At 42.1% G+C, this 70151-nt stretch overlaps 6 protein-coding genes, 1 long non-coding RNA gene and 1 pseudogene across 12 annotated transcripts in view; 3 read left to right on the forward strand and 5 right to left on the reverse strand.

Annotated features, from left to right (window-relative positions):
- The first annotated feature begins 1804 nt into the window (after positions 1 to 1804).
- LOC110497782 (ornithine decarboxylase 1) lies at positions 1805 to 7385 on the forward strand. The gene is made up of 10 exons (XM_021574142.3): positions 1805 to 2088; positions 3971 to 4120; positions 4322 to 4455; positions 4582 to 4755; positions 4860 to 5032; positions 5149 to 5365; positions 5466 to 5712; positions 5842 to 5957; positions 6081 to 6295; positions 6426 to 7385. The coding sequence occupies exons 3-10, from the start codon at positions 4360 to 4362 to the stop codon at positions 6556 to 6558; spliced, it is 1371 nt and encodes a 456-aa protein (XP_021429817.1). The 5' UTR covers positions 1805 to 2088; positions 3971 to 4120; positions 4322 to 4359; the 3' UTR covers positions 6559 to 7385.
- On the reverse strand, positions 7314 to 11618 carry LOC149975218 (uncharacterized). Its single transcript, XR_016488951.1, has 2 exons — positions 11314 to 11618; positions 7314 to 10031 (listed from the first exon to the last, which is right to left on the reverse strand). It is a non-coding gene; the product is annotated as an uncharacterized LOC149975218 (long non-coding RNA).
- A 2707-nt stretch (positions 11619 to 14325) lies between these two features.
- Positions 14326 to 15183, forward strand: grxcr1b (glutaredoxin and cysteine rich domain containing 1 b). The gene is made up of 2 exons (XM_021574971.3): positions 14326 to 14754; positions 15118 to 15183. The coding sequence occupies exons 1-2, from the start codon at positions 14326 to 14328 to the stop codon at positions 15181 to 15183; spliced, it is 495 nt and encodes a 164-aa protein (XP_021430646.3).
- A 1171-nt stretch (positions 15184 to 16354) lies between these two features.
- Positions 16355 to 17421, reverse strand: LOC118941360 (protein YIPF7-like; annotated as a pseudogene).
- Positions 17422 to 21698: 4277 nt separating this feature from the next.
- Positions 21699 to 30495, reverse strand: dapp1 (dual adaptor of phosphotyrosine and 3-phosphoinositides). Of its 2 annotated transcripts, none has more exons than XR_002469704.3 (9): positions 30126 to 30463; positions 24178 to 24300; positions 23932 to 24065; positions 23652 to 23782; positions 23485 to 23532; positions 23336 to 23398; positions 23120 to 23205; positions 22614 to 22880; positions 21699 to 22475 (listed from the first exon to the last, which is right to left on the reverse strand). XR_002469704.3 is itself a non-coding variant. In XM_021574145.3 (9 exons), the coding sequence occupies exons 1-9, from the start codon at positions 30176 to 30178 to the stop codon at positions 22452 to 22454; spliced, it is 750 nt and encodes a 249-aa protein (XP_021429820.1). In that variant the 5' UTR covers positions 30179 to 30495; the 3' UTR covers positions 21699 to 22451. The 2 variants fall into 2 exon arrangements, 1 of the variants encoding a protein (XP_021429820.1); XM_021574145.3 differs by having other exon boundaries at positions 22614 to 22701; positions 30126 to 30495.
- LOC149975219 (uncharacterized) lies at positions 24710 to 29547 on the reverse strand. Its single transcript, XM_090211148.1, has one exon. It carries the CDS (start codon positions 27705 to 27707, stop codon positions 27102 to 27104), a length of 606 nt encoding a protein of 201 aa, XP_090067274.1. The 5' UTR covers positions 27708 to 29547; the 3' UTR covers positions 24710 to 27101.
- A 159-nt stretch (positions 30496 to 30654) lies between the features above and the next one.
- On the reverse strand, positions 30655 to 60250 carry LOC110497783 (phospholipid-transporting ATPase VD). Of its 4 annotated transcripts, none has more exons than XM_090211146.1 (21): positions 59461 to 60250; positions 53359 to 53744; positions 51509 to 51703; positions 47704 to 47905; positions 47171 to 47256; positions 46959 to 47065; positions 41472 to 41603; positions 41156 to 41268; positions 40821 to 41073; positions 40456 to 40673; positions 40099 to 40272; positions 39100 to 39909; positions 36777 to 36903; positions 36336 to 36520; positions 35980 to 36235; positions 35621 to 35823; positions 35301 to 35501; positions 35092 to 35172; positions 34744 to 34848; positions 34363 to 34550; positions 30655 to 34216 (listed from the first exon to the last, which is right to left on the reverse strand). In XM_090211146.1, exons 2-21 carry the CDS (start codon positions 53637 to 53639, stop codon positions 33967 to 33969), a joined length of 4167 nt encoding a protein of 1388 aa, XP_090067272.1. In that variant the 5' UTR covers positions 53640 to 53744; positions 59461 to 60250; the 3' UTR covers positions 30655 to 33966. The 4 variants fall into 4 exon arrangements, 3 of the variants coding, with proteins under 3 accessions (XP_090067272.1, XP_090067273.1, XP_090067271.1); XM_090211147.1 differs by having other exon boundaries at positions 36444 to 36520; positions 53359 to 53747; XM_090211145.1 differs by having other exon boundaries at positions 53359 to 53747.
- Positions 60251 to 63293: 3043 nt separating this feature from the next.
- The window catches only part of LOC110497786 (COMM domain-containing protein 8), a 17628-nt gene continuing 10770 nt past the window's right edge, over positions 63294 to 70151 (forward strand). Inside the window, exons 1-2 of one of the 2 annotated variants that reach the window (XM_021574147.3) lie at positions 63294 to 63408; positions 67907 to 68062. In XM_021574147.3, coding sequence (XP_021429822.3) covers positions 63364 to 63408; positions 67907 to 68062 — 201 coding nt within the window. In that variant the 5' untranslated portion in view covers positions 63294 to 63363. The remainder of the gene's footprint in view (positions 63409 to 67906; positions 68063 to 70151) is intronic. The other variant, XM_021574149.3, reaches the window with a different exon arrangement.

A 70151-nucleotide genomic window follows, 5' to 3' on the forward strand; every position in this document is an offset into this window, starting at 1 on the left:
TCCCTTGACAAATTTAGTTTCTGTTCAAGGAAAAGTTACTAGTACAAATCTACAACATAATGTGATACTTCTAAGCTGAAATAGCAACTAAATCAGTTTTGAACATGTTACACTAAGCTCACGAAGTCAGCATCTTGTGGAAAAAAATTACAATGATAAGATAAGTACTTTTGATTCTGATAGGTCACACTGACCCCTAACACTAAGTGACACAGCGACAAACCCAGTGCAGTAAAGGGTATTTTCAGGGAGAGGGAGAAGGGAGAGTTGACGACTCAGTTATTGGGTTAAATGGCCAACTGTCCTCCTGTCCTGACTAGACCTGGTCAGGAATAGGAGGAGGTAAGTGAGGTTTACTGCAGTTTAACTGAGGATTGCTAGGCTTAATCTCCTGCTGCTTGGGTAGTTTTCAGTGGGACCTGCTGTCACTGCGGGCAGGAGACGGTTGCAGATCACCAACAGGCCAGACAACTAAGCATCAAGGTCACTGTCTACATGTGACTGTAGCCTACTGTATCAGCACATCTTGTAGGAATTATTCCGAGAGGCTATCTGCATTTTGCAATTACCGCACTTCCTTTCAAAATACATTTGTAGATTAGTCCACCTATTTTGAGTGTGGATTTCCACTCTCCCCTTATTGCTCAACCACAGTGCCTGGGTCAGGCCAGGTTGGTCTCAGTGACCCCTAGACATACTTCCAGAGAGGCCTATCTGGCACAGCACAGAGGCACACAGTCAGCAGTTACAGTTCTACAGCAGACAGCTGATGCATTAGTCTGCAGGGCTGCTTTTATGTGTCATGTATAACAATACCAAGTCAGTCACTGAATGATTAGATGGATCAATACCAGGGCATTCAGGACTGAGCCAGCATAAGATGCTGCTACTCTGGGCATACTCACCAGGCAGCCTCTATGTATAGTAAGCTATGCTTCAGTGAATTTGCTTTAGAAATGTTTTTCTCTTGGAAAAATCCTGAATTGTTCTTAATAGTACATTGACCAGTATGAGAAACCAGCCCATGTGTCACTTTGACTTTGGATGCTGTCCAGATATGCCAAATCTGACCCACTTTCAAATGAAAGTGTGCAATGACCATCAGGGGTGTGAGGACAAATAGAGGTGATGTCAGAAAATAAGGAATTCCAGAGGCATCAGAAAAAATATGTCACCCCTGAATCATGAAAGGTTGGCCAAATTAGTCATTACACTGCCCTAAAAGCAAATGTGAAAAATACTTTTTAAATTGTTTATTTTTTTACATCTTCAGAACAAGGGAAGCTCAGTTATGGAACAGATGCTGACTGGATCCTGGCAAGCGTTCTTGTTTGCCTGGTGGCTCTCTAGCTCAAGGCACAATATCAGCCAAGACTAAACCATCTTCAGAATCTGTTTAAAGTTGTACAATTTAAATACTAAAAACAGCTGTGTTTCAATTATATTAGTCTGCAAAGTAGCTTACAATTTGGTTTAGGCTATACATTTCAAAGGCATTGCGCCAGTAAATGAAGAGATTGCTATATATGGCCATGGTTAGAAGGGATACATCTTTTGTTAAATTTACGACAAAGGTTTTTTTTTTTTAATGCATTTTAGCAAACCCTAACTGTTTTCCTAAACTTAACCTAATTCTCATAACCTGCTACGAAAAGTCAAATCACAAAAGCTATAGTCAGTACCAGTTTTTTTTAATCTAACATTCCACTCCTTGTTATTGCCAGGAAGGAGCGGCAGGGAGTGGAATGTAAGGTAAAGAGACTGGTACTCAGGCTACAAAAGCAGTATCCCATCTAGTAAAAACCGGCTTTATCTGCCTCCTCCTACTTCCTCTACGAGCACATGGAGCCGGTGACAAGACTAAACCAGTTCCATCCGAAGTCGACTGAGGGCCAGTTTCAGCTGGCGTGTTGTCTTGGAGACGGCACCTCTATAAATACAGCCAGTATCTAGACACAGGCGTGCACTTTTAGTTCAGACCGAGAGTGTTATTCAGTTCTTTGACAGATTCGTCTGACAAGGGAAAACCAAGTAATTTTTTCCAGGATTCTGGTCTAATGGACACACTCTTTGTAAATGCTTTTTAAGGTAAACCTTCATTAATTTATTCTACATTTTCACAATAACTTTCTAATTTATTATAAACTGGTAAGTTAGGCTACCGGTATTCATTATGAGCTATCCAATTTGGCTTATTCACATCGTGTCAATATTTTTTAGCTAGCTAGTAAGTTAACGTTAGTGTAATGTTATGGTTATGCCATATTGTACAAGTAGTAACGTTAGCTCGTTTTTACGTAGCGCTATCTTCTGACGTTAATATATTTTGGTGTTTTTGCTTGATGGAAGTGATGGGGTTGGTGTATGATTTGGGTCTCGGGAATGTCATAAGCTAGCTGTAGTAACGTTCGCTTGGTAAATGTATTTTATGCTGAAATTCATACTGCCAGTAACTACTGATGGTAGTTGGCTACTTCGACAAAGATCGTGTCCTTTTCGTTTTCCACTCGTTATTACAGCCTCATAGCCAATTTTGATATTATCGTAAATTCATGAAAATGTGCTTTTTGGTCTTAATGTGAGATTGTGGTTAATCATTAGGTTAACAGTATGGTTAGGTTTACAATAACGTTTCCAGAAAGTACATTGAATGAATGTACGACCCAGGGTTTCTATCCCGAGACGCAAGGTTTCTATCCCGAGACTTCAGGGATTGCTGCGAAACAGGCCAGGGTTTGGAATGTGAGAAATTCTTACATAGTTGTTCATTTTGTCAATCTAAGGGCACAACCTAGATTCGAGCCAATTTCTTAAGTAATTGAATATGTTATTACTCCTACCGCGTGAAAGTCACACATTGACACGTTTTCATTCAAAGGAGTGCCTTTGACTTGGCGGCTTGCGCACGCGCAGTTCGGCGTGAGACGACCGTTGTGCCTATGACGTATTTTTGCACACGAGCTAAAGGCGTCCACATTAAAACAGTTTGTGCAACGTATGGTTACGTTTTTGTTCGTTTTGGACTTCAGTAATGTTTTTTTTTTTTTTCGGTTGTTGGGCACAGGACAACGCAATAAATATGTTGTGCAATTTTACATCTAACTAAAACGTTTGTATTATTTCGAGATAAACATTTGCATGACAACGAGTGGTTTCTAATTTAATTACAAACACGTCATAGACTACTCTACTGTTGCCCAATTACCGACTTCGGCTTGCCCCAATAAAAAATGTGCCTGAACAACCGAGAAAAAAACAACCTAACGAAGACCAATGTCATCATAATATATATAGGCACGAACTGTTTCGGCTGGGAAGCATTGGGCGCCTTTAGCTAGCCAACTTCACCATGACATCGCCTACAAGTGTGATCGGGGATTTTTATTGGAGAAGCAGTTTCTGCCTGTCTTCAAATTGTACTGTCTTTGTTTTATCCCTTTGAGAGGGCCATGGCTAGAAGGGATCCAGCTTTTGTCAAATTGCTAACTCAATTCTCCTAACCTGCTACGAAAAATAACATCTTACGTTTATTTGACGAGCTGGATTATTTCTAGCCATTACTCTTTGAGAGCTGGAGAAAATATTGCGCTAGTAGCACTACTCAAGAGTCTGCAATTCGGGATCATTGGGAAGTCCCTTTACCCATTTGAAATTGACATTTTTAAATGGTTGGGGTAAGGATTGGGGAGGGATGTCCCAAGGATTCCGTATAGCACTACTCAAGGGTGTGCTTGTTCAACATAACAATCCTTCATCGTGACCAATAATACATTAAAGCAACTTTAAGCAAGTATATTGCCTATTCATCTGGATAAGACTGTTGCTGTTAATACTATAGGAGGAGCAGTTACTGTTATCTAACAATGATAATAGGTCTGATTGACACTGAATGCAGGAAATAGCCATAAAACTCAACACAGCAAATGACACTGTCCTCTTTATGCTACAAATTGTATTTTACTGTTTGCAGAATAATCGCTTTAGGAAAGTGCAGACTGGCTACTCTGCAGGCCCCGGCCTAGAGTGTTATGTGAAAGGTTTCAACTTCACTGGTGAACCGCCTTGGCTGCTCTGCACCTGATTAAACTACTTTGCCAAATTCCAACTCTTTCTTGTCCAGGTAAGAGTTGTTTTCCAATCCACTGTCATTTCCAACATGCATGTCATAATATTCTAGAATGGGTGTTAACAGCACATGCCTATGAAATACTGGGGTTGGTTGTAATTGGTGTACTGTAGCTCTGGGAGTAATTATGCTAGTAATTTAGGCACGTTCCAGATAATAATGAGCAGTCTTAACTCGGATTTACTTTTTTCACAGTTTTCTTTTGTGACCAATCTAAAAGTTATTCTGCGACCATGAACACTTTCGCTCCTGCCGATTTTACCTTCCTGGAGGAGGGCTTCTGTGCCCGTGACATTGTTGAGCAGAAGATCAATGAGATGTCCATGTCGGTAAGGAGAACTTCCTACTGTCCCTGATTTTGCTGCATTTGGTATGAGAAGTGACTTGTTGATGAGGCATTTGTCACTGTAAGATGTATTTCTTATTCGCTTGCATCCGTGTCTTTGCCTCTCCAGGATGATAAGGATGCCTTCTACGTGTGCGACTTGAGTGACGTGCTGAAGAAGCACATGCGATGGGCGCGTGCCATGCCCCGCGTAACGCCCTTCTATGCTGTCAAATGCAATGACAGCCGGACTGTTGTCACGACCTTGGCCTCCTTGGGCGCTGGCTTTGACTGTGCAAGCAAGGTATGTCTCATTCTAAACATCTACTGGTTTATTGAAGTAGCCCTGGCCCTGCTGCCCTGTGAGCGTGTTTCCTGTTCTGACCCAGTCTGTTTTTGTCCCATCAGACTGAGATCCAGATTGTTCAGTCTCTGGGTGTGGACGCTAGCAGGATCATCTACGCCAACCCTTGCAAGCAGGTATCCCAGATCAAGTATGCCTCTGCTCACGGCGTGCAGATGATGACCTTCGACAGCGACGTGGAACTCATGAAGGTGGCTCGGTGCCACAACAATGCCAAGTAAGAAACATCTCCATGGCTATTCTTTAGCCACACTGAAAACACTTGGTTTTGTAAGTAACTTATCCGGCTACTCTAGAAAAGTGCACCTCCAACTTTTCTTTCTCCCTGCCCAGACTAGTCCTGCGCATTGCCACAGATGATTCCAAGGCCGTGTGCCAGCTCAGTGTCAAGTTTGGTGCCACCATGAAGGCATGCCGGGGTCTCCTGGAGAGGGCTAAGGAACTGGGCCTGGACGTTATCGGGGTCAGCTTCCACGTGGGGAGTGGCTGCACTGACCCAGAAACCTACAGCCAGGCCATCTCTGATGCCCGCTGTGTCTTTGACATGGGGGTGAGTGTCTTTCTGCTTGGAACGTATCACCTACATTTTATAAATGGACCCGTAACCTGCAGTAGGTCTAACTCATCTTTGTTGGTTCTCTTTTCTGCAGGCTGAGGTGGGTTTCAACATGACCCTCCTGGACATTGGTGGCGGTTTCCCTGGGTCTGAGGATACCAAGCTCAAGTTTGAGGAGATCACAGCAGTTATCAACCCAGCACTGGACAAGTATTTCCCTGCCGACTCTGGGATCCGGATCATTGCTGAGCCAGGCCGCTACTATGTGGCCTCTGCCTACACCCTAGCTGTTAACGTCATCGCAAAGAAGGTCATCATGAACGAGCAGTCTGCCTCTGACGGTATGAGCAAATTGACTCAATCTGCAAACTTGTGGTTAATGCCTGACGTGCCACATAAAATTGCATCACTCAATCCAAAGTAATAGCGAGCCAAGTTTCATTATAATTTACACAACTCTGCCCCTACAGAGGATGACGATTGGGTCAGTGACCGGACTCTGATGTACTATGTGAACGATGGCGTCTATGGCTCCTTCAACTGTATTCTATATGACCATGCTCACCCCTTGCCTACCCTGCACAAGGTAAGTTGATTAACACACTTTATTTCACTCCACCAAACTAACTCTCGCAAAGTTAGTCCATAAAACCAATAAAATAAGTCTGACAATTGTTTGTTAATCCCTGTTCTCATTATCCATCTACAGAAGCCAAAGCCAGATGAGCGTATGTACCCCTGCAGCATCTGGGGACCAACCTGTGACGGCCTGGATCGCATCGCTGAGGTGTGCACTCTGCCGGATATGCAAGTGGGAGAGTGGCTGCTGTTTGAGAATATGGGGGCCTACACTGTGGCTGCGTCCTCTACCTTCAATGGCTTCCAGAAGCCAGACATCTACTACATCATGTCCCGCACAGCTTGGTAAGTTGTTGGGAATGTAGAGAGAAATAGAATGTGATTGTGGCAGCATCTCTCCATACAGGGATATCATCAATTCTCAACCTTCTTTCTGATTTTAAATCCGTTTTGGTTTTCTCTTGTCCCTGTGTAGGCAGTGCATACAGCAGATCTGTGCCCAGGGGATGCCCACTCCCGTTGAGGATGCGTCCTGTGTGACATCCAGCTGTGGCCATGAGAGCAGCCTGGTGCTGCCCACCAAGTCTAGCCAGACCTGTGTGCTCTAAAAACAACACCAACATAATCTCATACATACCCACCACCACACTGCCACTCTACTGGCCCAGTACTCTGTGTTATTATTAATTTCCTATTTAATGTTTAAATTTTTTTTTTGTTTACTCATACTGTTGAAAGGCCAGTTACTTGATGGGAGAATGAGAGGGGCATGTTAGCGCACATTTCTCACTTTTCTGTATGAAAGACTGAGATCTAATCCTGAGCTGAGGCTGAATCTCTCTTAAAACATCACTAAAGGTACATCTCGGAGGGTTGGAGTCATATTGTTACAGGGTTCCGATTGGCTTATGCCTACAAAGGTTGTATGTTCAATTCCAGTAGGGGCCACAAAACACCTTAATTTGCATTGACCATAAATAGCTTTAGATGAGAGCATTTGCAAAAGGGCAATGTAAATGTTACATGACAGTGTCGTAGGGGATTTTCTCTTGTAAACTCCAATTCCCAGAAGGCTCCCTGTTTCAATTGAATCAACAACCCAATCTCATGACTCTAAAGGGGCTGTTTGAGGGTGACTTACTTCTCCAGGAAATGGCTGCTACAGATATTTAATTTTCCCCAATCTCCTCTTTCATACAGAACCCTTTGTTCAATGTAGGGACTCAACATGCAGACTGTCCCTCTTCTCCTTTTCTGTATTTTTTTTTTAATGTCTTTTATTGCTAGGTAGTATGTCAGTTAATGATACAAATAATTGTTACTATTGACAATGCATTTTAAAAAGGATACGCAGGAGATGGGATTGCACATTTGTATCACTTTCCTATGGAAACATTTTTTAATTTTGTATTTTTTTTAAAAATAAAATGTGTAGGTGCAGAGCTGAATGTTGTGTGGTCCTTTCTGGGGGTATAGTCCGTATCCTTTTGGTAGAGATTGGTGGACACTAGATAACACCGTGCAGATATTACTACAGTAGTTAAGTGATTCACTCTTATTAATAATATACAGTACCAGTCAAGTTGGGACTCAAGGGTTTTTCTTTTTTTTTCCTACGTTGTAGAATAATGGTGACGACATCAAAACTATGAAATAACACATGGAATCATGTATTAACCATCGTAGCATACTGCTGAAGACTAGGGTACAGAGTGTGTCTGTATCTTGCATCCTGGTCCATGAAGCTGTTACTTTGGAAGACGTGGGAGCTGCACCAGAACCTGGCAGATGGAGCCTGTTATAGGCATATTCTTTGTGGCAACCTGGAATAAGAATGTTAACATGACTTCATATTACTCAATTGACAATGCTTCTAATGTCCTGGGGTATACAGTGGGGCAAAAAAATATTTAGTCAGCCACCAATTGTGCACGTTCTCCCACTTAAAAAGATGAGAGGCCTGTAATTCATCATAGGTACACTTCAACTATGACAGACAAAATGAGAAAGAAAATCACATTGTAGGATTTTTTATGAATTTATTTGCAAATTATGGTGGAAAGTAAGTATTTGGTCAATAACAAAAGTTTATCTCAATACTTTGTTATATACCCTTTGTTGGCAATGACAGAGGTCAAAGTTTTCTGTAAGTCTAAGGTTTTCACACACTGTTGCACACTTGCTGGTATTCCTCCATGCACATCTCCTCTAGAGCAGTGATGTTTTGGGGCTGTTGCTGGGCAACACGGACTTTCAACTCCCTCCAAAGATTTTCTATGGGGTTGAGATCTGGAGACTGGCTAGGCCACTCCAGGACCTTGAAATGCTTCTTACGAAGCCACTCCTTCGTTGCCCGGGCGGTGTGTTTGGGATCATTGTCATGCTGAAAAACCCAGCCACGTTTCATCTTCAATGCCCTTGCTGATGAAAGGAGGTTTTCACTCAAAATCTCACGATACATGGCCCCATTCATTCTTTCCTTTACACGGATCAGTCGTCCTGGTCCCCTTGCAGAAAAACAGCCCCAAAGCATGATGTTTCCACCCCCATCCTTCACAGTAGGTATGGTGTTCTTTGGATGCAACTCAGCATTCTTTGTCCTCCAAACATGACGAGTTGAGTTTTTACCAAAAAGTTATATTTTGGTTTCACCTGACCATATGACATTCTCCCAATCTTCTTCTGGATCATCCAAATGCTCTCTAGCAAACTTCAGATGGGCCTGGACATGTACTGGCTTAAGCAGGGGGACACGTCTGGCACTGCAGGATTTGAGTCCCTGGCGGCGTAGTGTGTTACTGGTGGTAGGCTTTGTTACTTTGGTCCCAGCTCTCTGCAGGTCATTCACTAGGTCCCCCCGTGTGGTTCTGGGATTTTTGCTCACTCACCGTTCTTGTGATCATTTTGACCCCACGGGGTGAGATCTTGCGTGGAGCCCCAGATCGAGGGAAATTATCAGTGGTCTTGTATGTCTTCCATTTCCTAATAATTGCTCCCACAGTTGATTTCTTCAAACCAAGCTGCTTACCTATTGCAGATTCAGTCTTCCCAGCCTGGTGCAGGTCTACAATTTTGTTTCTGGTGTCCTTTGATAGCTCTTTGGTCTTGGCCATAGTGGAGTTTGGAGTGTGACTGAGGTTGTGGACAGGTGTCTTTTATACTGATAACAAGTTCAAACAGGTGCCATTAATACAGGTAACAAGTGGAGGACAGAGGAGCCTCTTAAAGAAGAAGTTACAGGTTTGTGAGAGCCAGAAATCTTGCTTGTTTGTAGGTGACCAAATACTTATTTTCCACCATAATTTGCAAATAAATTCATAAAAAAATCCTACAATGTGATTTTCTGGATTTTTTTCTCATTTTGTCTGCCATAGTTGAAGTGTACCTATGATGAAAATTACAGGCCTCATCTTTTTAAGTGGGAGAAATAGCACAATTGGTGGCTGACTAAATACTTTTTTGCCCCACTGTAACTCATTAGTTGAAATCGTACAGACGGTGGATTGAGGAGCCCTCAGGCTGAGCACACACTGACATGGCCACGGTAGTTGAAGTGCTTGGATGGAGCTGAACAACAGTGTCTGGCAATAGTTCCAGATGTGCACGCTGTAGAAGTCCACCCCATGGGGGTCCAAGGGCTGCAGGTTCAGATGCGTCATCACATACTTAAAAAAAGCACAGCAGGGATTGTGGTTAAAGCAACACTGAGAAAAGTTCAGTGGAGTAGAAGGAAGGTAACCCACTAAAAGACAAAAGGCAGCCTGTATAATGCAAAAATTATACTTCCCTGAACTTTACAAAATTATTTACAATAGCAGAAGCAGATATTTTTATAACAGAACTTGATGAAATATGAAGGCGACTTAATCTAGGCTACTGTTTATCAATCAAGTCTAATCCTACCGGTAGATGCTCCCAGTTCTGCATTTTAAGAAGACCACCACCAGCATCTCAATGGAGGACGGGAAGTCAAAGCCTCGCCCTCCAGCACCGTACGCAGGCAAAGCAGAGACACTATAGTGATGTCAGAGGACTAGAATTGGTGCGTAGAGCCTAAAAATGCTTCCCAAGATGGACACACCTGGTTTGGAGAATGGGGGGGGGGGGGGTCAAAGGTTATTAATGGTCAGAGGTAGAGCTGGGTGATATGGACAAAATTCCACAATAGCAATAAATTGACATATTTTTTTTTGCGATAACAATTCAGTGATAAATCATTTTGGGGGGAGGAGCTAGAGCTTGGCGATGTGGACAGAAAGTCATATTGCGATAATTGTAACATCAATAAATACAACAATATTTATATATATTTTTTATGAACAGTGACTTTACATTAGCGGCAGGGATACATTACCATATTTTTTACCCTAGAGAATCAGACAAAAATGTAGGCTACACTCCACCTATTGGCTTCTTTGCATATTCTAGCCTGTCTCAAAATACAACACTGCTCCTGGAGGATGGTTGGCCACCCTTGGTAGCCTATAAAATATTATAACTTTACAATTACAAACAAATACTTTGTTTTTTGAATATAATTCCCTCCATGGCTCGAAATAAAAAAATTAAAAAAATCTATCTACAGTTCAAAACAGACTCTGGGACGACAGATCCAATATACATACAACCACTGCACATTCAACAATTAAGCAATGAGACTGATGCAACAGATCAGACGTTTAGCTTAAAATGTTGATTTTAAGATGTATTTCTTACTTGTTTTCCTGCTTGTCTCAGACAAGAGGACAAGCTTTAATGTTGAGCCCTGTAATGTATAGGCTATTGCTGTCGACCAAAATTTGGTCACTAAATAATGGTTTTAGAATAATCTACAGAAGCATTGCGTACCAAAACCATCTAAAATTACACATTTAAGCAAAATGCTCTGGTAAGAGGAAGTCAAAGTCGGTCATTTCCGGTTTACTCTAGTCAGAGGGAGAAGCAAAAATGGATTGGAATCCATCTGATGTGTTGGGGGAAGGGGGTGGCGGAGGTGGACATGAGTGGAGGTTAAACCATGTTGGCCTTAAAACTTTAAATAAGCACACATAAAAATGTAATTAAGCTCAGATGAATGATGTGGGCTTCCCTTGACGTGAGTCTTGGCATTAGTGCCAGCTGTGATCCTTTTCACATCCTCCTCGCTAATCTCTGTATCAAGGCACAGCTTAAAGGGTCTAGAAAACACAGGAAGCTCTTAAAAAAATTGAAAATACATTGAACATTGAAGCATTGTCTTTTCACTTAAAACTCTGCTTCGGGAGTCGGTTGCTATACTAAGCTATGAAGAATTACAGGGCTGGATAGTGGATACAAACCAGAATGAAGGGGGACAATTTAAATCTTTCTCAATGTTTGCTTACCTTCCTTCTCCTCTTGTTCAGCAGTGCTCTCTGCACCCTCCTGTTCTCCCTCTCCAGAGTAGTTGTTCTCCAGACAGAACTGGGACTCATGCTCCTTGTCCTCGAACTCCTCTCCTCCTGCTGTTTCATCCTGCATATCATCTTCACCCCTAGTGGACTAAACTCCAATTTATGGTGAAGGAAGTTTATGATGAACTTCTGTTGGTGAAGTTCATCATAAACTACCTTCACCATGGAGTGACGTTTAGTCTGCTACCTCACCTCCTTTATTTGATCCTGCTTCCTCATCTGCCTCTTCTGGTGTCACAGTCAAACCATTTCCTGCTTCTTGATGTTCCTCATCTTCCTTGCCGTCACTGCCTAATACAATCAAGCAGAATAGAAAATTCTAATTTTAAATTCTGATCTGATTTGCACTCCATGACTGGAGTCAAACAACAATCCTTGCATAACCAATATTTCATATATCTGCAAGCAAAACTATGGTTCAATCAGAGTGCACTTTCACTTGCCTTCACTGAGATGCTCTTCCACTTCTTTATTCTCTACACTCTTCTCATCTTCGCTTTCGTGGTCTGCAGGGCAACTGAGAGTTGACAACTACTTCTGATATGTCGACTTCTGGTTCGTCGTTCTCGTCAATATCAGCTCTGGACTGTACCAGGCTGTCTGGCTGTAGCAAAGAGAAAACATTATAAAAACACAAGGTTGCTAGGTAGCTAGGAAACTAGCTAGCTAGCTAACTAATTGTAAGTCAGATAAGTAGCTAGCTAGTAGACTTACCAGATCCAATATTTGTGTTTTCTCTGCCTTTTCTGTGACTCTAGAATAAATAATTTAAAACATTTGATTTATATTACATGCAGTGTCACAGGAGTAACATGATGTATAGCCAGCCAGCTAGCTATAGATCCACACGGTGGAGGTGTCATAATACTCTTAAAACCTAGCAGTCAAACAGTGAAAAGGGCCTCCTGAGTGCCGCAGCGATCTAAGGCACTGCATCGCATTGCTTGAGGCATCACTACAGGCCGAGGTTCCATGCTATGTCATAGCCGGCCTTGACCAGGAGACCCATGAGGTGGCGCACATTTGGCCCAGCGGGGTTCAGGTTAGAGGAGGGTTTGGCCGGCCGTGATATCCTTGTCCCATCGTGCTCTAGCGTCACTTTGTGGCGGGCTGGGTGCCTGCAAGCTGACTTCGTTCGCCAGCTAGACTGTGTTTCGTCCGACACATTGGTGCGGCTGGCTTCCGGATTAAGTGAGCAGTGTGTCAAGAAGCAACGCGGCTTGGCAGGGTCATGTTTCGGAGGATGCATGGCTCTCGACCTTCGCCTCTTCCGAGTTTGTAGGGGAGTTGCAGCGATTGGACAAGACTGTAACTACCAATTGGATATCATGAAAAAGGGGTAAAAGTACAAAAACAACATCAGGGAAAAGGTTCCAATTGTTTTTCCACCATTAATTTCCCATAGGGGATTTTAAAAACACTTATTATAAGGGCTGTGTTTTGTGTAGGCTTACCCTGGTGTGTCGGTTTGATAACCATGTAAATCTCAATTGGACAAGGTGACTTTTATCAATATATTCGTCTCTATTTACTCTCAGATTCAAAAATGCTAATTAGCATCAAAGTAGGGGTACTAAGCTAACATATGGAATTGTTTTCAGATGGTCATACCATGGATCATTTAGCTATTTGATTTAGAATTTTAGGACCCCTTTAGGTCATTTTTTTTTAATAAACATATTGTTTGTAGAATGAGCAGCGATGCTCCTCTGGGTGTAAACTCTATGGGTTTGAAAAATAGAAGTGCTCAGTAGAATGGACCCCCCTTTTACTGAGACACAACATACAGAATGAAATTGTCGTGCAATACGAAAACATCGTGCAATACGAATGGGCTAATTAACAAAGGGATTTAAAAGTGTTTTCTAAAGTTGATTATTATAATTATATTATTAATATTGTTATTACTATTATTATTAACAGTAGATAAATAATGTTTTGTTACTTGTATTACTGCTGTTACCATGATAACTATCTAGTAATCCTTACTTTTAATGCTGTTAACAATAATGTCAATGCTATAATATTATTTGTAAAGGCGATTAACTGTTTTTCTTTTTCCATATTGTTAAACAAAATTAATTTGCAAAATACATTTGCTCACAAAAATGTTATGAATTGTCGACCATTGTATGATTTTTTACCATCTTCATTGCGAGACTTTTATTTTGAAGTGAAATCGCTGTGGTCACGACCTTATTCCTTCTACTTCTGGCTTATTCTTGCTGGTAGAATGTAGGTGGGAGACACCGGTAGACACGTGTGTTTGGGTTTTTCCGCAGGACAATAGGGTCACTTTTGGTATTCAAATTACAGGGATAATACACAATAAATATTTGACAAAAACATATATTACACTAGATTCTATTACCAAACTCTGTGCTCTTACTTTGGCTGTAGTTGATTGACCCAGACAGACTGTGTGATTTTATGTCGATGACAGCAAAGTTTTAGTTGGGAAAGATTCCGCTCTTCCCTTTTAAACGGAACCTGCTCTTGCTACAATAAAGGGATGCTCCTATACAACAGGCGCATGCTTGATAACATTATAATAGGTCCTCAAAGTTGCTGAAGCTTTCATCTGATGAGAGGTTGTGGAGGTATGACACTGGGCACAATAACTGGTGGGTTGTTGATCTGCAGTGACCTCTCAACTATGGTTGCCTATTTGGTCATATTTGACCAATCAATTAATTATGCATCATGGGGATATCAGTTTACTGTTTGCCTGTTTTAACTGTTACCATGGCAGAACTTCATTTATTATTAACCATTTTGGTGTCTACGTTTCTTACTCAGACCATTTTGGACTTAGATTTTACATGTCAATGAAAATTAAAAATAGCAGAAGGGTATGGCTTAATCTTACAAGAATGCATCTTACTTCACTGAAAGAGAGATGTTGACCATTTAAACATGTAAAAAACACCCTCTTGTGTTCCAATGGAGGGCACAACCTCAAGACAAGACAAAGAAAAGGCTCAGAGAACTGTAAGGTTTCGGGTGGCATCTGCAAATAGTGGTCGCATTTTAACTGAGGTTTTCAAGGATGACACATTGACATTGTGTGGCTCAGTGACAGACTCAGTTGACTCGGACTGCACCAGCAACTCGGAGAGTGAGCAGGTGAGCTCCCCACCAACCAGTGAGGCAAATGGGCATCTGTGTGGGCTGGTGGGCACAGCGGCGGATGATTGCGGGAGTGATCCGGATGACCTGCTTATGTACGCTAGCACCAAAAAGGAGCTGCTCTTTAGCAACAAGCGCATTAATATCTGCAGCAAGAATGGGACTGTACGTGGTGTGAAGAACAAAGTCAGTGCAGGTCAAGCGCTGTTCAACAACCTTTCCAACCTCTCCAACGTGTATACAGTGAGTAATTTAACAATGTGATATTCCTCATAGCTATTCTAGCAGGCTTGTGTTTACTTTAGGGAAAAGTCACACAATGTCAAAACACATCATCATGAGACTTTTGGATCATGCTTGATTTAGGGCATCAGGAGACTTGAAAGCAGTATAAAACTTCAATGTATCAAAAGCGGACTAATGAATAATATATGAAAACATTGTTTCAGTAAAATTCCCCTTTAATAACAATTCACCTTTCTAGTCACACTTTACAGTGTGTTCCTAATACCTATGCAATTACAGGGTAACTACAGTGAAGGTACACATTGTTACAGTACTTACAACAGCATTTATCTGTTTCTTTCTCTACCTGCCATCTTGAAGGGTAACCTGCGTGGCAGCCGACCTCATCTGAAAAAAATACCATGGGAAAAAGATGATGGGAACTGAGACTGGGTCTACTGACTCTGCTGGCTATTATAACACACAACCTTTGGTCTTCAAGATTTGTGTTTATGTATTTACTTCAGGGACAGTCACACTAGGCCCAGTGTCTCAATTACTCCCCCTGGTCCCTTATGGTTTATGACCTGAATGGTTGAGATAATAGGGAATAATCAAGCAATCCTAAATCCAATACAGTAGAGATCCAAACCTTATAGTTATGAACAGACTAATCCTCTAAATACACCATTATTCTAGAGGCTGTGTAAATCAGCTATGCCAAACCCTGTATTGGACATGTGCTATTGAATGGATGAATTCAAAATAAACATCTTAATGTCCTACAAATCTGTTTTTGATCAGTAAAAAAAAAACACTTTCACTCAAAGTTACAGTCCTATGACTGTAAGACAACGTACTTCACCAAGGAAAAGTTATCAGAATGGAGCATAATATGTCTTTGCTGATGTTTATAAATACTTTCTAAGGTTAAATGTTTTTGTAAGTGGGCTGCTTTGTGAGTGTAAATTAGATGAAATCATTTAAGACTGTATTCTTGGAAGAACAATGCATTCTTTATATAGTAAAACCATGCTTAACCATGCTCTTGCGCTATTGTATTTTGAAGACTAAGAACCATGTAGGTTTGTAAGTTTATACACGGGTAATAATTCTAGCTCTTTCTTTCATTTTCCAGATGAAATATATATATTTTTACCTTTATTTAACTAGGCAAGTCCATTTAGAACAAATTCTTATTTTCAACAACGGCCTAGGAACAGTGGGTTAACAGCCTTGTTCAGGGGCAGAACGACAGATTTTTACCTTGTCAGCTTGGGGATTCGATCTTGGAACCTTTTGGTTACTAGTCCAACGCTCTAACCACCTGCCGCCCCAAATATGTTATACTCAATGTATGTTTTTTCATATCCTGAATGTATGCTTTTTAAGACACAATATACAGTGAATTATACTGTTAAAATCAATCTTAAATAAAGTTTTATAGCTTTTCAACATGGTGTTCGTTGGTTCCATAATTTCAATTGAAGTCAGTGTTGCATTTTGACACAATGTAAAATTTGAAATTCCATTTATTGGCACATTCCAATGCACAAATGTCAACCAATTACACACCCAGATGACATTTTTCATAATGTAAAGTAACTCCTATGGAAAAACTGAGCCTCATTTTTTTTAAATATAGGAATTCAACAAACAAAACTCCATATGTAACTATAACTCAATACCAGACTGACACCCATACCAGACATGTATTGCCCAATGTAGTGCTTCAGAAATTGGATCTCTGTTGACAGTCAGTGACAGTAGTGGCCTTCAGAACACTGTTAGCAAGGCAAAGACTCCATAGAGCAGGGCACAGGGGTACGCTACCAACAGCTGCTGACCCTCCATAGCCAGGGTGGAGATGAAGATCTTGGAAGCTGAGAGACTGCACCAGCCAATCACCAGCAAGGCCAGGGTCGTTCCGATGATCCCTCTGGACGTAAATCAAAAGTCAAATTTGACAGAAGAAAGGACATGACAGAACAGAAATCAAGATGAGCAAACTGTGTTTTTCTACACAATATTATTTAGGCAACCTTTTAATTGTTTTTGGACTGGAAAGGCCTACTCGCTGTAGGGGAAAGACGACTGCAAATGCAGATAGTGCCACAGTGGGGAGGAGGCGGTAGCCCAGCATGCTGGCTACACAGCCATAGGACACAGTCAGGGAACCCATCAGGGTCAACAGGGTGTAGATCATCATACAGCCGATGGTACTGATCCCATAGACATAGCCAAAGTGGGATTTTCCTGCCTATATAAAGAGTAAAGACATTTTGTTACAGTACACTTTCAGTACAATACATGCACAGTTACATACAGCAAAGCTACAAATATTGTTTATCTGAATAGTAAATCATGATGACTTGGGCTGTGAAAACATGCAACACACACACACACTTGGACATAAGCTGCTCGGGAGGTTCTTCACCATGAGTAAAGTGACCCCCAGAGCGATACAGAACAGAATAGGGTTAGGTCGGTCTCATTCATGATGCTGCCATCTGCTGGGATCATAGGGTTCAGCACTGTCAACGTCTTCTGCCATATGTGCTCAAAATTCATGCCAATCTCTGCACAAATACACAAGAGATGAATAAAAGCAGATGTGAAGATGAGAAGACCTACAGTTGAAGTCAGAAGTTTACATACACTTAGGTTGGAGTCATTAAAACTCGTTTTTCAACCACTCCACAAATGTCTTGTTAACAAACTATAGTTTTGGCAAGTCGGTTAGGACATCTACTTTGTGCATGACACAAGTCATTTTTCCAACAATTGTTTACAAACAGATTATTTCACTTATAATTCACTGTATCACAATTCCAGTGGGTCAGAAGTTTACATACACTAAGTTGACTGTGCCTTTAAACAGCTTGGAAAATTCCAGAAAATGATGTCATGGCCTTAGAAGCTTCTGACAGGCTGATTGACATAATTTGAGTCAATTGGAGGTGTACTTATGGATGTAATTCAAGGCCTACCTTCAAACTCAGTGCCTCTTTGCTTGACATCAAGGGAAAATCAAAAGAATTCAGCCAAGACCTTAGAAAATCAATTGTAGACCTCCGCAATTTCCAAATGTCTGAAGGTACCGCGTTAATCTGTACTAACAATAGTATGCAAGTATAAGCACCATAGGACCACGCAGCCATCATACCGCTCAGGAAGGAGACGCTTTCTGTCTCCTAGAGATGAACGTACTTTGGTGTGCGAAAAGTGCAAATCAATCCCAGAACAACAGTAAAGGACCTTGTGAAGATGCTGGTACAAAAGTATCTATATCCACAGTAAAACGAGTCCTATATTGACATAACCTGAAAGGCCACTCAGCAAAGAAGAAGCCACTGCTCAAAAACCGCCATAAAAAAGCCAGACTACGGTGTGCAACTGCACATGGGGACAAAGATGGTACTTTTTGGAGAAATGTCCTCTGGTCTGATGAAACAAAAATAGAACTGTTTGGCCATAATGACCATCGTTAACTGTACTTCAACTGTACTTACTCATCCTCATACTCTGGGTTAAGGTTTTAGCCATTGTAGTCATTGGCCACCTGTCCGTGGTCATCAATGTAATACCCTGACTGGTAGAAATCTTGTTCACATTTCTGAAAGTCCCCCATTACTATGGAGTAGGTGGAAAAGATGAAGATAAAGATCATTACTGCAAAAGATGAGTGAAGTAAGGGGCCCTTGTGAGGAGGGCTGCTCAGTTCCCACATGTTATATCACAAAACGAGTTGCCAATCAAATCACAATTTTATAAGCTACAAATTAAAATACAAATAGATGACCTATTGCGCTTCATTCTTTGGTCAATATTATACTGACACTACAGCAGAAAAGGCATGCCAGATATTCAAACAGCAGGTTTCACTCAAACTGCTAAGGCCAGATCATAATTAGTTACTGGGATTGCCTTATTGAGTTCAGATTTCAAACCTTGAGGTAAATTCTGAGCAAGACCTCCTGTTATGTTGTCAGGGGAGAGTTTTGAAAGAACATTTGAAGGCTGTGTGGGGGATGTACAAATGTGTAAATAGTTTCCTCTATTTGAGCTGGGGGCATGATAACCCCAGAGAAGTAGACTAAGTAGCCCACTTTCTATCTAATCTATTTCTTAATTTCCTATTCTCTATTTTCACTCCTTTTTCTAGGTTTAGTTATATGTCTTACGCAAATTAAGCCAGTTGCAGAAATGCAATGGTTTTGGATACTGGGTGCTACTGAACAGAATTTACAATTTCCACTGTTTACATGGCTCTTATTTTGAAGGATTTTTAAATAGCTTAAATCGGATGTTGCTGGCTCAACATGGGTTAAGACAGTCATATGATTTCCCTGTAGGCAAAGCTGCTTACTTAAAATAAAAAATATATAATAATAAAAAAAAGGGGTAACAGTGGATTAGCATTCATACATTTACAAGGTAGTAATACATTTACATTTTGTTCTACATATGAAAAACAACCAAGTCCAGCTAAATAGCTAGCTACCTTGCTAAACCTAGTATCAGCTGGAGATAAATTAACGTAAACTCGTACATCGCATTGGTCCTTACAATTGCCCTTATTTTAGTGCCCCCAAAGCGTAATACTTCCAGATCAACTGTAATGTCAATACCATTGTAAAGCACAATTTCTCCCCTTTCCAACAGAATCAATTTCATGACCTAAACGCTGCCCGTTTCTGCATAATTCAAGCAGGCAATGAGCCCCGTCGGGTCTTTTTAAAAATGGCGGGTGGGGAAGCGAAACTAATGCGTGATAGTGTGAAAGAGAGATGTTGTGTGGGAAAATTGCTTTTTTTCACTCAATCTGTCCAACTTATCACCTTATCGCCTCTAAAATGTAAATAAAACACTATAAAGAGTTTATATAATGTGTCATTACATACCTATTGGAAGGTTTGTGTCGAATTTGAATCGGGTTTTTAGGGCGGTGCTAAAGTGATCTTAGAAGTAAACAGCGGCTTTGAGAATGATGATCGCATGCAATGATGACCAAAAAAATGACTAGGTTTCCCCCCTTACTGTCCAGTTCTTGTTTTTAAATCATGATAGAAGTGCTACACCTGGTGGAGAGAGATTGTAAGACAGAAATAGTTGCTTTATGCGTGCTGTACGTTACGACATGACACGTCAAGATGTAACGGAGGGTCAGTTTATTCAACTTATCTCCAATACTATAGAGCCATTACCATGTCGATCAACGCTGGAATAGAAACCTAGTTTACACCCCCGATTTTGACGTCAACACAGTCGCTACAGTCCCATTAGTTTTCTTTATAGCCTCGTTTGAATGTTGCGGTTGTGCACATTTGTACGGAATGGGGTGGGTTTACGTTAGCTGTCAATGAAATAGCAAGGAAAGCTAGGAAGAGCAAAAAAAGACCTGCTGATATTCTCAACATTTACAGACATTCTTACCATAATTCAGTTCTCTTCTAGCAATTGACGGTGGAATAAAAGACAACATTTCCACCACGGCTGATGTAAGTATAAATTATTTGAACACAATCATTGATTACATTAATCTCTAGCTATCTGATGTCATAGCCAGTTGCTACACCAGTAGTAGCTACCAGGGGCACAACTTTCACTGGGGGCACAACTTTCACTGGGGGCACAACTCCCCCCCCCCCCCCCCCCCCTCCACAGTGTGCTTTAGGACGTCTCCGAGTGGTAGGGTAGGCTTTTTGGAGTGTTCATGTGATAAATAAAAATAATAACTATGCCTCCCCCCACTTCTAAAACCATAGTTGCACCCCTGGTAGCTACCTATCTTGTCTCTATCTTGACACATTTTGCTGCAGGACTTGAAGAGATACTTGTACAAACTGTTACCAAGGTATGCTTGTTTGTTGTATGATTGTGTTCATTATGATTCTTCTGTTGCTGAAACCTAATATTGAACTTAGGAATCCCTCATGTGAAAAGTGAGGTTCAGTAGTTTGAATTATGATTAAGGAGTTGTCATGTGCTCTTTTTCTCCTTATCCACCAGTGTTGAGGGTCTTCATGCAATCATAGTGACAGATAGGGATGGTGTCCCAGTTATTAAAGGTAGGTCTCCCTCACAACTGTGTTTTCTTCTAAAAGCTAGGTCATTTAGTTGACCTTTTCTTGTCCTTGTCCAATGTGTTGTGCTCAGTGTACCTGATGCATTCTCCTTCAGTGGCGAAAAATAATGCACCAGAATATGCTCTACGGTCAGGCTTCCTCTCCACCTTTGCATTGGCCAATGACCAGGGCAGTTAGCTAAGGCTCTCTAAAAACAAGAGTATCATCTGCTACTATAACACATACCAGGTAAATAAAATCTGGACCTAACATATAAAGGATGTAGGCCTGGGGTGGCTTGGTGATTAGTTGAGTCAGGTGTTAGTGCTGGGCTAGAACAAAAAAAATTGCATTCCCTGGTGCTCCTCAAGAACAGATTGAAAAACACTGACCCATGTGCCTTGTTATGCTGAATATCTCACCTTTTTCCAGATTGTGCAGTTTAACCGGTTACCGTTGGTGATCAGTTTCATCGCAAGCAGTAGTGCCAACACAGGTAAGATGAAGATCTCTACTTTCTATCCTCTGCATGAATGAAGACAAGTACAGCATTCTGAAGTGTTATCCAAACTGTTGTCTGGAGAAGGAGCTTGTACCACTAATTGAAGAGCTATGGCAGGTAGTGGAGGTTGCTTAGGAGTGTATCACCTTGACAGCAATGGGACTATTCTGTGACGTAGTCAGTCATGAAAAAGGATCTACCTGAAACTATTACATATTTTTAATATCTCTATCATGCACACGCACATACAGAGAGCTCTGTTGCTGAAAGGCATAGATACAGTACATGTTAGTGTCATGATGCTGTGTTTGTTGCCTTAATTTTCTAGTACTTGAATGTAACCCCTTCCTTTCTCATGTTTGTAATTAATAAACTGACTCATCTGTTGCTCATTTTTCTATTAAAATAAATATTTATTCACAGTATGATTGTTACATCTTGTTAAGTAAAATTAAGATCAAGTGAATGTCAACCAGTGAAAGATATCAATCTAGAGAAAATAAAACTATTGGAGAAACTCAAGCCTTTCGCAAAAAAATACAATTAGATCCAAAACATTGTGCATGTCCTGAAAATTACATGGTCATTTTTCGATGGTCAAAGAGCCCCATTGTCTTTTGTCTTGGGTTACCAGCCAGTGCAGCTGTACATAGTCTATCGATAAATAGCCCACCCATTTTTACCTACCTCATCCCCATACTGTTTTTATTTATTAACTTTTCTGCTCTTTTGCACACCAATATCTCTACCTGTACATGACCATCTGATCATTTATCACTCCAGTGTTAATCTGCAAAATTGTAATTATTCGCCTACCTCCTCATGCCTTTTGCACACAATGTATATAGACTCTCTTTTTTCTACTGTGTTATTGACTTGTTAATTGTTTACTCCATGTGTAACTCTGTGTTGTCTGTTCACACTGCTATGCTTTATCTTGGCCAGGTCGCAGTTGCAAATGAGAACTTGTTCTCAACTAGCCTACCTGGTTAAATAAAGGTGAAATAAAATAAAAAAAAAAAAAAAAAAGTCATCTGTGGAGCAGAAAGGATCTCTGAGGATAACATGAGTGACAAGTTACCAGACTTAAGGTAATTTAGTTCACTGTGAGAATATGCCTCTTTTGGCTCCTCCTCTTCATGTTGTCATCTTTCTTTTCGTATGTGTGACTGAAAACAAACATTCATTTGTTAGGCTATTTTGCTCTGGCACTACTCCCATTAGTTAAGCATTTGGATTAAGGTAGCCAGTTCAAGCTTTGTTTCTGTTTTATACATTTGAATAGTAATAGTGGATTATGGACTCACCAGTTTCCATCGTATTATCTTGATCCACTCATCTGCCTCCACGCCACTCTTGGCACACAGATAAAATGTCCTCTCAGGGAACACCAAACTAAATAAGAGACCGAATGAGTATTAATGCTAGGTTTAATATCAACAGCTACAGAAAGAGACCCAGCAACAAAATAAAGTAGCTGAGTGGAGGTTAGAACTTCTCCTGTCATCACTCTGGTTGCACTTCCTCTTATCTGCCACTGCCATCGGCCACCATGATCCATATTTTATATTCCTCTGTAAGCGGAAGTGAAACCAACAGATATGTTTAAAAATGCCCACTGAGGTTTACCAAATTCAAGATTGAACAATGAAACTAGCACCAGTCGCAAAAAAAAACTGAAGGGAAGGATTCCCTTTAACAACAGTGTATTGTAGTCAAAACAGTATTATTAATTGTTAGCCAATAGTCTGTAAAGGCCTTTATCACGAGAGTTGGTAGGCCCACTCTTGGCTCAGTGGATAGGAGCTCTCACCAGAAGCAGTTGACTCTGTCCTTGGAGTAGTCAAACTGGACTGCAGAGCATGCTGTCAGATCCAGGGTGCGAATAGGCTCATCAAACTAAGACAGGAGAGCAAATGAGAGATGGCAACACCATCCTGTCACAATCACTGACAAATAAAATCTAGCCATTCATGATATTACATCTGCATCATAAACCATGACTATCAGAGGCATGGTTTCTACTCACCATTTTGTCCTTAAAGTATTTGAGCTCATTTCTGTTTAATGTGAACCACCTCTGCTTCCAGTTCTGAAAAAACAAAAACAAATTGAAAGTCTTTCAACCAGAACAACAGTCCACTAAACCTGGTCTGTACAGCTGCCTATTTCTCTCACCTTTACGACTGCTCCTAACTTTACCAGATAGCCCTCCTTTGTTCCAAACTGTGAACAAAATCATAAAAAAACAATATCTCATGAGGTTTGTGATACTTGACCTAAGTAATTATGTTGTTATGATTAACCCATGTTTGGTTCACTAATAAATGAGCTTGTGGTCATACCGATGGAGCGTTAGCCACCAGGTCGCTCTCTGTTCGTCCTGTCTGCATGGCGGTGTGAACCCGCACAGACTCATAGATGGACGGTTCTTCTACATGCCATGGATATGGGCATTTAAGGACAATGAGGGTACCTGGATGAGTGAAAGATCAAGGTTCAGGTTAGTCTTGAGGGTATACCAAGGAATATATTTCAGTCATTGAAAATATAAATAAACAGCAGGGAAATGGTTAGGTTTAGACTTTGGATTCAGTAAGGTCTGAAGAACTGGTCTCAGCCAACCTGTCTCACTGCCCAGCAGAGGCTGGTTGGCAAAATGGCTGACAAAGTCCTGGAGGGACGCAAACTCATTGAAGCCAAAAGCGTATCCACTGCTTTTCCGTGTCACATGGAAATGTTTAACTGAATCCTTGGCTCTGTATAAGGAAAGAAAAAAGCATGTGGTGAATGGGAATCCATCTGAAATGGGGCATGGAAGAGGGAGGGAGACGTTTTACTTTTTAAGAGGGACAGGATAGGTAGGCCCACCTGACAGAGAGGGCAAAGCTGCCAGGACCCTCATGACTGTTTCGGAGGAGATAGCTGCCATCTTTCCCATTGGATAGGAGGAGAGCTTCAGCGGCATGGCGGGACAGGTCAAAGTGGTACCATCTGAGAGAGGTGTAAGACAGACAAAGACAATCAGAGTATAGCATCTAACAGACATGCATCACTAATGTGAGTGGTGAGCAGACTCATGAAATCTTTAGGTTACAACCGTAACCCCGGTTCTCTGATAGTATGAGTGAGGTATTTCACTTATGGGATACCCCCCAGCGTATTCGTCAGAAGCCTTTATTACACTACGCCAGCCATGATTGGCTGGATGTCGAGATGTGTGCTTGGGGGAAGATTGTCCCTCCTACCCAATAAAGAAGGCCTAATGCAGCATCTCTGAGTCATTCAAAAATAAGCAACACCTATCCCTCGCTCATGCAAGGAGGGTGGTCTGGTGAAATGCCTCACTCATACTATCAGAGAACCGGGATTACGGTCGTAACCTAAAGTTCTCTTTCAAGTATTTGTTATTTGGTATTATGGAATATACTGACTTCTGTATTGGCAGACAAGCTTATCCTGGCGACCGACTGCCCTGTGCGATATTTCACACAAATGGGCTTTGCCCCTCAGAAGATCCTACACGTTAAACAGTATGCGCTAGGGTCGGTGCAGTGACGTCGAGCATATAAAACTTTGCAAATGTATTAGGCGAAGCCCAACTCGCTGCTGAGCAAATATCCTGGCTAGATAGGTCCTTAAATAAAGCACCAGGACGTAGCCATTCCTCTAGTAGAATGAGCCCGTAGGCCAGCAGGAGACTGAAGACCCTTACTTGTGTAGGCTAAAGGGATAGCCCCCACTATGCAGTGGGAAAGGGGTTGTTAAGTGAGCTCTTTACCCGTGTGAGGTTTCGCCCAGGAAACAAACAACTTACGCGCTTCGCGGAGGCCAATGCTAGTAATAGTGCGGTCTTAAATGAAAGCTTCTTCAGTTCCACCTGATCCAAGGGCTCAAAGGGTTGTTGGCATAGAGCATCCAAAACAATTGATAAATCCCATGACGGGGTAAGCTGTTTGGATACCGGACGCAAACAACGTGCACCCTTGAGAAAACGGGTGAAAAGAGGGTGTTGCTCCACTGTCGTGCTCCCAAAACCCACATGACAAGCCAAAATAGCTGCTAGATATACCTTAATAGTAGAAAAAGCATTTCCTTTTTCTAATAATTCCTGTAGAAACTTCAGGATTACCGGGACAGAGCACTGGAATGGCATTGTCTGTGATTTAGTGCACCATTCCTCAAACATGAGCCATTTACAATTATAAAAGGGACCTGGTAGATGAGGCTCTAGCACTCTGAATAGTTGAAATTACATTTTGGGGAAGCCCGGCAGTGTTCAAGTTGAACCATTCACAGGCCAGGTGCCAAACGTTTGTTTCGGGTGAGGATGGAAAATCTCCTCTCACGCCTGTGGGGAGGGGTCCCCACATATCCGTTGACTGTTCTGCCCTCGTGGGTCGCACCCAAACCCGAGATAAATGCGTCTGTCGTGACTACTTTTCTGGATAAAACAGTGCCATCTGGACACCCTGTGACAGAAATGTTCGGTGTCTCCAGGAGTGCAATGCTACCATGCAGTCTATGGATAGCTGTACACGGTGATGTTTGTGACGTATGTGACGTATTGGGCTGAGACCTAGAGAAGAGACCCAGTGTTGAAACACTCATAATCAAACATCCTAATGGGATGACTACTAAAGCTGATGCCATCAAACCTAGTAGCCTCAGGCATGTTTTAAAAGAGACCAGGTTCCCTCTGCGAAACATGCTAGGCAATCTTGGAATGTTCTTATATGTTCCACTGAAAGGCGAGTTTTGAATGAATCCGAAACTAGGAAAGAGATTGGAAAGAGGAAAGAGCCTAGGAATCCTTGGAAAGAGATTATCTGCATTGGAAACAGAACGCTCTTTACCGTGTTCATTCTGAAACATATAAATGTCAGGAGTTCCAATAGAAGCTGACTGTGTTTTAAGACTTGGTCTCGGTTGCACGCACAGCAGCCAACAGCAGCCAACCGTCTAAGTACGTCATCAGCCGAATGCCCCTCTCTCTGGAGCTATGGAGGTGACAGTGAGAAGCCAAAAGAGAGCACCAGAAATTTGTAGATTACGCCTTGAAAAGCGAAGCTGAGAAATGTCCTGTGAAGAGGGTATATTGAGATGTGAAAGTAAACGTCCTTCAGGTCGACGGATACGAACCAATCACCTGGGTGCACAGAACGTAGCAGAGCAGTGTGTGTTTTGGAACCAGGAAATATCTTGAGTAGATATTGTGCAGCAGCACCATCTGCCAGGAGAGGGTGTAGGACAGTCCGCGACGCACTTCGCATGTCCGGCTGGCCCGTAGCTGGAGAGCGCTTACGCGCTTCGCGGAGGCCACAGAAGGAATGGTAGCCCCCTCTGATGGCGTTGTGGGGAAGCACCCTGTTTGTTTTGATTTTGTGAGAAACAACATGTCTGAATGCGCTCTGTAGCCTGGTTGCGCTAATGTTACATTTTTTAATGTGAACTGACATTGGGGAGTTTTTTAGACAAGACGGGGGCCTTGTAGAAGCATCCACCTGAACATGGTCTCTTCTCCTCTTTGGGCTGTACTCTGTGACCACCGACTTGGACCCAATACGCTGGAAAGAACACTGAGGTGCCTGGGAACTTGCATCCTAGAACAAGCTCAGAATTGGCGGAGGAGATTACCTCTCTGGCAATGGGGACATTGCTAGGCCTTACCCTTCTTCCGCCTTACCCCTGGGTGGGGTTTGGGGCAGGCTGGTTCCTTGGTGCCATGGGTGGGACGGGAGGGTTCTTAGACCAGGGGGCCTTAAGGGTCCAAGGTTCTCTGCTGCCCTGGGCTCTTAAAGGTCGAGGGGGGGTCGACCTGCTGCAGCCTGGGCGAAGGTGTGGCGAGGCACAGGGGAGGCACTGGGCTGTGTCTTCCTGGACAGACAGAGCTGGAGGGCTTCACCCTCAATCTTTTTCTCCTCGCACCGTTTCTGCATCATCTCGATGGTGGAACCGTAAAGGTCTTTAGGGTCTACTGGAGCATCCAGGATCTTCAGTTTCTCACTATCAGACACTGTGGATAGGTTGAGCCATCTAGCCCTCTCCTGGGATATCATGAGCCCAATCGCTCTTCCTGACGCCTGGACAGTGGCTTTAAGCAGACACAGGTTGAGATCTGTGGCAATACACATCTCATCCCACAGACCAGGCTCCAGTGTGACTGCTAGCTCATCCTGTAGCTCAGCTTGATATGCCGAGAGCATGGATGCGGCGCTGAGAGCCCTCACTGCTGTGACGCCCGACCTGTAGACCTTCTCTGTCGCAGAGGACTGGAAGCGTACGTACTTGGTTGGTAAGGTGGGGCCAGTCGAGGTCATGGAGGACTTCTGGCTGGGGTGTAGATGGGAAGCCACCAGGGGTTCGATGGGGGGCGCGTGGGCAAGCCCAATCCCTGCCATGTCAACACAGTCCAATCCCACCACCTTGGACAGGGTTCTTGAAGGAGAAAGGTGTACTCCAGGCACAGGTAACCTCCTCCAGGCATTCTGGGAAGACTGATAGTAATTGCCCGTTTGGCTTTGGGTAGCATCTTACCGGGACGTGGTGGTCTCTGCTACTGCATTGGGCCAGGAAATCACCAGTTTATTCGCAGTGCGTTTGCACACGTCCCACAGGTCCACGCCGAGAACTGGTGGAGATGGCGCCCTGCCTGCATGTCCGGTTTTGGATTCCCCGGCAGGAGGCTTGGTTTCCTGGCCTGAGGGGTTGAATGAGTCTTCGTCTCCATTCGATGATTCCGAAAGGAGGCTGTCGGAAAACCCTGTGGAGTCGTTATCGTCTCCAATCAGGAAGCCCGGCAGGGAGGCAGTAAGGTCGTTGCTGGAGTCCTCCAACAGTGGGGCAATGGCATTGAGCTGGTCACCCCAGCTAGCGCTAGACGTCGCTTTACGATTCCCCGTTTGGATATCCATCACCTCTGGTGAGCAATTGGGGACGCCGCCCCCCCATGTTAGGGTCCGTTGACTCAGGCTAGCTTGGCGTGCCACCCTGCGACAGAGGCTCTTCACAGTGAAGAGTTCACAGCATGGACAGGAGCCAGTGAAGGCCACCGGGGCACGTGGCAACCTAAGGCAAGTGGAGCACACAGAGTGGGTGTCTTTAGCCGATATCTTGTTTCCACAGGAGCAGATTCGTGCCGGGAGCTTCTCCTCGTTTGGGGTGGGAGATGCTTTTGTCACCATAGATTGGATGCTATGTTTTTAGCTGTCAGAAAAAAACTAGCGTGGTAGGCTAGTCCGATAACCCACTAATCGCTAGCTATCTCAGTGGCACTTGTTGTGATGGCCAGATACCATTTCCGAAACAACAGGTTAGAAAAGATAGCTTGGTGTAGCTAGTAAAACTTTTCTTGTCGAAGTAAAACCACAAAAGCTAGCTAGCGTGGTGGCTAGCTTGCTAACGACTAGTCACTGTTTGGATACAGCTAACTTGGTCGTGAACGAGTTAGCCGTGTCACAGCTGTACCTGTTCCTCCCTCAAATAATTTTCCTCTAACTATGGTGAAGGAAAAGGAAAATTGTCACCACCACACAGTCCCGAAAATAGCGCCCAGTGAGCGAGTTGTAAGCTCACGTCTGTGGACAGTTTAGCTAGTTCTGGAAAATGCAGTCGTGTCGAGGTAAGCTTTCTGGTGAAAAGCGAGAAGAGGTGTTTGAATAACTTAGAGATGCTGCATTGGACCTTTATAGGATAGGAGGAACATCCTTCCCCGGCGCACACGTCTCGAAGTCCAGCCAATCATGGCTGGCGTAGTGTAATAAATGCTTCTGATGAATACGCTGGGGGCATATCGATATGAATCAATATGAAATATCGAAACGAGAACGAGTCGTTGAGAGAACCACAGCAGACATGTCACTGGGTGTGAAGAGATATACCACTAAGGTGCAACAGACTAGCAGGAAGTGCATGTTAAACCCAAATAATTATTGGCAAGAGAAACATGCAAGATCTGTAAGATCTGAAAAGTAAAGTGCCACCATGTAATGAACAGCTGCAGTGTGTGTGTAAGAAACACTGACCGATTGTTCTCAAGTGACTTCACCATGCAAAGGTACTTTAGAGGTCACTTCATGGTTTGACCCACTTCTGACATTAAGACAAAGTTGTTGACCCACAAACAAACAAGACAGCTGCAGAAAAAAATCACTGTAACTAATGTGGATGTGAAAGTTGGGTATTTGCATTGCAGATGGCAGAGTCGTACTTATTTCACACTTCAATAAACTCAACGCCAACGCCTGCACTAGAATAGGTACAACAGAATGTCATGTAGTGAGAACTTGAATATTTATTTTTCCTTTATTCAAAGGAGCAGTTTGGAATTCATACAACAATAAAGCGATCACCCCACTACTTTTGGGGTAAAGGATGGGGCTAGAGTTAGAGAAATGTAACCGCTCAAATTAATCTACGGAACTATAGCTGCAAGGACACACACCAGTTAGATAAAAAAAAAAAAAAATGTTTAACCATGTTTTGAAACTATACCGTGTTTATATTGTTAACAAACAATGGAGTAAAACAAGCTCATATATTGGGTTCTGGTGGGGTAGGGTACAGTTGTAGTAGTTTATATTAGGCATTTAAATGATATTCTTCAAGATTCAATGGCTTTATATCATGCATTTTTAAATTGAGGTTGAAAACAATACTATGCCTAAAGGGATTTCCGTCTCTAGAACGCCTTTCATATATTGACCGAACGTTCCTTCCTGAACAATGCTAAAACGCACTGCCCATGAAGAATACTTTAATTTCCTTTTGACCAGGTAGGCTCTAAAATAAGATTTACGAATAGGCAAAATTATAATTACCCTAACGACTCCAACTCATCGTCGACACTAGGCGTATCACTGTAGTAGCTCATCGTGTAAACGATGGCAGTTCACCTGTGCGCTTCTCAGTCTCCACCTGTCAGGTCACCGAGTCGACTCAACATTCTAAAAGCACAGACCGAAATCGACACACTGACTGATCAAAATAAAACTACCATACGAGGAAGTTGTCTCGGCTGCTGGCTGGGAAGATGAAATTAGACATGCCACGTCATTCCACAACAAAACAGAACATACTGTAAGCCTACGGTATGGCTGTGCCATAGTGATGTGCCCACTGCATCTCAAAGTCCACAGCTTGCTTGTAGGATTACACTGTTCTTTACATTTCAAAATAAATAAAAGTGGTAGAGGGTAGGGGGAAGAGGGGTTGACTTAGACCCCTTAACCCTTGTTCAGAATACTAATTAAGTAGTTTGCTGGCATATAATAAACCTCATTATTGTACACAAATGTACATGACATTTGACAACACTAAGTTTAAAAAAAAATAACATGACACAGAACATGTGATTTGCTAATATATTTACAGCAGTACACACATTTGGAAGTAAGTTGATATAAAATAATGATTTTATTATAAACAAGTTCACAACTCATTTATAATCATCGCTTTTACAATTTCACTATAGGTCAAATCAGCTGCCTTTTCCATGTTGCGTAGGATTTGATAAGCAGGATTTTACTGTAAAAAACGATTTAAAAAAAAGAGTCTAATTTAACCACATAAAATACTGAGGATTAATTGATCTAAAGAAGATTTGCATGTGGTAGAGGCAGTTGCATTGAGGTAACTTCTCAGAAGCAGATATAAATGGCAATGGCATTGTCCAGGCAAACTCAAGAGAACATTTGTAAAGCCTACTTCACATACAGGAGGGCCATATCTGAACCCTCTTCCTGTACTTAAGCCTATTAAGTTGCACTTTTGGTTGTCTTGCTTTAGAAGCCCCAGGATCTCTATCATCTTCCCACATCTTCCCCAGGTCATCTACAAGTCCATGCTAGGTAAAGCTCCGCCTTATCTCAGTTCACTGGTTACGATGGCAACACCCATCCGTAGCACGCGCTCCAGCAGGTGTATCTCACTGATCATCCCTAAAGCCAACACCTCATTTGGCCGCCTTTCGTTCCAGTTCTCTGCTGCCTGTGACTGGAACGAATTGCAAAAATCGCTGAAGTTGGAGACTTTTATCTCCCTCACCAACTTCAAACATCTGCTATCTGAGCAGCTAACCGATCGCTGCAGCTGTACATAGTCTATTGGTAAATAGCCCACCCATTTTCACCTACCTCATCCCCATACTGTTTTTATTTATTTATTTTTATTTTTCTGCTCTTTTGCACACCAATATCTCTACCTGTACATAACCATCTGATCATTTATCACTCCAGTGTTAATCTGCATAATTGTAATTATTTGCCTACCTCATGCCTTTTGCACACAATGTATATATAGACTCCCCTTTTTTTCTACTGTGTTATTGACTTGTTAATTGTTTACTCCATGTGTAACTCTGTGTTGTCTGTTCACACTGCTATGCCTTATCTTGGCCAGGTCGCAGTTGCAAATGAGAACTTGTTCTCAACTAGCCTACCTGGTTAAATAAAGGTGAAATAAAAAAATAAAAAAAAATTACATTTTCAATTTCCAGTGTGTAAATTTACATTGCATTTTGGTCCTTGTCTTCTAACTAAACGTATGCTGCCCTTTGGCCAGGTCTCTCTTGAAAAAGAGATTGTACCTCAATAAGAAAATAAAGGTTAAATAAATCAATACAGCCCATGTTTAAATGGACTTCAAGGCTCCTTTACCGAACATGACTACAGCTAAGTGCGGGTTGGTAGGTAATAGTGGTGGGAAATGTCAGGTCCATGCCAAATCCAAGTAAACTCCTGTCAAAATAGATTCAAGTGTGATTCATACATTTATATACTGTTATCACCTACACACGCCACAGAGATCAGTAGTTAGGAGGGTAAGGCCACTGTACAGCATTTGGATTTTGCCCAACTATAGAGCTCTGCATTGGGGTGTCATAATACCCATAAAACCTAGCGGTGAAAAGTTTTTCCACCATTTATTTTTCCCATTGGGAATTTTAGAAACGCTTAAAATAAGGATTGTGTTTTGTTTAAGCTTACCCTGGTGTGACGGTTTGATAACCATGTAAATCTCTCAGACAAGGTGACTTTTATCAATATATTCATCTCTATTTACTCTCACATTCCAAAATGCTAATTAAAACTTGCACACGGCAGTTCACAGAATTGTAAATATAAATAAATGTAACCAATTTATTCAATACTAAATTTAGCTGACAGATAGTTAATCCAGATCACCATGGCATTTGTAGCTCTTTATGATAGCCACATTAGCAACTAATTAGCATTTCATTTTTGGGAAGTAAATACATGTGAATATATTGATAAAAAGTCACTTGTTGTCCTAGAGAGATTTACACAGTTATCAAAACATCACACCAGGGTGACGTGAAACACAGCTCTTATTTTAAGTGTTTGTAAAATCTCCTATGAGAAAAATGAAGGGCGGAAAAACGATTGGAACCATTTTATGGGTATTATGACTTTGGTACTCTATGTGACCTCCCCGTCTCCCCGGTTCATATGCAATAATATGTGTTGTTCACAATTTCATTTTGGTGTGTTTGTTTAAGAAACACCAACAACAAAGAGATGTGCGTAAACACAAAACGAGTCATAGCTTGATGCTAACTTTACAAAGAAGTGTACGCAGCTCAAGGATTGTAAACACATTCCAAACATTGCACACACTCCAGCATATCGTTTCACCAATTCTCAACCAAGCAGTGTAAATGACAGAAAAAAGAACATTCAAATATTCCTTCACGTTACCTGGGATTGCATAACATGATTCAGTAGAGGAATGTAACCAGTGTAGTACAGTACATATGTTTTCATGAAAAAAGAGAATGAAAATAAAAGAAACTTGTCACCCTTCACGTCACATAACAATTGTTTCACAGCTCCCATTCATAACTTGGTGACAGGATGAGGAGTTAAACAGTCGCTAAATCAACCTATATGCATTCCTATATGCATGAGAGTAGCTCGCTACTGGGGACTAAGCCTATGATAACTACTAGCATTCTGTTCCCTACATGCTCAGAGCACTCTGAAGAGGACCAGAATGGACCACGCCTTGCGGAATGTTTGGGTGTAGTGCACTATGCCTCACACCTGATTGTGTCAAAGTACTAGCGTACTGCAGAGACACATTTATGAATGTCTAATGTGTCTTTACCCTCGACGCACTTGTGTGGATTCGGTATATTCACCTGTAGGCCGTCATTGTAAATAAGAATTTGTTCTTAACTGACTTGCCTGGTTAATTAAAGGTTACATAAGAAAAAATACAAAAAGTCCACATCACCAATCTTTTCTCAAGTACCAGGAGAGGCTATACATCCATGACTCCATGTTAATGCAACTCTAGGCACATGTGAGAAACATATCCATCTCTTTCCCATGGATAGACAGCATGGTGTTCTTAACCATCATCATCAGTGAGCAACCCATGCAAGACAGCTAGTTTTGAAGGGTGTTAGGGTTGAACCCTGCAGCCTCCCCCTGTAGCCACCACAGGTGGTGGTACCTTAATTGGGTAAGACAGGCTCAAAGTAATGGCTGGAACCTAATTAATGCATGGTATGGAACATATCAAACATGTTTTCCATGTGGTTGATCCCATTCCATTCACTCCATTCCAGACATTATTATGAGCCGTCCTCCCCTCAGCAGCCTCCTGTGGTAGCCACCCCCTGTAGCCTCTGTGAGGTCAGGAGAGCAAAGAGCCAGTGGTAGCACTGCCTTCCTTCAGCTCTGAAGGGAGTCTGAAGTCAGGGTCAGGGACCTTGATGTCTGAATCTTCCACGTTGATGACGAGACTTCTGGTTTTACTCTGGGCCTGGGTCTGGTTCCAGCGCTGCATCCTTCTACAGTAGTCATCTGGATTGAGCTGGTCCATCAGAGCAGCCTTCACTGTGTCAGAGGGGCAAATGCTGTTGTGCAGGGCCTGGAACAGGAACCTGAAAGAGTGGCAGTGAGAATGGGAAGGTATAAAAGTTGTACGTTTTTATTTATTTATTTAAAGATGGTTTTATGATGTGGGTCTCAAATCAAGCAGCAATTCTCTCTGAAAAAGGTTGGCACCACTGTGTTTGTGATTGTATACCTTGGTAGCAGTGCCAGCATGGTGGTGAGGGCACACACTCCGTAGAAGAGTGGTTGGGACATCTGTAGCTTGTCCACACCAAGGGGATTGTTGGGGGGGCTACACGTCACACACACCACACTGAAGACCAGGGTGAAAGAGAAGTAGAAGAGAGCACTACCCATCAGCAATAATGCATGTAGCCATGTCTGTAACACAGGAACATAGCACAGATCAACATAGGAATATATGTATATAAATAGAGTACATAACATGGAATAACAGGATCCCAGGTGCACTTATAGTTAAATGCCTCACACTAGTGTAGTCCACTAGTTGCCCCCTTCAAAATGCAGTATCATTATCAGCCTATGGGTGGGTCAGGTCAGGTGTGAGTCTCACCAGTGTGCGGCTCTCGATGACCTGGTGCAGTAGGATAATGAGGAGGGACGAGGCATTGATGGGAGAACCAAAGGAGAGCATGTCTGCATCCGACCCTGCGTATGCCTGACCAAAAATAAAGATCAAAACAAAGTTCATTATGAATGAGGAAATCCTTTGATGTCTTTATAGGCAGGGAATGGCATGATGCCCTATTAAACCGAAACTACTCCCAGATTACAGAGAACAACACCACCTCACTGACCCATTCTCAGGGTATAGGATTACACAATGTAGACACAGAACACAAAACACAATACATCAATGAGAATACAACTACTAGTGCAAATCTAGTGTAAATCAACTCACAAAGTAAGGAACAAAGAAACAGACAAGGCTTTGGTAAATAGCGTCCAGCATTGTCAGCCAGAAGGTAGAAGTGAGGTAGGCCTGGAGAGATAAATAAACAAAATATATGAATTAGTCTGTGTGTTAGTGCTGGGCTAGAACAGAAATGTACCCAAGGACCGGAGTTGGAAAACTTTGTCCTAATACTACCAGATTCCACCTTCACATACCTTGGAATTTTGTCCAGATTTGTAGAGCTCCGGTAACTTAATGAGGGTGTCTGCAGACACGTCTTTGTCCAGGATCCCGTAGAGAAGGGGAGGGACAGAGGTGAAGAGGAGGTTGAAGAAGATGAGCACCCAGGAGTTGGTCATAACACTCCCCGAGAATCCACAGAAGAACTGGTACCAGAACAGCAGGTTAACATACATCTACACACACAGGAAGAGAGTGGGAGGGAGGGAGGAAGGAAGAGAAAATAAAGAGATAGTGAGTGTGTATGTGGCTTTATGTGTGTGTCTGTGTGTGGGTGAGTAGGATATATTCTTACCACATTCTTGTAGAAGAAGTAGAGAATCATGTTTGCCAGGCGTGTGTAGCACCAGTGACCATGGACCAACAGCAGCTTGCGGAGGTGTTTAAACCTGGAGATGGCAAAGTCACTGGACATCACAGCCTGCATGCCCTCCTGGCCAGATATCCCAATGCCAACATCTGCTACCTGGATCATACTGACATCATTGGCTCCATCACCTAGACAAAAAGGATGCCCCAGACTTGAGAAATCGACATTTGAAACACTAAGACAGGGCTTTTCCTACTTATAATGCCTTCTAAATGTCTATAAATATGTATATAGTAGATCCTGTACTACTCATTTATTAAAGCGTTACTGACTCTTCCACTGACCTATGGCGAGGGTCATGACTTGGAGCTGGTCCTGTACCAGCCGTACCACCTGGCTCTTCTGCAGGGGGGTGGAGCGGCAGCAGATCACGGCCCTGCAGCACCGGCTCAGCTCCAGGAAGTCCCCTTTCAGGTCCTCCTGCAGGGCAAACTCCAGCGTGCGCCCGTCTACAACCAGGGTGAAGCCCGACGTACCTTCAGCTGCCTCTCCGCACTCCATCTCCGCCCGCAGCTCCAACAACAAGGCCTTGCACGCCTCCTGAAGAGACACACACCAGGATAAGGAAGATACACAGCAGGATGACAGGAAAGTAATTTGAAAGAGTACAAATAATTCAGACTATCAGGATAACATTCACCTTGCTACCACAATTAGCAGTCAGCAGGTGGTCTGTGGACCTGAGTAGTTTGCAGGCACAGGCAATGTTTATGGCAGTCTCTTGTTTGTCCCCAGTGAGGACCCATACTTTGACCCCTGCTCTCTGTAGTGCCTCGATGGTCTCTGGAACCTCTTCCTGGAGTCTATCCACTATCCCTGTTGCCCCTGGAGACAGAAACAGTAACACTACAATCAGCCATTGCAGTTGGTTGATGCTAGCCCCTAACCAAGTTGCTGCTTGAATTCACCCCCTTCAGGTTATAAACAAGTGTAGGAGCAGCACTTTTGACTATGAAAGTTACAGGCTGTACTTTTAATTGATTGGGACCCTATGACTAGTACTTTAGCAATACATTTAATAAATCACCCTTATTCTCCTAATGGTGCAAATAAAACATATCTGTGGAGTGTGGCACTTTACCCAGTAGAGTCAGGTTGGTCTCCAGTCTTTGTGCAGACTCCAGTAGAAGCTCCTCTCTGTTCTCTATACTGGTCTCCGCAAACGCATGACGCTTCAACCAAACCTCATACTCCTCCTCCTCCAAAACCTGTTAGCACAATAGAATAAACCCTACAAATAGCACTGTTGGGCGATTTTCAAAGTCATAGTCAATCAATCAACAACATAATACTTTTAGCAAAAATATTCAACTTTATCTTACAATCTGTGGATACTATGCAAATAGAAAAGTTCAGAATCTTTGTAAAAATATATGGCACATGGAACTCAAGCAAGGCTGGTTTACGGTGGGATGGACTTAGAGTAGCTAAGGGGTAGAATTAATAGTTATGAATGAAAATACTAGATAATGTGTCCTGGATCTGTCTGAGTACTATGTATCCAAATGTAATATACATTTAAAAAAACTATATTTCTGTTAAGTAATATTGTGTTTAAAAGCTCTATGTATGAAAAATGTGTTAAAAATGTACAGTACCAGTCAAAAGTTTGGACACACCTACTCATTCAAAGGTTTAAAAAAAAAAGTAAACTATTTTTTACATTGTAGAATAATAGTGAAGACATCAAAAATATTAAATAAAACATATGTAATCATGTAGTAACCAAAAAAAGTGTTAAACAAATCTAAATATATTTTCGATTTTAGATTCTTCAAAGTAGCCACCCTTTGCCTTGATGACAGCTTTGCACACTCTTGGCATTCTCTCAATCAGCTTAAGGAGGAATGCTTTTCCAATAGTCTTGAAGGACTTCCCACATATGCTGAGCACTTGTTGGCTGCTTTTCCTTCACTCTGCGGTCCAACTCATCCCAAACCATCTTAATTGGGTTGTTGTCGGTTGATTGTTGAGGCCAGGTCATCTGATGCAGCACTCCATCACTCTCCTTTTTGGTCAAATAGCCCTTACACAGCCTGAAAGTGTGTTTTGGGTCATTTTCCTGTTGAAAAACAAATGGTAGTCCCACTAAGCGCAAACCAGATGGGGTGGCGTATCGCTGCAGAATATTGTGGTAGCAAAGCAGTTTAAGTGTGCCTTGAATTCTAAATAAATCCCTGACAGTGTCACCAGGAAAGCACCCCCACACCATCACATTTCCTCCTCCATGCTTCACGGTTGTAACCACACATGTAGAGATCATCCGTTCACCTACTCTGCATCTCAGAAAGACACGGTGGTTGGAACCAAAAATCTCAAATTTGGCCTCTTCAGACCAAAGGACAGATTTCCACTGGTCTCATGTCCATTGCTCGTGTTTCTTGGCCCAAGAAAGTCTCTTCTTCTTATTGGTGTCCTTTAGTAGTGGTTTCTTGCAGCAATTCGACCATGAAGGCCTGATTCACGCAGTCTCCTCTGAACAGTTGATGTTGAGGTGTGTCTGTAACTTGAACTCTGCAAAGCATTTATTTAGGCTGCAATCCAAGGTCTAGTTAACGTTAACAAACTTATCCTCTACAGCAGAGGTAACTCTGGGTCTTCCTTTGCTGTGGCGGTCCTCATAAGAGCAAGTTTCATCATAGCTCTTGATGATTTTTGTGACTGCACTTGAAGAAACGTTCAAAGTTCTTGAAGTTTTCCGGATTGACTGACCTTCATGTCTTGATGAAACTGTTCTTGCCATAATATGGAATTGGTCTTTTACCAAATAGGGCTATCTTCTGTATACCACCCCTACCTTGTCACAACACAACTGATTGGCTCAAACGCATTAAGAAGGAAATAAATTCCACAAATTAACAAGGCACATCTGTTAATTTAAATTCATTCCCGGTTGACTACCTCATGAAGCCGGTTGAGAGAATGCCTAGAGTGTGCAAATCTGTCATCAAGACAAAGGGTGGCTATTTTGATGAATCTCAAATATAAAATATATTTAGATTTGTTTAACACTTTTTTGGTTACCACATGATTCCATATGTGTTATTTCATAGTTTTGATATCTTCACTATTATTATACAATGTAGAAAATAGTAAAAATAAAGAAAAACCGTGGAATGAGTAGGTGTGTCCAAATGTTTGACTGGTGCTGTATATGTAACAAAACACATGTTACAAAAAAACATTGATTTATTTATTTTGTCCTCTGAAGATGGGTCAATAAAAATCTAATAAAAAAATAAAACACTTGTTTGCACAAGTCACCAGTCAACCACTGTGACATTTTGGGGTAATATATTCTTGGTTTGTTTGATAAGTGTGTGAAAATAATGTAATCTTCTGAGTACAATAACCTTTGTATTCTAAGCTGGTACAGAAAGCAGAACCACTGTAGACGTCTGTACCCTTTTAGCGATGCAGAGGGTGCGAAGGCCTTCCCTGGCGTAGTTGTCTAGGTGTTTCTGGGTTTGTTCTCTGATGTGACCCTGCCTGCTCTCTGACTGCTCAGCACCTTTAGGTGACTCTGCCAGGTCCATGATGACGGAGTCGGCGCCCTTGGTGTAGACCACCACCTGCTTGGTGAGTGGGTGGCGGACCACCACAGACATCCTCTTGCGGGTGGAGTCGAATGGCAAGATGTGGAGCAGGCGCACGGCCAGGTTGCCCATCCCCGGCAGCTCCACCAGAAGGCGCTCCAGCGAGTGTCCCCGCAGGGTGCAGTGGTAGGCCCTTGCCGCGTGGACCAGAGCCGCCTCGTCTGGGCTCTCCGCCTCATAGATCAGTTCGTCTGCCCCAAGTTCACAGGGAAGGTCTTGGGCTCCGTTAGAGTTCTCCAGCCCGCTCCAGGCCCCTGGGTTGAGTTGTACAATATTGTCCTCTTCACCTTTCCAAGAGCCATGTTCTCCCTCCTCATCCCCTTGGTCCCCATCCTCTCCAGGGGGTCCAGCCAACCCTGGTTTGATAATCAGGATGGAGGCCTCAAAGTTAGGCTCCCCGTCTGGATCTGTACCCCTCTTGGTGGGGATAGGGGAAGGGGTGGGGGTGAAGGAGGCTGGCTTGCCCCTGGCGAAGAGCCTGCCGGTGAAGCTGCGAGTACTCTCTGTAGTGTGTGGAGGAGAGAGTGTGGAGAAGCGGGGGAGGCTGAAACGCTGGAACAGCATCTTGATGTCCTCCAGGGATTTAAGGGGGGTACGGGAGACCTCAGGCACCTGGACCTGGGAATGCAATTGACAAGATCATTTTAATGGAATTGGCACCAATCCTGTTCTAACATGTACATTTTTGTTATATTCAGTGTGTGCTTTCACCCTTTGAGGACTACAAATGGACATTGTTTGGAGTTAAAACATTGAAAATATCTACCATTCTTTTAAAAATTATTAGAATGAAGCTATGTTACTTACCACATGGCGGGGTTGGTTGGGTGAGGACACCACCACCGTGTTGCAGATGGCCAGAGCCATGAAGAAGTCCACGATGTAGGTTAGCTCCATACTGGCGTCCGCCAAAAGGAAGAGCGGGGAGGACAGACAGTTCAGCTTCTGTACCAGGAAAGGGTCCGGGACTACATCCTTCTCCTAGATGGAAGATAGGAATTAGACAACTCATACCATGCTGTCAGTTGTGTGTGATTCAACTAATCACCAAGTCTTTGATTAGCTGAATCAGGTGTCTTCATGCTTGGCTATAACAAAAAAACGTGCATCTTCGGGGGGTCTCATTGCGAATGACTAAAGAAATACTGGGTGTATGAGTCTCACCATAGGGCTACTGAAGGCACTATGTCGGGGCAGGGTGGGGCTGGGGGTCTCCTCCCCCTCCCCTTCTGAGTGGCCTGTCAGTGTGTGCAGGGACACGGAGCTGCGGTTGCAGCTGAGCGACTTGCAGCTCAGGGACTTGGCGCTGGCACGTGACTTGAGCGTGTGGGAGCGGCCCATCGCCTCGTCGTCCTCCTGCTTGTACACTTCAAGCCTCCGCGCTGTCAGAAAGATAGACACAGAGGGATGAAAGCAATGGTTAAATACATTGTACAAAATCCTTAGTTTCAGGGTATCAAACATTCACAATACCATCTCTCATTAGTGCCCCTGGTAGTGGTGTAGCAAAATTAAATGAGACATCTCACCATTTTCCTCGTGGGGGTACTCCACCCCAGCAATGGTGCAACGCCGGAACACCATCTTGTTCTCCGTCAGTGTGCCAGTCTTGTCTGAGAACACATACTGGATCTGACCCAGGTCCTCTGTGATGTTCAGGGCTCGACACTGGATCCTGGAGTCCAGGTACTCATTGTAGAAGTCCACGTCGTTCTGGATGAAGAAGATTTGACCCAGTTTGACAATCTCGATGGACACGTACAGGGAGACAGGGATGAGCACCTGCCGAGGAGAAAATTGAATAAATTTAGAGCCAGGTTTTCACATTGACTCACAGTGTTATGACATTTAGTGTGCTACCTACCTGTAGTACTATGATCATGGTCCAGAACAGGTAAAAGCCAGCCAGGGCAGGAGATGTGGTGTCAGGGATCAGAAAGGAAGCTTCTTCCAGGTTCCTGAGCCAGAGACCATGGCCTGAGGGGCACAAAGAATTATATAGATGTGGTCAAAAGACTTGTTTACAGAAACTATATAGCTATGGTACAACAGCAAAGACCAATAACTGTGTGGTAGGTCACGATAAGCATTGTGTTCATATAGATTTGGTCAGCAACCAAATACAGCTGTACAGACACGTGTTCATATCGATGTGATAAGTTATACTGATCAGTACGGACCTATAGCTGCGGTCAGACACATGATGACCAGCAGGACAACACTCCACAGTATGTCCATGTTCATCCTGCGCTCCAGTTTACTGCGTTTATACCGCGGCCCACTGTTGTTCTTCATGGCTTTGGTCTCGTGACCTGTGTTCAAGATCACACAAAATAAGCATGGCTGTATACATGTATATGTGGTTTTATAGTAGACCTGGGTCAAAATACCCTGTGTTAGTGACTGTCAAATAAACATGAAGAGGTGATAGTACCCTTACAACAGAGACATTTGTTACGATGAAATTGCATAGGCACTGAAATGCAGCGCATAAGATGTCAGAGGTTGATTCTCCCCTGTATCACAATAGCAAATGCAGGAAGATGAGATGAATGGCGTGCATAGAAAGCCCTTGCTGGTACCAGAGCTGGTGTAACTGTATGCTTGCATGGATTTTGTAGTAATAATAATGGAAGCAGAAACCTTATCTGACTGAGCAGAAACAGGTTTAGCCTGCAGTTGTCAGCCCTGCCTGATGTGTCTAATGGGGACAAGGCATAAAAGGAGCTGGGGGCAGGCTACACTCCTAGCAGCCAACACTGATATAGACTATGGGGGCAGGAAATGTGGTAGTTCTCTTAACCTCTTAAATGTAAAGCCCCCATATTTGGGGACCCTATTTGATTTGTTTCATTCAATTCAGTCTGATATGAGAACGATAGCCCCAATCTGCAACAGTAGAGTGTCTGCGGAAAGCTGAGTATCTTGGCTATTGATCTGTGCCTTAAAATCTTTGGTGTGACTTACTACCATATATGGGCAGGCCGAGCCGATTACCTCATTTCAATGTCTGCTACCTACATTCCGGTTAGCGTTGTGAAGCATAAACTAAATAAACATGGAATACGTTGATTCACACCGAAAGCCAGGACTCCACAGATCATGTGGATGTCTTATTTGTCTGCCTGTGACCTACCGTTAATGATCACCAGCCCAGAGAGTCAAACATTTTATTTTACACAACATTTTCACCAAACATCTTACAAGGTAAACTTCAATTTGTGTTTGAGCTATAGCTACATGGGGGGTTTGAAATTAATCCCTAGGTTGGTAAGAACAGATCTAGCCTATTGCCAATGTTATCTGATTATGCATGACTTCATCGACTTCATCAACGTCAACATCGAATGTCCACCGAGTGACTATCTTTGCGCATGACATATGTCCTGTTTATGCTCAGTGTGCATCTATTACACAGGGGATTCATCGACAGTCTTGTAGCCAATGAGATATGCTTTTCAAGGCTATGCAGTTGACCTGGCAAGGCCTAGAACATTTTATGCGTAATGCGAACTGTTGCTACCTGCCTCAGAGACGAGCACGTTACATTACATTATATTGCAGCACCGAGCACGCTACATTATATTGTAAGCAGATTTTCATTGGTTTAAATTTGATCACTTTAGCATAAAGGATAGCATAAAAGGCTTCTCAAAAGTAAATAAGTAAAAACTAAGAATATATATCGAACAGGAAACTAAAAAGAAGGACGCTATAAATAAGTATACCGACATAGAAGCTTTGAATAAAATACTAGAGCCTGACTCGGATCAGGGGAGCGATTTGCTCGTCTCGGGCCGACGAAGATTGCTTTCTAGAAGGATTGGATCCACTTTTGACTATGTATTTCGTATTTATACGTTGTCTGATTTTTGTGCTGTGGATTTAGTTTACAAGTCATTTCAATGCTATATAATTCCAAAGTAGTTGTCTGTTTAATATTAGTTCACTGTTTGCTGTTCTAAATTTCCTCATCGTAATAGTTTGGAGAGGCCACTAAGGCGTAGCCTAGTGGTTAGCGCGTTGGAATAGTAACCGAAAGAAGGTTGCAAGATCGAATCCCCGAGCTGACAAGGTACAAATCTATCGTTCTGCCCCATAACAAGGCAGTTACCCCACTGTTCCTAGGCCGGCATTGAAAATAAGAATTCAGATATAAAATAAATAAACTCCCATGGCCATTGTTTGTGGTTCTCACACCTGCCTTTGTCTCCAAAGTGTTACTGTTTGCATTTTGTCTGTGCTTCACACCCTCTATGTGAGTCACTACAGATAAAGTTTAGGCTTGGTGTTTTTACTTCACAGTAATGTTTTGTAAATTTAGTCAACTGTAATTCTGTGTGTCTTAACAATATATCCCTTTATTTTATTCATCACCGAGTGGAGGATGCAGACTATTTGGATGATGACATTTGGGAGCCACCCATCAGTGAAGGGCTTCATTCACCCTTCACTGCCATGTCAAATCACCCTGTCTGATAGTTCCACATCAACTTTTCATAGACCTCTTGAAAAAGAAAATAGGGAGTTGTGGCACCATTCGTCCTAACAAAATCAGTTTCCCCAAGACCAAGGCAAACGACATGACAGACAGCGGAGAGGGGGACCATACGTTCTATCAGGACTAACAAGCTGCTTTTTGTGAAACGGAAGGACACTAGGGAAGTAACCATGCTCACCACACAGCATAAGGCATTCAATAACAACCATGTCTCAAGGAGGGTGAAAAAGGAAGAATGTCCCTATTCCTGTTTCTGTGAAGGACTACAATGCCAGCATGGGGGGTGTCGACCTATATGATGCTCTGATAGGCAACTTCCATGTCCTCCATAAGACACTTGTTTTCAAAGACTATCACGGCATGCACAAGCTATGGGGAAAGTGAAATCCAATCATCTATACCTGGATTTGTAAATAGTTCAGCTTATTTCTATTTTAGTGAAGGTCGCGTGTGTAACCAAGTTGGTTTGATAAGACATTTGTATATATTTTTTAATATATATCGGTTGCTTTTATAAACAGTTAATTTGTATGTGGGACCAATACATTTGATATGCCTAGGCTAAAAGTTCAGGCACTTTGGAGAGGTTGAAAAAACACTTGGATATCCCCTGTATGTCCCCCGACACCACCACAATGTTAGAGGTTGGTGTTGTAGAAACTTTTACTTTTAGGCACATCCAGTGTGCAAAAACAGTACAATTACCACATTTGGACACTTTGGAGAGGTTGAAAGGACACTTGAATGTACCCTGGATACCCCTTAACACCACCACAATGTTTGAGTGAGGTTGATATGGTAGAAATTGTGTTTTTATACTGAACAAATAGCATTTAGGGATTGGAAATATGTAATAGCACTGGAATTCTCTCATTTACAGACATGCCACTCTGGGGAGTTTTAGGGACACTTGGAAACGTCCCATGACCACACCTGACACCACTTACTAAAACATCTGCCCATTTCTAGTTGTTAGGTCTATCAATCCCATTGTTCACATGTTGTGGAAGCCATCTGGTACGTTTCCAGGTTTGGGCATCAATAATTCACTTATAGCTTGTCAATTAAAGATTACTTTCAAAATAAAAAAAAATGTATTTTGTGTGTGCTTGATCTTGTGTATTCTGAACTACAGTGCCTTGCGAAAGTATTCGGCCCCCTTGAACTTTGCGACCTTTTTCCACATTTCAGGCTTCAAACATAAAGATATAAAACTGTATTTTTTTGTGAAGAAACAACAACAAGTGGGACACAATCATGAAGTGGAACAACATTTATTGGATATTTCAAACTTTTTTAACAAATCAAAAACTGAAAAATTGGGCGCGCAAAATTATTCAGCCCCCTTAAGTTAATACTTTGTAGCGCCACCTTTTGCTGCGATTACAGCTGTAAGTCGCTTGGGGTATGTCTCTATCAGTTTTGCACATCGAGAGACTGACATTTTTTCCCATTCCTCCTTGCAAAACAGCTCGAGCTCAGTGAGGTTGGATGGAGAGCATTTGTGAACAGCAGTTTTCAGTTCTTTCCACAGATTCTCGATTGGATTCAGGTCTGGACTTTGACTTGGCCATTCTAACACCTGGATATGTTTATTTTTGAACCATTCCATTGTAGATTTTGCTTTATGTTTTGGATCATTGTCTTGTTGGAAGACAAATCTCCGTCCCAGTCTCAGGTCTTTTGCAGACTCCATCAGGTTTTCTTCCAGAATGGTCCTGTATTTGGCTCCATCCATCATCCCATCAATTGTATCCATCTTCCCTGTCCCTGCTGAAGAAAAGCAGGCCCAAACCATGATGCTGCCACCACCATGTTTGACAGTGGGGATGGTGTGTTCAGCTGTGTTGCTTTTACACCAAACATAACGTTTTGCATTGTTGCCAAAAAGTTCCATTTTGGTTTCATCTGACCAGAGCACCTTCTTCCACATGTTTGGTGTGTCTCCCAGGTGGCTTGTGGCAAACTTTAAACAACACTTTTTATGGATATCTTTAAGAAATGGCTTTCTTCTTGCCACTCTTCCATAAAGGCCAGATTTGTGCAATATACGACTGATTGTTGTCATATGGACAGAGTCTCCCACCTCAGCTGTAGATCTCTGCAGTTCATCCAGAGTGACCTGGGCCTCTTGGCTGCATCTCTGATCAGTCTTCTCCTTGTATGAGCTGAAAGTTTAGAGGGACGGCCAGGTCTTGGTAGATTTGCAGTGGTCTGATACTCCTTCCATTTCAATATTATCGCTTGCACAGTGCTCCTTGGGATGTTTAAAGCTTGGGAAATCTTTTTGTATCCAAATCCGGCTTTAAACTTCTTCACAACAATATCTCGGACCTGCCTGGTGTGTTCCTTGTTCTTCATGATGCTCTCTGCGCTTTTAACGGACCTCTGAGACTATCACAGTGCAGGTGCATTTATACGGAGACTTGATTACACACAGGTGGATTGTATTTATCATCATTAGTCATTTAGGTCAACATTGGATCATTCAGAGATCCTCACTGAACTTCTGGAGAGAGTTTGCTGCACTGAAAGTAAAGGGGCTGAATAATTTTGCCCGCCCAATTTTTCAGTTTTTGATTTGTTAAAAAAAGTTTGAAATATCCAATAAATGTCGTTCCACTTCATGATTATGTCCCACTTGTTGTTGATTCTTCACAAAAAAATACAGATTTATATCTTTATGTTTGAAGCCTGAAATGTGGCAAAAGGTCGCAAAATTCAAGGGGGCGAATACTTTCGCAAGGCACTGTATGTAACTCCATCTGATCATTTCCTCAATCTCCCAGATATCTTTCCAAATATACCAGAATCATGTAATTGCACATGCATAGCAGTTACTTTTGGGTATGTCTATTTAGGCGACAATCTAAATTTTGCCATTACATCTAAGAGGTTAACAGCCATTATCCATAAAGGCAGCATTATATAGGCTTCATGACAGAAGGTTCAAGTACAGTGTTGAGTACACTAGAGGCAGATTATACTCTCACCAGCATAGCCTGTTACATCAGGGCTGCACCACAACTCCAGTGCTCAATGGCCACAGTCCTGCTGGTTGCCCAGGTATAACTTGTAATATGTAGACAACTGGGTTGGATAATGGGACACTCCAAACCCTAGCGTGGGGTAGACCTGGGGATAGAGGAGTGTTTCACCCTCTTACCTGCATAGACCACGATGCCTATGATGGTCTCTGTGTTGCGGATGGTGCAGCTTCTCAGGAGGAGGTTGTCGTTGTGTAAGCCCACACGAGCATTACTGGGGTGCTCCCTGTAAAAAACATGAAAGTCACCTTGCCTTTCAAAAGTTTATAAAGTTAAGTCTGTTTCCATACAGTATCTGTCGTCAATTAAACCAGACTAAAATGAGACTCACATGTAACCTCGAAACCGGCTGAGGTCGTTGTTGGGGTTCTCGCATTCAATGCGACTGTGGAAGTTCTCTGGAGTCAACTCGGAACCCTGAAACAGATGACACTCACACGCTGTAAATATTTCCAATTTCTACTAGGCATTCTGGTTAGAACTTTTATAGAGTACCTTGTGAAATTCTGCGGTTATTTTCCTGCTAGACCCAAGGACAATATTTTTGTCTCAAATGTTTTGTTTTCTTCTTCTTCATTACTCCATACCTTTACAGGAAGTGTACAGTTTTTTACACGTATATACAGTACAGTTGTGTAATGCAGGTAAATCATAGCTTCTTGCATCATGTTTTATCAAACTTTTTATTATTGTACCACTCCACCTTCAGCTGTACAATAAACGGCAGTGTTTAGTTTAGGCAGGTGCGAGGCACCCAGTCTCTTGCAAGCATGCTTTAACCTCAATTTTTTTTTAAAACTGAAGTGCAATCATGACAATGTTAACAGCATGTTCAAACCAATGAGAGCGACGTGAGCCACATACTTGTGGCAGGTCTCTGACCACCTGTCTCTGTTTGAGGTTGGTCTCCCCGTCCAGGTTGGCCGTCTCGATGTAGCAGACGCCGTGGAGGTCAGAGGAGTACAGCAGCAGCATGTCTGCAGGGATGATCTCGTTACAGGACAGACGGACAAAGTCCCCCACGCGGACGTCCTGCCAACGCTGGTCCACATAAGTCTGCTGTTTCCTATCGTAAAACATACCACATACCTGTTAACTGCTTGAGGGCACAGAGTGGGACCATGTGAGTACTATCAAATATGACGAAGGCCTGAAGACCCTCTGTGGTTGAAACGTTGCCAACAATACCACAGGAGCAGAATTACAACAAAATTAAAAAGATTTCATACATATGAACAGAATTCACACAAGCAAGGGAGCATGCCTTTAACCAACCATTAAAAGCACCTAAACATGGTTATGTATTTTACACATTTAAAAAAAACTCCAGAAGACAACAATAACCCTGCACTTTTTTTTTGTTGACATTTCAGTCGGTGACCTCTCTCAAGACAAGACCGTGAGGTAATCGTGTGTTGGAATAATCCTTTACAAATTAATTATGGGGCTCAGCACCACAAGAGAGACTTTAAAATGAACATTTATTTCAGACAACCATTTATTTATTTTTTTTACCTTTATTTAACTAGGCAAGTCAGTTAAGAACAAATTCTTATTTTCAATGACGGCCTAGTGGGTTAACTGCCTGTTCAGGGGCAGAACGACACCTTGTCAGCTCGGGGATTTGAACTTGCAACCTTCCGGTTACTAGTCCAACGCTCTAACCACTAGGCTACCCTGCCTGTCCAACGCTTTAACCATGAACTACATGTGCTGCATTTAACCTGCTCATTGTGTGTTATGGTCTGGGTCAAGATTCAATTGTGTATACAGTCAGTGTGTGTGCTCCTTTGAAGCAGGGAGTGTGGTGTTTGTTTGGGTACACAGTAACACGCACATGACGGAACCACACCAACTGTAATGCTACCTGTAGCTGGTAGGGTGGGTGTTAACAAACAAGTCTTCAAATCAATCACAGGGCGTGAGTGTAAGGCTTCTCAAACACACAATGTTCCACCAGGCCGGTGTGTGAATATAATTTAAGGTTAATCATTTATCTCATTGTCCACCACTACCACCTTTTCCTGGCAGGACCTGGGAGTTTTCTGGTTAGAGACAATTACTGTAATAATGTGGTCTGTTTACATTCACCCAACATGAAAGAGTATGTTGAATAAAGTATGTTGGTGTGGATAGGCTATAGAGATTTTCTGGCCTCACTATACCTGAGGCTGTGAGCTATTGCATGGTGGGACATGTAGACCTGGGAGGAAGAACCAACAGGCTACCTCTACCACTCACTCCTAGACTCTGGAAAAGGGGATAGGTTTCAACAAGTGAGAACTCAGCCATTGAACATTGATTTTCTCTTGTCAAGGCCTTAAGTGCAGAGAGCCATCAGAGGAATTGAGTGAGTGATGTGTGTGTCCATCTCTCACATGGCACAATAATTATGTTTTACAATCACAGATCATATGATTTACCTTTTGTAGAGAGGTAGAGATTACGTCAATTTGTCCTACTTTCAGTTCAGCATATACCTGCTCTAGGTTGCATGCTAGTCAGTTCGATGGTACCATATACAGCCCTTAGTAAGTATAAAAAAGAAGCTGCAGATCTATAGGTCTGTAGGTTTTGTTTACATGTTTACATGTTAAAGTAGTTGTCACAAACCAGTCAGTTTGTTAACCTGTTATCTCACATTTATCCATGCTTTGCAATATTCCCAGACCAGTATGCTTATATAGCTATCAGAATGTCATAACAGAGCAGTTTACCGAATAAAAGCACACGTACAGTATGGTGTTTGTTTTCCTAATAACCACAGTATAAACGGATCTTGTGCATTTCAAACTGTTTTCAGGCAGTTTAACCAGTTTGTGAGCAGTAGTAATTCCATTTGCTCCAATTCAGAGATAATGAACAGCACTTTGCTATACGCAGATCTACCATGAATGTACACCGAGTGTCAAAAAAACATTATGAACACCTGCTCTTTCCATGACATAGTTTACCTGGATTCACCTGGTCAATCTGTGATCCCTTGTTGATGCCACCTGTTAAATCCACTTTAGTCAGTGTAGATGAAGGGGAAGAGGCAGGTTAAAACATTTTTATGCCTTGAGACATGGATTGTGTATGTGTGTCATTCAGAGGGCAAGACAAAAGATTTAAGTGCCTTTGAACCGGGTATGGTAATAAGTGCCAGGCTCACCAGTTTCAGTGTGTCAAGAACTGCAAAGCTGCTGGGGTTTTCACACCAACAGTTTCCAGTGTGTATCAAGAATGGTCCACCATTCGAATTGAAGCTGTTCTGAGGGCAAAAGGGGGTGCAACTAATGTTTTGTACACTCAGTGTATTTACTTGCTGTAAATCTCACAGATGCGTCCGTTGGCGATCTTGTCTGATTTGTCTCTTCTATAGTCTTCCCAGAGATCCTTCACGGCTGTCACTGACAGCACCAGGAGAATGGGAATAATGCTGGATGAAAGGCATTGACCACTGGGATAAAGTTCAGAGCTGCCAGGAAGAGGAAACAGACATTTGCGAAGCGATGGAGTTGTTCAAACAGATTCTTGGGGACAAATGAGAGGAAGGAGTACTTGGTGGTGTTCACCTTGTTGCTGCTGTATGACTTGGGGACTTCCGTCAGCTCTTCATCCTCTGTGAGGGAGGACACCACCGTCCTTCTCTTCCTCCCCAGTTGGTCATTCGGATTGGAACTTTGTCCTTGGACTTGCCACACCAAGCTGTACATGATACCTAAGACCAGTGAAAAACTCCACTAGTTCAAATCCAGAGGGTTTACTTACTGGTAAACTTAAATCCAAGCCAACCTTTGTATCTCTCCAGTATTCCCAGCCACTCACGATCGACCGAGCTCTGCCTCTTGATACACACGCCTATTCTGTTTTACTGTCGTTGTCTATCCTGATCCAGGATGCAGAATCTCCAGGGTGAGGTTTAGATAAAGAAAATCTATCTACTTTGCAGGGGAGAGTTTAACACCTTGATCACTAACACTACACCTCGCTGCCTTAAGAGACCAAAAGAGCCACCCTTCCACAATCCATCACATCATAAACAACTCCAAGTTGAACTTTTATGACTTCCTAGATGGTCTGTGAAACTCTGGACAGCACAAAGGAATGGATAAATGAGTAACCCCATAGATTATCTGTGCTGTATGTATGGTGCTCCCTAATCCCACATACAGTAACACAGACAACTGAATCTACAATAATCAACATCAGATCCAGGACCACCGGTCCTCAGCTTTAGGCTCTGTGAGAAAGGTGTTCATGTTTGCTATGCTAATGGTTATACAGAACTGTAGGCTGTATCATGTAAATTGCTACTTCACCTTTGATCCTACTGTTACAGAAAGTCCCAGTATGCAATTCATGGTGCTTTGGTGCTGATTAACACAGCACACTGTAGGATATGAAGTTTGTGTTCAAGACGTTTTGAGACCTTCAATTTGAATGCTAGCATCATAAAATCAATAAAGCTGTCGTAATGCTGTAATTTCTCTGGTAACTAAGAACATTTTCATTAACACAGTAATAATTACTGTTATGTAACACAATTAATTTTTCTGTATGTGTATTGTGTAATAACTAAAGGCTCAACTCCATAACTATATATGTAGTAGTATGTAACAACACAGTGAATGTTCCCCTTAAAAAAGATAAACACAGGCCACTATTGTCCAGCCGGCCCACTGACCCGCTGTATACTGTGGCGATGTTGTTGTTGACCTTCTGGTCAAAACGGTAGCGGCGGTAGTCCTCCAGGGCATCCTTGATGGCGATGACGATGAGCACCACTACCAGGGGAATCATGGTGATCTCCTTCTGAAAGGCCTCCACCACCGGGACCCAGTTCAGCATCACCAGGAACAGGAAATATAGGTTGGCCACCCTGATGAGAAGAGACGAGGGTTTTGATAAATTCCACATCGACCCTTTAAGGTAGGGTTTCCCAAAGTAAGGGTTGTGACCACTGTGCTATAATAACAACTGGAGACTGTTTTTAAGATGTCCAACCGTTGTTTTTAAGGTAATCTGCTCATGTTCGCATTAGCCAATTCATGGACCGTCATTATCCAGGTTGCGTCAGGTTTATATGGAACAACATCACATGTGAACTCTGCGCACACAGGGAGCAGAGCGAGCAGTGACGATGTAATCACGTCACCCAAAAACATGGCAGATATTGGATGAATATAAAATGTAAAAATCTTCGGCTGTGAGTGATGGAGAGAAAAAAAACGTCCTCAGCAGCAATTATTTGAATATTTCAATGGATGTTTTGTGCACAAAGGTGATGACTAAAGTATTTTATTCAGAATTTTCTAATCCAACTTCTCTATGTGGCAGTCGATGGAAATTGTCTTTCTGGGCAAGGCGTCATTAAAACTGCAATACCGAAGCAAAACTGAAGGAGCAGTCGAAACAGTGCTTCTAGACCGGTACACTGGCCCCTTGGTTGGGACCCCATGTTGGGTCACCTGATATAAAAATTGGGTCATGAGGAAAAATGTGCACTTTGTTCATAGAACCAGGGTTACGCCAGTAACCTCTGGTAGCCGCTAGATGCGTTTATAATAAAAAGAGAGGTTTCTGTTTTCTTCCTACGAATGTGGCTCTGTCTTTTGAATGGTTTAAGCTACAAAATATAATGACCCCATCACTGAAAGATAAGACTCCGGAAAACGTAAATATTGTTTTTCTCTGCTATGCCACAAGCCGTTAGAACGGAGTGGACAAGACCAGGCACTAAATCAGACTGGGGGAAAAACAACATAAATGATTTATCAATGACTTTTCTACACAGAAGATCATACAACATTACTGCCTGATGACCTTCTGAATTTCCCAATACATTTCAGTCACTTCAAACCATTCTGTCTTCTGATTGAAATACTGTCAAAAATACTGTCAGACTAATTTGCAAAATACATGGCCCAAATAAAACAAATAAACATCTCACTGGGCTAGGATGTCATTTCAACGTCTAATTTTGATTTACATTTGGTTGAGATGTCAAATAATGTGAATTCAATGTGAAATCAAGAAAACATTTCACCATGTCATTGGATTTGGGTTAAAAGTTGGGTGAAACAAATACTAAATTGCCTTACGTTGATGACTTTTTGCTAATCCAATCAATATTCCACATTGATTCAATGTCATAAGATTTATATTTTTTGTTGAAGTTATGAGGAAACAATGTTAATGCAACCAGTTTTTGCCCAGTGGGATTTTTTTTACATAGTGGGGTCGCGAAAATGTTTTGATATCAGAATGGGTTCGCAGACCAAAAAAGTTTGTGAACCCCTGCCCTAAGGTTACCTGTACCCTTATGGGTGCACTGCATTCACCATTTGGAATCTGCTCATTTTGAGTTCATTCACAAAGTACATGATTACCAGATTCTAATCAAGTGCCTCTAAGGCACTCCTGCTTGATGCGAGTCAATTCCCGACATCGACAAACACGATTGACCGATTATAATCAACTATGATCTACCCCATCCCCTGTGTAAGTCAGCATGTGGTTAGGGATCCCTCTCACCTGTGGAACTGCTGGAACAGGTTCATGGGAATGAAGCTCAGAAGGCTGTACTTGGTGGTGCGGATGCCGTTGCCCTGGCATCCCTTGGAGACGCTGTCGTACTCATGCTGGTAGGGTCCGTGGCGGGCGATGACCGTCCTCCGTTTGCCAGTGAGCTGTGCGCTGTGGAGCTTTGGGGAACTCTTGGTGGGCACGGCGTCAGGGGCCGAGTACCTACCTCGACCTGACTCTGCGGCCACCAGCTGCTGCCAGCGGTGTCTCACCCAGTGGATCTGCTCCATAGGCCCAGTGGCCTGGGCACCCTACACCCAGGACCCTGCACCCTCCCTGGGCCTGGGTGGTCAGACCTGGTCCTCTGGTTCCTGAGGGCCGCTCACAGTGCAGTTCTACTAAAAGAGAAAAATACAAAACAATCAGAAAAGTTTCAAAAGTAGTGACTTTGTGGGGAAAGAATTAGGACAGATAATAGGCCAGCTTCTTAGCTATGTACAGGAATCTAGAATTACACCTGAAAACCCATCTAAACAGCAGTAAGGTGAAGAAAAAAAAAGAATTTCAAAAATATACATAAGGAAAGATAAGATCAATTATGAAGGGGCACCCTACACCCAGGACCCTGCACCCTCCCTGGGCCTTGGTGGTCAGACCTGTAGAGATGTTTTTAGCTAATATTTCCAATACTTTGCACTAATCGCTAATTATTACACTGTACTGTTAACAATGTTGTTGGGAAGATTAGGTTAGCTGCACTTATTAGTGGAAGCCACTTAGTAGATGTGGAAACCCCTAAGCAATTATTAGGGCCCCTTTCAAACAAGTGTGCAATCATCACTGATGTACTGTATAGGTTAATATAGACTGTTTGTGTTTCACCAACGGACCTATTTAAGATAACATTTTGTTAACTTTTTTAAAGTTTTTCTCTTGAAGTCTGGTCTGCTCCAAGAATGCCAGTGTGTCAATAATTTGAAAGACTGTCACGCCCTGACCTTAGAGATCCTTTTTATGTCTCTATTTTGTTTGGTCAGGGCGTGAGTTGGGGTGGGTATTCTATGTTGTGTAGTTCTATGTTTTGGCCGGGTAGGGTTCTCAATCAGGGACAGCTGTCTATTATTGTCTCTGATTGAGAACCATACTTAGCCTGCCCTTTTTCCCACTCGTGTTTGTGGGAAGTTTACTTTGTTTAGGGCACATATAGCCTTTAGTTTTACGGTTTGTTTTTGTAGTGTTTATAGTTTTGTTTGGTGTCATTTTCCAAATAAAGAGAAAATGTACGCTGACCACGCTGCACCTTCGTACTCTTCTTTTAACGGCCATGACAAAGACTTCCTTTGTCTTAATCATGTTCCGGGTCTTCTGAATAGGTGAAACTCTATTGATGCTCTATTTTAAGGCACGCTAGCTAACACCAGCCTAGATATTCTAAACCAAAGGCTTTAATATCAGTGAGAACTAGGGAATAGGATGTAAAGAGACTTCTAAAATGCGATACCCATAACCCAATGTGACAAGCTGTCCCTTCCCCCACCATTGCAAATGTTTGATTTTATCAGGCTCGGTGAGTCATAAGCATATTCAAGAAAACCTGGTGGATTAGGCTGAACTCTTGAAGTGTATGATTACTTATTCTCAGGAATGTGGATTTGCAAAAACACACAAGACCTAGATCCCTGAAGTTCTATCAGTCGCTAATAATATAACTTAAGAGCACATGATAAAAACTGGTTTTCTGTGAGTTTAGGCTTACTTGTTCATAATATAACAGTGAGACCTGGCCTTAGCTTACAACTGGGAAAGTTGTTGAAATGCAAAGGCTGTCAATTCTGTCAAACTAAAGAAGTAAAACTGAAACAAAAAAGTAAAAAGGAACTGAGAGGAATGGATACACAATCCATATAGCCTAGTACTTCCCAGGCATAGACTACTAAAGCCTTGACTTATTCCACATTTTGTTGTGTTACAGCCTGAATTCAATAGATTTTTTTTCTCACCCACACAATACCCCATAATGACAAAGTGAAAACATGTTTGTTTTTTATTTGAGCAAATGTACAGAAATGTCTCATTTACACAAGTTTTCACACCCGAGTCAATACTTTGTAGAACCACTTTTGGCAGCGATTACAGCTGTTGGTCTTTCTGGGTAAGTCTGTAAGATCTTTCCACACCTGGATTATGCAACATTTGCTCAATGTTCTTTTCAAATTTTTTCAAGCTCTGTCAAATTGGTTGTTGATCATTGCTAGACAACCATTTTCAGGTCTTGCCATAGATTTTCAAGTAGATTCAAGTCAAAACTGTAACTTGGCCACTCAGGAACATTCACTGTCTTTTTGATAAGCAACTTGGCCTTGTGTTTTAGGTTATTGTCCTGCTGAAAGATTAATTAATCTCCCATTGTCTGCTAGAAAGCAGACTGAACCAGGTTTTCCTCTAGGATTTTGCCTGTGCTTGGCTCTATTGCGTTTATTTTTTATCCTGAAAAACTCCCCTGTCCTTGCTGATTACAAGGATACCCATAACCTGGAGCCGCTTCTTTGCTTGAAAATATAGAGAGTGGTACTCAGTAATGTGTTGTAGTGGTTAGTGTTGGGTCAGTAACCAAAAGGTTGCTGGATTGAATCCCCAAGCTGACAAGGTAAAAATCTGTTGTTCTGCCCCTGAGCAAGGCAGTTAACCCACTGTTCCCCGGGCGCCGAAGACGTGGATGTCGATTATGGCAGCCCCTGCACCGCTCTGTTTCAGAGTGTTGAGTGGTTGAGTTAAATATGGAAGACACATTTCAGTTGAATGCATTCAGTTGTACAACTGACTAGGTATCCCCCTTCCCTTATTGGATTTGTCCCAAAAATAACACTTTGTATTCAGGACAAAAAGTAAATTGCCTTGCCACATTTTTTGCAGTATTACTTTAGTGCCTTGTTGCAAACAGGATGCATGTTTGTTTTTTAAAATATTTTTTATTATTCTGTAAAAGTTTCTGTCTTTTCACTCTGTCATTTAAGTTAGTATGTGGAGTAACTACAATGTAATTGATCCATCCTCAGTTTTCCTATCACAGCCATTAAACTCTGTAACAGTTAACAATTGGCCTCATGGGGAAATCCCTGAGTGGTTTACTTCCTCTCCGGCAACGGAGTTAGGAAGGACGCCTGTATCTTTGTAGTAACTGTGTGTATTGATACACCATCCAAAGTGTAATTAATAACTTCATCATGCTCAAAGGGATATTCACTGTCTGCTTTTTTATTTTACCTATCTACCAATAGGTGTCCTTCTTTGCAAGGAATTGGAAAACCTCCCTGGTCTTTGTGGTTGAATCTGTGTTTGAAATTCACTGCTTGACTGAGGGACCTTACAGATAATTGTATGTGTGGAGTACAGAGTTTAGATAGTCATTCAAAAATCCTGTTAAACACTATTATGGCGCATCGAGTGAGTCAATGCAACTTGTTAAGCAATAATTTACTCCTGAACTTGTTATAGCTTGCCATAACAAAGGGGTTGAAAACGTATTGACTCAAGACATTTAAGTTTTGAATTTTTGATTAAGTTGTTTAATTTTTTTTTTTAACATAATTCCACTTTGACATTATGCGGTATTGTGTGTAGGCCATTGAAAATATATGTGTATCAACATAACAAGATTCATCAACTGAGACATAAACTGAACAAGTTCCACAGACATGTGACTAACAGAAATGGAATAATGTGTCCCTGAACAAAGGGGGGGGGGGGTCAAAATCAAAAGTAACCGTCAGTATCTGGTGTGGCCACAAGCTGCATTAAGTACTGCAATGCATCTCCTCCTCATGGACTGCACCAGATTTGCCAGTTCTTGCTGTGAGATGTTACACAAGGCACCCAAACATTTCTGGGGGGAATGGCCCTAGCCCTCTCCCTCCGATCCAACAGGTCCCAGACGTGCTCAATGGAATTGAGATCCGGGCTCTTCGCTGGCCATGGCAGAACACTGACATTCCTGTCTTGTAGGAAATCACACACAGAACGAGCAGTATGGCTGTTGGCATTGTCATGCTGGAGGGTCATGTCAGGATGAGCCTGCAGGAAGGGTACCACATGAGGGAGGAGGATGTCTTCCCTGTAATGCACAGCGTTTAGATTGCCTGCAATGACAACAAGCTCAGTCTGATGTGACACACCGCCCCAGACCATGACGTACCCTCCACCTCCAAATCAATCCCGCTCCAAAGTACAGGCTTCGGTGTAACGCTCATACCTTCGACGATAAATGTGAATTCGACCATCACCTCTGGTGAGACAAAACCACGATTCGTCAGTGAGGAGCACTTTTTGACAGTCCTGTCTGGTCCAGCGACGGTGGGTTTGTGCCCATAGGCGACGTTGTTGCCGATGATGTCTGGTGAGGACCTGCCTTACAACTGGCCTACACGCCCTCAGTCCAGCCTCTCTCAGCCTATTGCGGACAGTCTGAGCACTGATATAGGGATTGTGCATTCCTGGTGTAACTTGGGCAGTTGTTGTTGCCATCCCGTACCTGTCCCACAGGTGTGATATTTGGATGTACCGATCCTGTGCAGGTGTTGTTACACGTGGTCTGCCACTGCGAGGACGATCAGCTGTCAGTCCTGTCTCCCTGTAGCGTTGTCTTAGGCGTCTCACATCTGCAGTCCTCATGCCTCCTTGCAGCCTAAGGCATGCTCACGCAGATGAGCAGTGACCCTGGGTATCTTTCTTTTTGTGTTTTTCAGAGTCAGTAGAAAGGCTTCTTTAGTGTCCTTAGTTCATAACTATGACCTTAATTGCCTACCCTCTGTAACGACCATTCCACAGGTTCATTGAACAAGCAAGGGAAACAGTGTTTAAACCCTTTAGATCTGTTAAGTTATTTGGATTTTTACGAATTATCTTTGAAAGACAGGGTCCTGAAAAATTGACATTTATTTTCTTTGCTGAGTTTAGTTATCCACTAGCAGCCTTGAAACACATCACTTATTAACAGTTCAGCACATCAGCATATCGCCTACTGTTACACAAAACCAATTCAGTTCAGGTTTGGTCTTTTCCATTTTGTAGCTTTATTGCAGCAAACTAGATTTTAATTAAACGTAGGTTAACTAATCTGGTAACGTTATCTTTCGTTACCATGCGCTCGCTAGCTTGTAGTCTTAAAAAACGGAAATTAGTTGCTTCTGGTTTGTTCAGCCAAAAACAATACAGCATGAAGATAGGCAAAAACTGCTTCTCCAATAGAAATCCCGATCACACTTGTTGGCGATGTCATGTCGATGTTGGCTAGCTAAACTCATGCGCAGAAACACGTCATCGGGTCTAATGGTCGTCTCGCGCCGAACTGCGCATGTGCACGTTGTAAAATCAAAGGCACTCTGATATAAATTTGTTTTTGACAAAAATTAAAACGTGTCAGTTTGTCACTTCCACAAGGTTGGGGTAATAACTTGTTCAACTACTCAAAACATTGGTTCGAATCTAGTTTGTGCCTTTAGATTTCGAGAAAATTAACAACTAAGGAATATTTTTTAACTTCTCTCACTGACTTCTCAAACCCCGGCCTCGTATGTTTTGGGTATCTCGCAAGCGTTTCCGGAAGTTTCGCGATGTTGCGCCTCTGAGTTTGGAAACTCTGTGGTTCAGCCATTCCTCGTGTGAAATTAATTGGGAAATTTGGAATAAACGCCGAAAATAAGGTCTGAGGTTAACACACGTTTAGGATATATTATATGTTTTGTTCTAGATAAGGTCAGTTAACTTGAATAATTATGACGTCTTTGTGCATGTTTTGATTATATACATTCTTCAAAGTTGTGAAGCCCACACGAAAAAAATACAGTTTACAATAATATACTACAATACTTTATGTAGTCATTCTGTAGCATAATTTACTACACACTGTAGTATCTCTCGATCACGTGTATCACGTATAGAATGTTGTAATATAAGTATACTGTAGGGTTTGACCAAAGAGCCATGGCGGAGTTAAGCCATACAAAAAGACGCTAGCATTACTATTGCTCTTTATATCAATTACTCTATTGTGCCCCGCTTTACACCCAGAGTGGCAAAGAAAACAACAGACGCGAAAATATTTCAGGAACTTACCCAGTAGTATGCATTGTTCCCTGTGCAACAGTAAACATTTGTGGTTCTTAAAAACAAAACAAAAATCCGTAGTGATCACATTACCGATCTTAAGAATGTAATGTAGGTCATATTCATACTTGCGCAGATCTTGTTAAAAAAATAAATATCTTGCGCAGCAGCACTAACCAGGATGTGGGTGAATTATCTTGGGTTTCCACTTGTTACCGCAGCCACAAAGTCACACTTGTCTATATCGTAAAAGTGTATAAAAACAAAAATACTATTTGAAAGCGTCACACAGCAGTTGAAACAATGACAAAGAGACCTGCTCACCCCGTTTAGATATATAAAAAAGGGGGATGGATGTAACCACTCTCAAATTCAAAGACAGAGCTATTTATGCAATGACTGACCACTGATTCTTCATGGTCTCAAATTGTAGTTTTAACCATGTTTTTAGGCCAGGTATTCCCAAACTGGGGTACACGCGCAATGCAGTCGGGGGTACGCCAAATAAAATGTGATTCACATTTAAAAAAAATAAACAATTCTTCACATTTTCAAATAGTCCATTTATATTTTCCAACAGGGCTATACATTTGGGTGAGGTTTTTTTCTCGCCTGAGTAGCCTCGTTTCACTACCAAAAATAAAATTAAACCATCTAGTGTTCAGCGAAATAACAACACAATGTCAAATACAGGTAGCTTAGTCAAATAATTAACATCCAATCAAATTAACTCTCTCGCGGGAATTCCACTATGTAGCCAAACGTAGCTGCTGCTCATTCGTCTGACAGTTGTGAATCTGATGCAGCGGAAGAGCTACCGCCCCCTTACCCGGGAAAGCACCAAACAACAGACAGTGACTTTGGACCATTGAAGAGGCACAAATATGATGAGAACTACATTGATTTGGGGTTCCCTTATATTGGGAGTAATGCCTTTCCTCAGCCACAGTGTGTTATATGTGCAAAAGTACTATCTCACAACTCGATGAAACCTTGACTCTTGAGAAGACATTTAGAAACAAAACATGCCCATTTGAAAAATAAAAAAACTATACAGACAATGCCTTCATCAAACAACACTGTTTCACAATGCATCAGTGACATGGCAGGAGATGTTTTGAAACAATTACTGCCTCGCATACAAGCCAGTGAATTATGTGCGTTACAGCTGGATGAGTCAACAGACGGATGGACTTTGGTGGTCAAGATGTGTTGGTATCTGTACTAATGGTGCAAAAACCATGACAGAGAGACATAGTGGAGTGGTAACGCGCGTGCAAGTAGTTGCTCCCAACGCCACTTGGGTACACTGCCTCATCCACCGAAAGGCTCTTGCTGCCAAGTGAATGCCTGACAGCTTGGAAGACATTTTGGACACTACAGTGAAAATGGTTAACTTTGTTAAAGCAAGGCCCCTGAACTCTCATATATTTTATGCACTATGCAATGATATGGGCACCGACCATGTAACACGTTTACAGCATAGAGAAGTGTGCTGGTTATCAATGGGCAAAGTATTGACAAAAAATGTGTAATAGAGATACGAGCTTAAAGTTTTCTTTACTGACCAACTTTACTGACAAATTTTCATATGTCTGACCACTTGCATGATGACGAGTTTCTCACACGACTGGCCTATATGGGTGATGTTTTTTCTCGCCTGAATGAATCTAGGATTACAGGGACTCTCTGCAACTATATTCAATGTGCGGGACAAAATTGAGGCAATGATTAAGAAATTTGAGCTCTTCTCTGTCTGCATTAACAAGGACAACACACAGGTATTTCCATCATTGTATGATTTTTTTGTGTGCAAATGAATTCAAGCTTACGGACAATGTTAAATGTGATACAGTGAAGCATCTGAGTGAGTTGGGTGCGCAATTACGCAGGTACTTTCCCGAAACGGATGACACAAACAACTGGATTCATCCCTTTCATGCCCTGCCTCCAGTCCACTTACCGATATCTGAACAAGAGAGCCTCATCGAAATTGCAACAAGCGGTTCTGTGAAAATAGAATTTAATCAGAAGTCACTGCCTGATTTATGGATTGGGCAGCTCTCAAAGTATCCTGCCTTGGCAAAACGTGTTGTTAAAACACTGATGCTCTTTGCAACCACGTACCTATGTGAGAGTGGATTCTCGGCCCTCACTAGCATGAAAACTAAATACAGGCACAGACTGTGTGGAAAATGATTTAAGACTGAGACTCTCCAATACAACCCAACATGGCAGTGTTTTATTTTTTAAGTGCATCCTTTCAAGCACACCCTTCTCATTAATCTGTGGTAAATGTTTGAAGAACAAATAAGGTTTTATATGTAAAATGGCTAAATAAAGAGCACTATAAAAAGTTTGTGAACCACTGTTTTAGGCAATAACATGTTTGTTTACATTTACTTTGTTTATAAACATTGGAGTAAAGCAAGATTATATTTTGGGTTCTGATTGGGTATGACGTTATATTCTTCAATAATCAATATTTACATATAATTCATTTATATGTCAAAAAAATCGATGTAGCAACTACTGCCCCTTTGATTTGATTTGATTTAAGGTTAGGGGTTAGGCATTGGTCGTGTTCGAGAGCATCAAAATGATTGCAGGCGACTGCTGACTGACTGATTTACAAATCACCTGTCATCATAAATAAAATAATGACCCATTATTATTTGTAGATCATTCAGTCATTTATGAATCAAACATTCAAGGAAATTACAGTAACGATTGCATTTTACTTTGTTTATAAACATTGGAGGGTGGCACAGATTATTATTATTATTTTTTTAATTTAACCTTTATTTAACTAGGCAAGTAAGTTAAAAACAAATTCTTATTTACAATGACGGCTTACCCCGGCCAAACCCGGACAATGCTGGGCCAATTGTGCGCCGCCCTATGGGACTCCCAATCGCAGCCGGTTGTGATACAGCCTGGAATCAAACTAGGGTGTCTGTAGTGACTTCTCAAGCACTGAGATGCAGTGCCTTAGATCGCTGCGCCACTCGGGAGCACGATTACCCCACTGATAAATGTAAAATGGTTAATGTTAGGGTAAGGGTAGGGGTTAAGAGGTCATGGCTAGAAGGAATCCAGCTTTTGTCGAATTAATGTCAGATTTAACTTTTTGTAGCAGGTTAGGAGAATTTACGCAGCAGGTTAGGAGCATTAACATAGCAGGTTAGGAGAATTAGGTTAGGTTTATGAAAATGGTTATGGTTAGCTAAAACGCCCCCCAAAAAACAACTTTTGAGGACAATGTGATGTCACAAGATAATTAGTGTTGTTCCTGAGTGTAAAGAGCTGGAACACCACTGCCCATCAGAGATGAGTCTTTCATTCAGTTACATTACATTTTTTTCAGGCCTGCCAAACGATGTTACTGTAAATAGACATTACTGTGTGTGAATTACTTTAATTTACATTAGTTAATCATTTTATTTTGAAGATTACATTGTTCCTGGACCAGAGGGTTATATTCAAAATCCCAGTGTTGTGCAAACAACGCTGTCCTGTGCATTACTGCTGGACATGTCATCTAGTTTCACCATAGCACTTCTGTTTTCACTTTAATAATCCTCCAAGAAAGAAGCCGATTTTATAAACACATAATGCAAAGGAAGTGATTTTTTTGTCAGCTGATGCTACATAACATTTTACATGCACTGTGGCGCGTGGAATAATATTATAGAATTTTGCCGCACTAAAAAAATATTTTTAGGAGACTGTTTCAATACGAGCTCAACGCACTTTTTCAAATAAAATGTTTTCCATAGGCTGATTGCTCCAAAATACCTTTACCGGTATAAACCTCATTGCAAGAGTCCAATGTATAATACGCCCCCATACGTGACCACTATCAGCTGATTCGTGACGTTAAACACGGAAGGCGGAACTTGACAGCAAAACATGGTACATTTACTTGGCAAATTACCTTCTGAAGAATGTCAAAAAGTAAGAATAATTGAAAAGTGCAATCGTTACTGTAATTTCCTTGAATGTTTGATTCATAAATGTGCTGTATTTTGTCAGCACAGTCCTGGAGCTAGTCAATGCAATATCAGGAGAACCCTTGCATGCATTCACTTTTTACATAGCAACGGTGATATTTTTATATTATGTAACTAGGCAAGTCAGTTAAGAACAAATTCTTATTTACAATGACGGACTACCAAAAGGCCTCCTGCGGGGACGGGGGCCTGGGATTTTTTTATTTATTTAAATAAATACAATATAAATATAGGACACAACACTACATAAAGAGATACCTAAGGCGACAACATAGCAAGGCAGCAACACAGCATGGTAGCATCACAAAACAAGGTACAAACATTGGGCACAGACAACGGTCAAGAAGGTAGAGACAACAATACATCACACAAAGCAGCCACAACTGTCAGTAAGAGTGTCCATGATTGAGTCTTTGAATGAAGAGATTGAGATAAAACTGTACAGTTTGTTGCAGCTAGCTGCAGCGAACCGAATAGAGGAGCGATATGTGAATGCTTCCGTAGTACAGCTGTTACACTTTAGCCACTAAAGTGTAGCAAGGACTTTTTAAACTAACCTCTTCTTTAGGATACACTTTTCCCATATCAATAACGAAGACAGCATCATAAATGCCAACAGTGTCCAGTTGCAGCGGGTTCTACAAAAAAACACATGTTCATTAGGGTATTGAATACATGTTTTGTATCGAGTGAGAAGTGCCACTTGCATATGTGTAGATCAGTGGCGGTCGATGCCGTTCATATATTTTTTTAATGAGTATTGCCTTATTTCTATTACAGCATATTGGATGACTGTCATTCATATTACATTCACTCAGTTCAATGTAACGTTTTTTAGATTTAGGCTACATACTACATGATAATACAATTTCCCCTATACCCATCATGAGGTTGCTACAACCTAGCCTATGAATTAACGTTTACAACGTAGGTGCACAGGTCGAAAGAAATTTGAGTAATTAAGGTGACAGACATTGACACATTCAATACCGCCTTGCACACACTGGCCTGCATCTTGCAGATATAGTCAGCAAGCAGTTTAGCAGTTACCCTGGCCGGCCCCAGGGGCAATACATTAATTAAAAACCAAAAACCAAGTTCTAGTGTTGGATAGCCAGCTAGCTAACATAGCATCCTTCTCTGTTTGACTAAGCTAAACTAACTTGCTACATTCCATAGCTAAGCAAGTGAAGACAAATAAATAAATATAGCTATCTCTCTCTTGCTTCTTCATTTTTTAAAGAATTAATTTGTTCAACTATTATCTTTCTCTCGCTGATTCAACCTCTTATCACATTTTATGCACTACAATGCTAGCTAGCTATAGCTTATGCTTTCAGTACTACATTGATTCTCCAATCCTTTGCTTGGGTGGCCAACTTTTCAGTTCATGCTGCAAGAACTGATAGGTTGGAGGACATCCTCTGGAAGTTGTCATAATTTCTGTTTAAGTCTATGGAAGGGAATGAGAACCACGAGCCTACTAGAGTTTTGTATCGATGTCAATGTACCCAGAGGAGGACAGAATTTAGCTGTCCTCCGGCTACACCATAGTGCTACCCTACAGAGTGCTGTTGAGGCTACTGTAGACCTTCATTGCAAAACAGTGTGTTTTAATCAATTATTTACTTCAAGGTTTTCACACACTGTTGCTGGTATTTTGGCCCATTCCTCCATGCAGATCTCTAGAGCAGTGATGTTTTGGAGCTGTTGCTGGGCAACACGGACTTTCAACTCCCTCCAAAGATTTTCTATGGGGTTGAGATCTGGAGACTGGCTAGGCCACTCCAGGACCTTGAAATGCTTCTTACGAAGCCACTCCTTCGTTGCCCGGGTGGTGTGTTTGGGATCATTGTCATGCTGAAAGACCCAGCCACGTTTCATCTTCAATGCCCTTGCTGATGGAAGGAGGTTTTCGCTCAAAATCTCACGATACATGGCCCCATTCATTCTTTCCTTTACACGGATCAGTCGTCCTGGTCCCTTTGCAGAAAAACAGTCCCAAAGCATGATGTTTCCACCCCCATGCTTCACAGTAGGTATGGTTTTCTTTGGATGCAACTCAGCATTCTTTGTCCTCCAAACACGACGAGTTGAGTTTTTACCAAAAAGTTCTATTTTGGTTTCATCTGACCATATGACATTCTCCCAATCTTCTTCTGGATCATCCAAATGCTCTCTAGCAAACTTCAAGCGGGCCTGGACATGTACTGGCTTAAGCAGGAGGACACGTCTGGCACTGCAGGATTTGAGTCCCTGGCGGCGTAGTGTGTTACTGATGGTAGGCTTTGTTACTTTGGTCCCAGCTCTCTGCAGGTCATTCACTAGGTCCCCCCGTGTGGTTCTGGGATTTTTGCTAACCGTTCTTGTGATCAATTTGACCCCACGGGGTGAGATCTTGCGTGGAGCCCCAGATCGAGGGAGATTATCAGTGGTCTTGTATGTCTTCCATTTCCTAATAATTGCTCCCACAGTTGATTTCTTCAAACCAAGCCAATTACCTATTGCAGATTCAGTCTTCCCAGCCTGGTGCAGGTCTACAATTTTGTTTCTGGTGTCCTTTGACAGCTCTTTGGTCTTGGCCATAGTGGAGTTTGGAGTGTGACTGTTTGAGGTTGTGGACAGGTGTCTTTTATACTGATAACAATTTCAAACAGGTGCCATTAATACCGGTAACGAGTGGAGGACAGAGGAGCCTCTTAAAGAAGAAGTTACAGGTCTGTGAGAGCCAGAAATCTTGCTTGTTTGTAGGTGACCAAATACTTATTTTCCACCATAATTTGCAAATAAATTCATGAAAAATCCTACAATGTGATTTTATGGATTTGTTTTTCTCATTTTGTCTGTCATAGTTGAAGTGTACCTATGATGAAAATTACAGGCCTCTCTCATCTTTCTAAGTGGGAGAACTTTCACAATTGGTGGCTGACTAAATACTTTTTTGCCCCACTGTATTTAGTGTAATTTTTTCTAAAAATAATAGCTTTTTTAATGTTTCACAATTTTATTTTTGCCACTATCACTGAGGATAGTCCTCCCCTTCCTCCGCTGAGGAGCCTTCACTGGTGTAGCTCTTTGTTTTGGTTGCACTGTGTGACATGCTGTCATTTACTTCTAGACGTGGCTGCGTAGCAGAGATGCTGGGAAATAATAATAATAAGAATGTGTTCTACGTAGTGCTTTTCAAAGAACCTCAAAGCACACAAAAATACATCTAATTTAGAAAAACAACATGAGATGGACAGTCATTAGCAGTGGTGTAAAATACTTAAGCAACAATTCTTTAAAGTACTTAAGTAGTTTTGGGGGGTGATCTGTAGGCCTACTTTACTATTTATATTTTTTACAACTTTTACTTTTACTCTACTACATTCCTAAAGAAAATCATATACGTTTTACTCCATACATTTTTCCTCACACCCAAAAGTACTTGTTACATTTTGAATGCTTAGCATGAAAGGAAAATGGTCCAATTCACTCACTCATCAAGAGAACATCCCTGGTAATCCCTACTGCCCCTGATCTGGCAGACTCAATTAACACAAATGCTTATTTTGTAAAGAAGAGTGTTGGAGTGTGCCCCAAGAAAATTGTGCTGTTTGTTTGGCTTAATATAAGGAATATGACATTATTTGTTCTTTTACTTTTGATACTTAAGTATATTTAAAACCCACATACTTTTAGACTTTTACTAGAGTATTATTTTACTGGTTGACTTTCACTTTGACTTGTCATTTTTTTGTATCTTTACTTTTACTCAAGTATGACAATTGTGTTCTTTTTCCACCACTGGTCATTAGAAAGTTCAAGGCTTGAGTGATCATCTGAGGGAGGTAAATACTAGATGTGTGGTAGCTAACATGGCGAGGAACCTCTTCGTGTGGTACAGAACATGGATTTTTCTGAATGTGTTCTCTGATTTTTGTAGAACCACATGCAACGAGGCACAGACAATTATTTGAAATTTTGTAAGTTCTCAATTCAGGAAAAAAGTATCACCAATAACAGGTTAATTGAAACCTTTCATGCTACACTTTACAGTAGCTAAGGTATAACGGCTGTATGGAACCATTCACATATCACCTTTACAATGTGTAGCTACATAGCAACAGGCTATTGTAGGAGGAAAATGTCATTAATAAAATACATTTTTCATTAGCTGGCACGCAAGAGGGGTCGATTTGGCAAAGTGTTTCATTGTTATAAGCACATGCTGAACCAACAATTGAACAGCAGAGGGAGCATGATACTTGATTGTAAATACAAAGCATACAGATAAGGCGCTTACTCAAAAACACTGACCGCCACAAACATGGGCATGGCATTGTTTACTGACTTGTTTTGGGTAGATTGATTAAATCCCAGCATAGGCTACAAAAGGACCGCAATACATTTTTTCACGACGACGATGATGATGATGATACACACTTTCTCTCTTCCAGCTATTACACTGGGTGGTAGACGGTGTGTGTGGGCGGGAGCCTCCTCGGATGGCAGACTACGGTAATACGTGGACCCTTGTAGAATGGATGGAGCTCCTCGACTCCCTCTCCTCTCTGTTCCGGCTCGCCGTGGGAAAGAAGACCCCAGACGAAGAGGTGAGACCATCGTCAATGAGTTTGGAGCAGTCTTTTGAGTTTTATCATGAATGTTTGACTTTGAGTCATGTTCCATGCATGACTGGCCCTTGACTTAGATGTGAGGGGAGTTGGGTTTCTAAGATGTGCAATGCAGTGGCTCACTGGTTTGTGAGGGTTCTTTTGACAGTTATATTGTGTTGGGCTCTTTAGTGTGTATTAGGTTTGTGTAGCGCCTCTTGACGGCTGCAATGTATTTTGTATACCGGCAGTGTATTGGATTTGTAAGGAGTGTGAAGAGTATTTGGTTTGGTCAATGTTTCTCAATCCATTCCCGAGGGATGCTCAGGGGGTGTACATTTTGATTGAACCATGTGTTTTATTGCTGGGCTAGAACAAAAGTGGACAATGGTCACCCCCTCTGTGAGGGCTGTAGTGTGTGGTATGTTGTGTTTTGTTATGCCTGCAGAGTAGACAGTGGATTTGGGGTGTCAGATGTATACACTGTGTTGGTCTCAGGTTTCAGTGTGTTTGCCACTCCGGTGGAAGGCAGGCGTCAGGTTTCAGACTCTGCTGGGATATCCCAGCAATCTGTTTTCTGACTCTTGACAGGAGGGGCCATTGAAAGTTCAACCAGGCATCAGACTACTGTGTTCCCCTAGAATGTATCTTTGGCACGGCTTAGTAACATTTAATGCTAACACCCAGGCCTACATTTTCAATTGATAAACGTTACATACAGTGCCAGTTTATTATTGTAATTTTTTTTTAAACATTTGTAATATTTAAGGAGAGAAAAACAAGATCTCTTGATTGCAAAGGTCTACACACCCCTTTGTGGCACATCTAAATAAGTTTAAAAAACAAGTATTTTATGAAAAAATCACGCAATTACACTGGACAAAATAACATAGAAAAATGTCAACGATTTTACTGAGTTACAGTTAGGGTTGCACATTTTGGGGAATATTCATAGGTGGAAACTTTCTGTGGGAATTAATGGGAATGTATGCAAATTAATATTAATATCATTTGAATGTAGATGTTTTTTGTATTGGATCTATTTACCATACAGAAACATACACATTTGACCTTATCATAAGTAGACACAATTACAAATGATTAAATCCTTCCAATAGTTTTTAAAATTTCTATATACACTGCTCAAAAAAATAAAGGGAACACTTAAACAACACAATATAACTCCAAGTCAATCACACTTCTGTGAAATCAAACTGTCCATCAAACTGTCCACAATACATTTCACATGCTGTTGTGCAAATGGAATAGACAACAGGTGGAAATTATAGGCAATTAGCAAGACACCCCCAATAAAGGAGTGGTTCTGCAGGTGGTGACCACAGACCACTTCTCAGTTCCTATGCTTCCTGGCTGATGTTTTGGTCACTTTTGAATGCTGGCGGTGCTTTCACTCTAGTGGTAGCATGAGATGGAGTCTACAACCCACACAAGTGGCTCAGGTAGTGCAGCTCATCCAGGATGGCACATCAATGCGAGCTGTGGCAAGAAGGTTTGCTGTGTCTGTCAGCGTAGTGTCCAGAGCATGGAGGCGCTACCAGGAGACAGGCCAGTACATCAGGAGACGTGGAGGAGGCCGTAGGAGGGCAACAACCCAGCAGCAGGACCGCTACCTCCGCCTTTGTGCAAGGAGGAGCAGGAGGAGCACTGCCAGAGCCCTGCAAAATGACCTCCAGCAGGCCACAAATGTGCATGTGTCTGTTCAAATGGTCAGAAACAGACTCCATGAGGGTGGTAAGAGGGCCCGACGTCCACAGGTGGGGGTTGTGCTTACAGCCCAACACCGTGCAGGACGTTTGGCATTTGCCAGAGAACACCAAGATTGGAAAATTCGCCACTGGCACCCTGTGCTCTTCACAGATGAAAGCATGTTCACACTGAGCACATGTGACAGATGTGACAGAGTCTGGAGACGCCGTGGAGAACGTTCTGCTGCCTGCAACATCCTCCAGCATGACCGGTTTGGCGGTGGGTCAGTCATGGTGTGGGGTGGCATTTCTTTGGGGGGCCGTACAGCCCTCCATGTACTCGCCAGAGGTAGCCTGACTGCCATTAGGTACCGAGATGAGAT

The sequence above is a fragment of the Oncorhynchus mykiss genome, chromosome 19 (genome assembly GCF_057628025.1).
Source record: "Oncorhynchus mykiss isolate SJ-2025 chromosome 19, ASM5762802v1, whole genome shotgun sequence".
Lineage (NCBI taxonomy): Eukaryota > Metazoa > Chordata > Actinopteri > Salmoniformes > Salmonidae > Oncorhynchus > Oncorhynchus mykiss.

What these genes read in the sequence shown, in the direction of transcription:
- LOC110497782 (XM_021574142.3), top strand. Translation starts at nt 4,360, where the DNA reads ATGAACACTTTCGCTCCTGCCGATTTTACCTTCCTGGAGGAGGGCTTC. An exon ending in GCTTTGACTGTGCAAGCAAG is followed by an intron (nt 4,756 to 4,859) that starts GTATGTCTCATT and finishes TTGTCCCATCAG; the next exon opens with ACTGAGATCCAGATTGTTCA. An exon ending in CGGTGCCACAACAATGCCAA is followed by an intron (nt 5,033 to 5,148) that starts GTAAGAAACATC and finishes CTCCCTGCCCAG; the next exon opens with ACTAGTCCTGCGCATTGCCA.
- LOC149975219 (XM_090211148.1), bottom strand. Translation starts at nt 27,707, where the DNA reads ATGGCAGGGATTGGGCTTGCCCACGCGCCCCCCATCGAACCCCTGGTG.
- grxcr1b (XM_021574971.3), top strand. Translation starts at nt 14,326, where the DNA reads ATGGAGGGCACAACCTCAAGACAAGACAAAGAAAAGGCTCAGAGAACT. An exon ending in ACCTCTCCAACGTGTATACA is followed by an intron (nt 14,755 to 15,117) that starts GTGAGTAATTTA and finishes GCCATCTTGAAG; the next exon opens with GGTAACCTGCGTGGCAGCCG.
- dapp1 (XM_021574145.3), bottom strand. Translation starts at nt 30,178, where the DNA reads ATGAGCTACTACAGTGATACGCCTAGTGTCGACGATGAGTTGGAGTCG. An exon ending in GATGAGTTGGAGTCGTTAGG is followed by an intron (nt 24,301 to 30,125) that starts GTAATTATAATT and finishes CACCTCTCTCAG; the next exon opens with ATGGTACCACTTTGACCTGT. An exon ending in GACAGAGTCAACTGCTTCTG is followed by an intron (nt 22,702 to 23,119) that starts GTGAGAGCTCCT and finishes TCTCTTATTTAG; the next exon opens with TTTGGTGTTCCCTGAGAGGA.
- LOC110497783 (XM_090211146.1), bottom strand. Translation starts at nt 53,639, where the DNA reads ATGGAGCAGATCCACTGGGTGAGACACCGCTGGCAGCAGCTGGTGGCC. An exon ending in GTACCCCCACGAGGAAAATG is followed by an intron (nt 40,674 to 40,820) that starts GTGAGATGTCTC and finishes TCTTTCTGACAG; the next exon opens with CGCGGAGGCTTGAAGTGTAC. An exon ending in ACTTCTTCTACAAGAATGTG is followed by an intron (nt 35,502 to 35,620) that starts GTAAGAATATAT and finishes CTGTGTGTGTAG; the next exon opens with ATGTATGTTAACCTGCTGTT.